The sequence below is a fragment of the Salvelinus sp. IW2-2015 genome, linkage group LG8, assembly GCF_002910315.2.
Source record: "Salvelinus sp. IW2-2015 linkage group LG8, ASM291031v2, whole genome shotgun sequence".
NCBI lineage: Eukaryota > Metazoa > Chordata > Actinopteri > Salmoniformes > Salmonidae > Salvelinus > Salvelinus sp. IW2-2015.
Window position 1 is genome coordinate 49,183,682 of NC_036848.1, and position 72,089 is coordinate 49,255,770.

Genomic DNA, 72,089 nt, shown 5'->3' on the forward strand with positions numbered 1-72,089 from the left:
ACTTAATGTAAGTCAGCCTAGCCGCATCGTAATGCAAGTCGCTGACTGTTAATGAAGTCAGACCTGCCGATGTTAATTGCATGTCAGCTAGATTGCTAATACGTGCAACCCTCAGCCCTAGGCAGTAATGATGTCAGCCTGGCCATGTTAATGAAGATCCAGCTGCGCCATGTAATCAAGTCACGCTGCGATAGTTAAATGATGTTCAGCTAGCCGAAATTGATATCTAAGTTCATGCTAGGAATGTTAATGCAAGTCACTGATGTAATATGTCAGCTGATGTAGATGAGTCAAGCATGGAATGAATGAAATGTCAGCTGCGCATGTACATGATGCCTCAGCTAGCGATTGTAGTGATAATCAAGAAACACAACAAAAACCGGGTGGAGCTATATGAAGTACAGCTCGATTAATGATGTCAGCTGATGTAAATGCAAGTCAGCCTGCCGCGATGTAATGAAGTCAGCCTGGCCAATGTAATGAAGTCAGCTGGCAATAATGCAAGTCAGCTAGAGCTAAACGCCATGTCAGCTGGATGTAATAACTCAGACTGTCGATAGCTACCCTCGAATGTCAGCTGTGCATGCTAAATCTAGAATGTCAGCGTGCGAATGTAATGAACGTCAGCGATGCAGTAATGAACGTCAGCCTCATGCGATCGTAATGTCACCGAATGAAGTTAAAATGAGCTAATAGCGCCATTAACCACTGATGAACTATCGTATCTACATAAGGTTTATACACTTATCTCAATGATACATGCAGTAGTTATCATCCTTCACATTTTAATACTAAATGATCAAACCCCAAATTAAAAACTTGTGTGTGTGGTGTGTGTGCTGTGCGCGCGCGCGCGCGCGCGCCGTGTGTGTGTGTGTGTGTTTGTGTGTGTTGTGTGTGTGGTGTGTGTGTGTGTTGTGTGTGTGTGCTGTGTTAACTATTCTTGTGGGGACCAGAAGTCCCTACAAGAATAAGTAAACAAAGTAAAAATTGACCAACTGGGGACATTTTTGTTAGTCCCCACAAGGTCAAATGCTATTTCTAGGGTTTAGGGTTAAGGTTAGAATTAGTTTAGGGTTAGAATATCAGTTAAATATTAAGGTTAGGAAGCTAGGGTTATTGTAGGGTTAGGGTTAGGAGCTAGGGTTAGGTTTAGGGGTTTAGGATAAAGTTTAGGTTTGTTAGGGTTAGGTTAGTTGGTGTTCGGGAGTTGTTAGGTTAGGGTTGGGTAAGAGTACGTTAGGATTATGGTGGTTATGGTTAGAGGTTAGGAAATAGATTTTAAGGACTGAATGATGGCCCCCACAAGTAGCTTACAAACTGTATGTGTGTGGTGTAGTGTTGGGGGGGCATTATAATAAGCAAAAAAAAACCATCACAACAATTTCAAAGTTTTACTGAGTTACAGTTCATATAAGGAAATAAGTACATTTTAATTAATTAATTAGGCCCTAATCTATTGATTTCACAACTGGGCAGGGGGGCAGCCATGCATGGGCCTTGGAGGGCATAGGCCCACCCACTTGACAGCTAGGCCCACCCACTGGGGAGCCAGGCCCAGCTAATCAGCATTAGTTTTTCCCCACAAAAGTGCTTTATTACAGACAGAAAGACTTCAGTAAAAGTTATATTTATTTTCACATCAAGGGCCCCAGTCTCTTTCCCTGAGAAAAACATCTAGGCAAAATCCTTTTAAACATAGGACTTGATGTCTGACTATCTATTATTAAAACACCTTTTTGATTGATCTCAACCTCACTGCTTCAGGCAAAGTAACCACAACAACACAAGAGTATGTTTGAGTTGGGACCCCCATAAAGTTGGGACACCAAACTCTAAATCTCAGGGCATTTAATTCCAATGACCACTTCTATGACTGTACAATACTCAATCTGTATGGATGATCTGTTGGGATATAGTTTTAATGTCTTCAGTGTATTACTCTTGCTCCCCTCCTCAATTTATAATGTGTGATCTGCAAGCTGTTTAAATTATGCATTGATACATGAGAGATACGTTCAGACCTTCGGATTCTGCCCAAAAAATTGGACTAATTCACAAATAGTGTGGGGTGAGAAAATAGAATGTAAAAATTCGAAGAATCTTGTATAATTAATGAATGCAGTTTCAAGAACGCACAGTGCCTTCGGAAAGTATTCACTCCCCTTGACTTCTTCCACATTTTGTTGTGTTACAGACTGTATTTAAAATGTATTACATTTATATTTTTTTACACTGCCCTACACACAATACCCTGTAATGTCAAAGTGGAATGATATTTTTCAATTTGTTTACAAATTAATTAAACATTTAAAACGGAAATATCTTGAGTCAATAAGTATTGAACCCCTTTGCTATGACAAGCCTAAATAAGTTCAGGAGTAAAAATGTGCTTAACAAGTCACATAGTAAGTAGCACGGACTCACTCTGTATGCAATAATAGTGTTTAACAGGATTTTTGAATGACTACCTCATCTCTTTACCCAACACATACAATTGTCTGTAAGGTCCTTCAGTCAAGCAGTTAATTTCAAACACAGACTCAACCATAAAGAACAGGGAGGTTTTCCAATGCCTCGCAAAGAAGGACGCCTATTGGAATAGATTTATTAGGATTCCTATTAGCTGACGCCAATGGTGACAGCTAGTTTGACTGGGGTCCAACATTGCAAAACATACAAAATACTTTACAATTAACATGTAGTGTGTGTGTGTGTGTGTGTGTGTGTGTGTGTGTGTGGTGTGTGTGTGTGGCTGTGTGTGTGTTGTGTGTGTGTGTGTGTGTGTGTGTGTGTGTGTGTGCATCTATCAGTTACACATACATGTCAGTACATATAGTACACACAACAAGTAGGTCACATGGGGGAGAGGCGTTGTGCCATGAGGGGTTGGTTTATTTGTTTTTTGAAACCAGGTTTGCTGTTCACTTGCACTATATAAGATGGAAGGGACCTCTACTGTATGTTTCCTTGAATATGTTCTGGACCTGGGGACTGTGTCCTGCAGTGCTGTGTGTAAGTTGACTATGCAAACAGTTTGGAATTTCCAACACATTTATGTTTCTTATGGGATAGTATTAATAGATAGTACTAATATTATCCCTCTGATTACAATGAAGATCAAGACGTGTTGCTCTGTTCTGGGCCAGCCGCAGCTTAACTAGGTCTTTCTTGCAGCTCTTGACCATATGACTGGACAATAATCAAGATAAAATACAACTAGAGCCTGCAAGACTTTCTTTGTGCAGTGTGGTGTCAAAAAAGCAGAGCATCTCTTCATTACAGACAGACCTCTCCCCTTCTTTACAACCATTAAATCTATATGTTTCAACCATGACAGTTTACAATCTAAGGTAACACCAAGTTATTTAGTCTCGTCAACTCGTCAAAAGCTACACCATTCATCACCAGATTCAGCTGAGGTCTAGAACTTAAGGAATTATTTGTACCAAATTCCATGCTCTTAGTTTTAGAGATGTTCAGGACCAGTTTATTAATGACCACCCATTCCAAAACAGATTGCAACTCTTCATTAAGGGTTTCAGTGATTCATTAGCTGTGGTTACATATGTGTATATGGTTTAATCATCAGCATACATGGACAAATATGTTTAATGCCAGTGGCAGGTCATTGGTAAAAATAGAAAATAGTAGAGGGCCTAGAGAGCTGCCCTGCGGTATACCACACTTTACATGTTTGACATTAGAGGAGCTTCTTAATTAAAGAACATCCTCTGAGTTGTATTAGATGTATAGCTCTGAATCCACGATATGTCAGAGGTTGAAAAGCCATAACACATACATTTTCTCAACAACAGGTTATGGTCAATAATATCAAAGGCTTCAATGTTATCTAACAGTCCAGCTCCCACAATCTTCTTATTATCAATTTCTTTCAACCAGTCATCAGGCCTTTGTGTCAGTGCAGTGCATGTGGAGTGCCCTTCTCTTTAAGCATGCTGAAAGTCTGTTGTTAACTTGTTTACAGAAAAAATAGCATTGTATTTGGTCAAACATAATTTTTTACAACAGTTTGCTAAGAGCTGGCAGCAAGCTGATAGGTCTGCTGTTAGAACCAGTAAAGGTCGCTTTACCACTCTTGGGTGTCGGAATGACTTTGGTTTCCCTCCAGGACTGAGGACAAAGACATTTAGGCTCAGATTAAAGATATTACAGATATGAGTGGCTATAGTCAGTTATCATTCTCAGTAGCTTTCCATCTAAGTTGTTAATGCCATGTTTGCCATTTTTCATAAATAACTATCATTTTTCCACCTCTCCCACACTAACTTAACAAAAAAATATATATATTTTTGAATGCATGTGTACGATGGTCACTGGTGATTGTTGGCATTTTCTGCCTAAGTTTGCCGTCATTGCCAATGAAGTAATTGTTAAAATAATTGGCAACATCAAATGGTTTTGTGATGAATAACCCATCTGATTTGATGACAGATGGAGTTGAATTTGTCTTTCTGCCAATAAATTGAAGTAGTCAATTTTTGTTTCACATAATTCTTTATATCATTGATCTTGACTTCATTATGCAGTTTCTATTTCATTTTGTGGAGATTAGTCACATACAGTGCATTCGGAAAGTATTCAGAACCCTTTACTTTATCCACATTTTGTTACGTTACAGCCTTAATCTAAAATGGATTAAATAAAGTTTTTTCCTCCTCAATCTACACACAGTAACCCATACCGGCAAAGCGAAAAAAGGTTTATAGATATTTTTGCAAATCTATTACAAATAAAAAACAGAAATACCTTATTTACATGCAGTTGATGTCGGAAGTTTACATACACCTTAGCCAAATACATTTAAACTCAGTTTTTCACAATTCCTGACATTTAATCCTAGTAAAAGTGCCCTGTTTTAGGTCAGTTAGAATCACCACTTAATTTTAAGAATTTGAAATATCAGAATAATAGTAGAGAGAATAATTTATTTCAGCTTTTATTTATTTCATCACATTCCCAATGGGTCAGAAGTTAACATACACTCAATTAGTATTTGGTAGCATTGCCTTTAAATTGTTTAACTTGGGTCAAACATTTTGGGAAGCCTTCCACAAGCTTCCCACAATAAGTTGGGTGAATTTTGGCCCATTCCTCCTGACAGAGCTGATGTAACTGAGTCAGGTTTGTAGGCCTCCTTGCTCGCACACGCTTTTTCAGTTCTGCCCACAAATTTTCTATAGGATTGACGTAAGGGCTTTGTGATGGCCACTCCAATACCTTGACTTTGTTGTCCTTAAGCCATTTTGCCACAACTTCGGAAGAATCCTTGGGGTCATTGTCCATTTGGAAGACCCATTTGCGACCAAGCTTTAACTTCCTGACTGATGTCTTGAGATGTTGCTTCAATATATCCACATACTTGTCTTACCTCATGATGCCATCTATTTTGTGAAGTGCACCAGTCCCTCCTGCAGAAAAGCACCCCCACAACACGATGCTGCCACCCCCGTGCTTCACGGTTGGGATGTCACTTTCCACTTCCGCATTCAACAACCCGGTCGCACTCCGCTTCGCTCCACAGGTAGTATCACATTTCATTTCATTTCATTACAGTATAACGGTTTGATTTGTTTGATCTTAGCTAGCTACATAGCCGTCTTTGTATCAAAGATAATTGTGTAGTTCAGAGCGATTTTCTAGGTTAGCTAGCCAGCTATTTTCTCCTTTTAACGAACTATAACGTAATCAAACCGCTAGCTAGCCAGCTAGCCACCGAATAGCAGCACTGTAGAACTATTACATTCAACGGAACAACGGAACGACTTGATTTAGTGAGTGTTAGCTAACTACAAGTGTGTCCTTTGCTGTCTTTGTATCTAAGATAACTGTGAGAGTCTAGAGTAATTTCGGTTAGCTAGCCAGCTATTTTCGTCCGCCGCGCTGCCGTTCTCTACCCTAGTCAACACTGCTAGTCAACACTGCTTAACTGCTAGCTAGCCCACTCCTCTACCGAATAGCAGCACTGTAGAAAAACACTATTACATTAACAACGGAACGATTTCGATTAGTGTTAGTGTTATGCTAGCTTAGTGTTTATGCTAGCTACATAGTTGTCTTTGCTGTCCTTGTTCAAAGACAATTGTGTTAGTTTAGACTAATTATCTAGCCAGTTTACCTGGCCAGCTACACTTCAAACAAAGTCAACAACGCAGCCACTGCTAGCTAGCCTACTTCAGCAGTACTGTATCATTTATCATTTTAGTCAATAAGATTTTTGCAACATAAGCTTAACTTTCTGAACATTCAGACGTGTAGTCCACTTGTCATTCCAATCTCCTTTGCATTAGCGTAGCCTCTTCTGTAGCCTGTCAACTATGTGTCTGTCTATCCCTGTTCTCTCCTCTCTGCACAGACCATACAAACGCTTCACACCGCGTGGCCGCGGCCACCCTAAACTGGTGCGTCCAGCGCGCACGACCCACGTGGAGTTCCAGGTCTCCGGTAGCCTCTGGAACTGCCGATCTGCGGCACAAGGCAGAGTTCATCTCAGCCTATGCTTCCCTCCAGTCCCCTCGACTTCTTGGCACTGACGCGAAACATGGATCACACAGATAAACACTGCTACTCCTCACTGCTCTTCTCTTCGTCCGCCCCACGTGTTCTCGCACAGCCCGAGAGCTTCTGGTCAGCGGGGTGGTGGCACCGGGATCCTCATCTCTCCCAAGTGGTCATTCTCCTTTTCTCCCCTTACCCATCTGTCGTCATCACCTCCTTTGAATTCCATGCTGTCACAGTTACCAGCCCTTTCAGCTTAACATCTTATCATTTATCGCCTCCAGGTTCCCTCGGGAGGTTCATCAATGAGCTTGACATGCCTTGATAACGATGGTCCCGTGTGCTCAGTTGGTAGAGCATGGCGCTTGCAACGCCAGGGTGTGGGTTCATTCCCACGGGGGGACCAGGATGAATATGTTATGGAACTTTCCAATTTCTTAAGCTCGCTCTGGATAAGAGCTTGCTGCTATGACTTAAATGTAAATGTAATAAGCTCCTTTCCTGAGGACGGCTCACCCTCTCACAGTTCTGGGCGACTTTAACCCTCCCCTACGTCTACCTTTGACTCATTCCTCTCTGCCTCCTTCTTTCCACTCCTCTCCTTCTGACCTGACCCTCTCACCTTCCCCCCCTACTCACAAGACAGCACATACGCTTGACCTCACTTTATACTAGATTGCTGTCTTCCACTAACCTCATTGCAACTTCCCTCCCAAGTCTCCGACCACTACCTTGTGATCCTTTTCCTCTCGCTCTCATCCAACACTTTCCCACACTGCCCCTACTCGGAGGTTATCGCGCCGTCCCAACCTTCGCTCTCTCTCCGCCGCTACTCTCTTCCTCTTCCATCCTATCATCTCTTCCCTCTGTCTCAAACCTTCTCCAACCTATCTCCTGATTCTGCCTCCTCAACCCCTCCTCTCCTCCCTTTCTGCATCCTCTTGACTCTCTATGCTCCCCTATCCTCCAGGCCGGCTCGCGTCCTCCCCTCCCGCTCCGTGGCTCGACGACTCATTGCGAGCTCACAGAACAGCGGCTCCGGGCAGAGCCGCAGCGAACATGTAGGAAAATCGCCTCCTGCCGGACCTGGCATCCTTTTCACTCCCTCCTCTCTACATTTTCCTCTCTTGTCTCTGCTGCTAAGCCACTTTCTACCACTCTAACATTCCAAGCATCTGCCTCTAACCCTGAAGCTCCTCTTCTGCCACCTTCCTCGCCCTCCTGAATACGCTCGTCCCGCCACCCCTCCCCCACTCCTCCCGCTCCTTTCTGCGAGTACTGGACCCCATTCGTCATGACCCATCCGAACTAAGCAAGGGTTGTCCTTCTGCCGCCGCACCGTTCTGGCCGAGTCGTCCGGTTCTCCTCTCCTGCTGAGGCCTAATGTTGCGACACCGCGCTCGACCGTTTATAATACCTGCTCCCCACACAATTCCATCGCCCCACTAACCCCGTTCTCTGCCGCTCTGACACATCCTTTGCTCCAACCTCATCCTCTCATTCAGAACGCGAAATCTCGCGTCTATGAAAGTGTAACGGCACACCACAGCACCCGGCCGCCCAAACAACAGACGCCGTATTGGCAATAAAATGAGACCGACATTGGACACCTATGCCCCCATCTCTTCTCCAGACCATATGTTTGCCGAGACCGGCGTGTCACCTATCAACCTAACACCACTCGGACCCTCATTTCCAATCTCATCCCAACACTGACCGCCTCTGGACCACTAGACGTGTCCCCTCACCTTCTGGCTTCACACGAGAAAGAACGGCACAGAGTAAATGGCGACCCCTATCAATTGTGGAAATATACTAGTAGAATATGTTACGAAGACCTCTAAGAACCTTCCATTGAGGCAATTTCACCACCCCAGGGAGCGTGCCCTTCCGCGCGAATTCGAAAGATCAATATTTCAAACCAAAGTATTTACTACACCCAGACCTTATTGTTGTTTATACTAACATTACCTTGCCTTCGGTCCCTCTCAACTTCTTCCCATACCCAAAAACTCGCCACATAAATTCTAACTTAGACCCTCAAACCCCCAGAATTGCGCCAAGTCCCATAATGGATCTCACCACTGCTGCAGGTGGCTAATCCTGCAGCGAATAATATCATTCTCAACAGAATGACCTTTCTTTATCCCAAAATCATGATTACACAGGTCTCAAAGCCCTAGTCACACTTGCAACGATGACTGCAGCTACATTTCTCTATTTGTCGATTGCAACGGAGCTGCGTTCTGACGCGCTCAGCTACTGCTATAACCTACTCTCTCTTCCCTGCTCTCATCCTTCTAGACCCATCGGCTGCCTTCGATACTGTGAACCATCAGATCCTCCTCTCCAACCCTCCCGAGTTGGGCATCTCCGGCCGCGCCACGCTTGGATTGCGTCCTACCTGACAGGTCGCTCCTACCAGGTGGCGTGCGAGAATCTGTCTCCTCACCACGTGCTCTCACCACTGTGTCCCCCAGGGCTCTGTTCTAGGCCCTCTCCTATTCTCGCTATACACCAAGTCACTTGGCTCTGTCATAAACCTCACATGGCTCTCCTATCATTGCTATGCAGACGACACACAATTAATCTTCTCCTTTCCCCCTTCTGATGACCAGGTGGCGAATCGCATCTCTGCATGTCTTGCAGACATATCAGTGTGGATGACGGATCACCACACTCAAGCTGAACCTCGGCAAGACGGAGTGCTCTTCCTCCCGGGGAAGACTGCCCGTTCCATGATCTCGCCATACGGTTGACAACTCCATTGTGTCCTCCTCCCAGAGCGCTAAGAACTTGGCGTGATCCTGGACAACACCCGTCGTTCTCAACTAACATCAAGGCGGTGGCCCGTTCCTGTAGGTTCATGCTCTACAACATCCGCCAGAGTACGACCCTGCCTCACACAGGAAGCGGCGCAGGTCCTAATCCAGGCACTTGTCATCTCCCGTCTGGATTACTGCAACCGCTGTCTGGGCTCCCTGCCTGTGCCATTAAACCCCTACAACTCATCCAGAACGCCGCAGCCCGTCTGGTGTTCAACCTTCCCAAGTTTCTCTCGACGGTCACCCCCCCCCGCCTCCCCGCTCTCTCCACTGGCTTCCAGTTGAAGCTCGCATCCGCTACAAGACCATGGTGCTTGCCTACGGAGCGGTGAGGGGAATGGCACCTCAGTACCTTCAGGCTCTGATCAGGCCCTACACCCAAACAAGGGCACTGCGTTCATCCACCTCTGGCCTGCTCGCCTCCCTACCWCTGAGGAAGTACAGTTCCCGCTCAGCCCAGTCAAAACTGTTTGCTGCTCTGGCCCCCCAATGGTGGAACAAACTCCCTCACGACGCCAGGACAGCGGAGTCAATCACCACATTCCGGAGACACCTGAAACCCCACCTCTTTAAGGAATACCTAGGATAGGATAAAGTAATCCTTCTGACCCCCCTCCCCCCCCTTAAAAGATTTAGATGCACTCTGGATAAGAGCGTCTGCTAAATGACTTAAATGTAAATGTAATGTAAATGTGTTCTTCGGCTTACGAGCATCCCCTTTTTCCTCCAAACATAATGATGGTCATTATGGCAAAACAGTTCTATTTTTGTTTCATCAGACCAGAGGACATTTCTCCAAAAAGTACAATCTTTGTCCCCATGTGCATTTGCAAACCATTGACTGGCTTTTTTATGGCGGTTTTGGAGCAGCGGCTTCTTCTTTGCTGAGAAGCCTTTAAGGTTATGTCGATATAGGACTTGTTTTACTGTGGACAAATATACTTTTGTACCTGTTTCCTCCAGCATCTTCACAAGGTCCTTTGCTGTTGTTCTGGGATTGATTTGCACTTTTCGCACCAAAGTATGTTCATCTCTAGGAGACAGATTGCGGCTCCTTCCTGAGCGGAATAACGGCTGCGTGGTCCCATGGTGTTTATACTTGCGTACTATTGTTTGTACAGAGGAACGTGGTACCTTCAGGCGTTTGGAAATTGCTTCCAAAGATGAACCAGACTTGTGGAGGCCTCAAATTTTTTCTGAGGTCTTGGCTGATTTCTTTTGATTTTCCCATGATGTCAAGCAAAGAAGAACCGAGTTTGAAGGTAGGCCTTGAAATAAATCCACAGGTACACCTCCAATTGACTCAAAATATGTAAATTAGCCTATAAGAAGCTTCTAAAGCCCCGACATAATTTCCTGGAATTTTCCAAGCTGTTTAAAGGCACAGTCAACTTAGTGTATGTAAACCTCTGACCCACTGGAATTGTGATACAGTGAATTATAAGTGAAACAATCTGTCTGCAAACAATTGTTGGAAAAATTACTTGTGTCATGCACAAAGTAGATGTCCTAACCGACTTGCCACAACTATAGTTTGTTAACAAGAAATTTGTGGAATGGTTGAAAAACTACTTTTAATGACTCCAACCTAAGTGTATGTAAACTTCTGACTTCAACTGTAAGTATTCCAACTCTTTGCTATGTGACTCAAAATTGATTTCAGATATTTCCTGTTTCCATTGCTAATTTTTTAGATGTTTCTACTTTTTGATTGGAGTCCACCTGTGGCAAATTCAATTGATTGGACATGATTTGGAAAGGCACACGCCTGTTTATATAAGGTCCCAGAGTTAACAGTGCATGTCAGAGCAAAAACCAAAACCATGAGGTCAAAGGATTTGTCTGTAGAGTTCCGAGACAGAATTGTGTCTAGGCACAGATCTGGGGAAGGTTACCAAAACATTTCTGCAGCATTGCAGCATTACAGCATCCCCAAGAACACACTGGCCTCCATTATTCTAAAATGGAAGAAGTTTGGAACCACCAAGACTCTTCCTAGAGCTGGCCACCCGGCCAAACGGAGCAATCGGGGGAGAAGGGCCTTTGTAAGGGAGGTGACCAAGAACCTGATGGTCACTTTGAAGGTGCTCTAGAGTTCCTCTGTGAAGATAGGATAACCTTCCAAAAGGACAACCATCTCTGCAGCACTCCATCAATCAGGCCTTTATGGTAGAGTGGCCAGACAGAAGCCACTCCTCAGTAAAAGACACGTGACAGCCCGATTGGAGTTTGCCAAAAGGCACCTAAAGACTCTCAGACCATGAGAAACAAGATACCCTGGTCTGATGAAACCAATATTGATATTCTTAGCCTGAATGCCAAGTGTCATGTCTGGAGGAAATCTAGCACCATCCCTACGGTGAGGCATGGTGGTTGCAGTATCACGCTGTGGGGATGTTTTACAGAGGCAGAGACTGGGAAACTAGTCAGGTTTGAGGGAAAGATGAACAGAGCAATATACAGAGATATCCTTGATGAAAACCTGCTCCAAAGAGTTCAGATCCTCCGGCTGGGGCGAAGGTTCGCCTTTTAACAGGACAACGACCCTAAGCACCCACCAAAACAACGTAGGATTGGCTTTGGTACTCTGAATGTCCTTGAGGGGCCCAGCCAGAGCCAGGACTTGAACTTGAACGAACATTTTTGGAGAGACCTGAAAATAGCTGTGCAGCAACACTTCCCTTCCAACCTGACAGAGCTTGAGAGGATCTGCAGAGAAGAATATGAGTAACTCCCCAAATACAGGTGTGCCAAGTTTGTAGCCTCATACCCAAGAAGACTCAAGGCTGTAATTGCTGCCAAAGGAGCTTCAACAAAGTACTGAGTAAAGGGTCTGAATACTTATGTACTTATGATATTTCCGTTTTTATTTTATATACATTTGCAAAAAAAATGAAAATATTTTGCTTTGTCATTTTGGGGTATTGTGTGTAGATTGTTGAGGAACATTTTTGAATAGGCTGTAATGTAACAAAATGTGTAAAAAATAAAAGGGTCTGAATACTTTCCCGAATGCACTGTACATTCCTCTCAAGTTCTTGGCTCTTTCCAGAACAACTACCTTGTCATTGAACCTCAGGAACTTGACCACTATCGGCCTGGGTTTGTCACATGGGCCGGTGGTGGGTTTTCGAGTCCTGTCGGCATGTTCCACCTCAACCTTCCTGTGGTCCATCTTCAGTTTCTCCGATATCATTTCCCTCACTTTGTCCTTAGCCTCTAGAAATTCTGAAATTCCGTCCACAACCATGTTGTTCTGCCTTGATTTTCCCTCGAGATAATCTGATTTCTCCGTCATTGTTATCATGGATTTACATACAGAACTGATGTCCTCTCTCAATGACTTATGGATTGCTGTCATCTTGTAGAACTGCAATTCTTCAGGTCCTGGACGTCTCTGGTCAGGTCGAGACAGGGCAGGGTGCAGGGAAGATTGAAAATAACAACAAACAGCAGGGATTGAGACAGCCACAGGTCCGGGACAATTCGTGGTCCAAGTCATAATGGCTAACCACGTTGCAAGCTGCATTCAAGCCCTCAATAAAACCCTGCTAACTTGATAGGCACCTAGCTAGCAGCTAGGCTAGCTGATACGCCAAGCAGCTCCTTAGACCATGCCTTGGTTGGAAGGATCACTGGACAGATAGTAGCGGTCCCAGCAACTGATACCTTCCACGTCGAGGGATCTAAACTCAAAAGGTATCTAGATAGTAACCAAACATTTTCAATAGACTTTCAAACCTTTCCAAAGTAAGAAAACTTTCCAAATCAAACTGACTTCTCCCTGTTTTCGCATTCCTCATAGCCTGGCGCACAATTGTCCCAGCATCGTCCGGATTAGGGTTTGGCCGGGGTAGGCCGTAATTGTAAATAAGAATTTGTTCTTAACTGACTTGCCTAGTTAAATTAAGGTTAAATAAAAAATTCTAATAAATGAAGATGCATAAAAATAAAATAAAAAAGCGGACATCGACTATGTTCTTTGAGGATGGAGAAGTTATTAATTACAATTTGGATACACCCAGTCACTACAAAGATACAGGCGTCCTTTCTAAGTTGCAGGAGAGGAGGGAAACCGCTCAGGGATTTCACCATGAGGCCAATGGTGACTTTAAACAGTTAAAGAGTTTAATGGCTGTGATAGGAGAAAACTGAGGATGGATCAACGACATTGTAGATTCTCCAAAATACTAATCTAATTGCCAGAAAGAAAAGAAGGAAGCATGTACATAATACAAATATTCCAAAACATGCATCCAGTTACCAACAAGATACCACAGTAATACTGCAAAAAATGTGGCAAAGCAATTAATATTTGTTCTGAATAAAAGTGTTATGTTTGGTGCAGATCCAATAACACATTACTGAAAAACACATTACTGAGTACCACTCTCCATATTTTCTGGCTGCATCGTGTTATAGGTATGCTTGTAACCATTCAGTATCACGTTTCAGGGAAGACCCAGATGCAGACAGTGTCGAAGTAACAAAAGTTTATTACTAGAATAAGGGGCAGGCAAACGACAGGTCAAGGGCAGGCAGAGGTCAGTAATCTAGATTTACTTAACAGCTTCTACCCCCAAGACATAAGACTGCTGAACAATTAATCAAATGGCCACCGGACTATTACATTGAACCCCCCATTTGTTTTGTACACTGCTGCTACTCACTGTTTATTATCTATGGATAGTCACTTCACCCCTACCTACATGTACAAATTACCTCAACTAACCTGTATCCCCGCACACTGACTCGGTACCGGTATACCCAGTATATAGCCTCGTTTCTGTTATGTTATTGTGTTACTTTATATATTTATATTATTTTATAGTTCAGTTAATTTGGTAAATATTTTCTTAAATCTTCTTGAACTGCACTGTTGGTTAAGGGCTTGTAAGTAAGCATTTCACGGTAAGGTCTACACTTGTTGTATTCGGCACATGACACATACAGTTTGATTTGACTTGATTTGAGATCAGAGTCCAAAAGCTACGTAACGGCAGGCAGTCTCAGGGTCAGCGCAGGCAGAGGTCAATAATCCATTGTGGTGTGACGAGGTACAGAACAGCAGGCAGGCTCAGGCCAGGCAGAATTGTCAAAACGGGGAAAACTAGAAACAACCAGGAGCAAGGAGAAAACCGCTGGTAGGCTTGACGAGCAAAACGAACTGCCAACAGACAAACAGAGAACACAGGTATAAATACACTGGGGATAATGGGTAAGATGGGCAACACCTGGAGGGGGTGGAAACAAGCACAAAGACAGGTGAAACAGATCAGGGTGTGACAATTAAGGACTGGGGATTTTTTCAGAATAAACAAAGAAATGGAATGGAGCTAAGCACAGGCAAAATCCTAGAGGAAAACCTGGTTCAGTCTGCTTTCCACCAGACAGTGGGAGATGAATTCACCTTTCAGCAGGACATAACCTAAAACACAAAGCCAAATCTACACTGGAGTTGCTTTCAAAGAGGACAGTGAATGTTCCTGAGTGGCCGAGTTACAGTTTAGACTTAAATCTGTTTGAAAATCAGTGGCAAGACTTGAACATTTTTATCTAGGAATGATCAACAACCAATTTCACAGAGCTTGAAAAGAATAATGGGCGAATATTGTACAATCCAGGTGTACAAAGCTCTTAGTAACTTATCCAGAAAGACTCACAGCTGTAATTGCTGCCAAAAGTGATTCTAACCTGTATTGACTCAGGGATGTAAATACTTATGTAAATGAGATGTTTCTGTATTTCATTTTCAATCAATTTGCACACATTATTTTGTACATGTTTTCCCTTTGTTATTGTGTGTAGATTGGTGGGAAAAAATATATTTAATACTTTTTTAAATTCAGGCTATAACACAACAAAATATGGAATAAGTCAAGGGGTATGAAAACTTTCTGAAGGCACTGTACTTTAATTTATAGACTGCACTTCCACTAGTGGAGAGTTCACACAAGATACTATACCTGCCTTTTCTTCAGTATTCAGGTATGCATGCATCACATTCCTATTCATGGATGGCAACTCCGTCATGCAATAACATCATGCTATTGTGTTTTGATTTTATACTCAGTTTATTCAGTTTTACACACATTACACACATTTAGACAACACAATATAAACAATATAAATAATATGCCCAACTTGTTCTTTATAGCTGTAGCTCTAACAAATGTCCTAGTCTGGAGATAGCGGAAGAAGTGTGATTGGGGGTGGTTGAACTTTTCCTGTAGCTGAGCAAAAGAGGCAAACGTATCATTGAAGAATAATTGGCCTAGTGAGGAGAGGCCTAGTGAGTGCCAGATGCCAAAAGACCCATCATTTAAAGATGGAGGAAATAACATGTTCTGATTGATTGGACCTGACAGAGAAAAGCCTCTAAGGGACCAGTCGAAATTTACACAATTATTACCCGGAGGAAAAATGAGGGAGGGTCATGCTTTTTCAATTTCACTCAGGAGGAGGGTTTAGTATATATATATATATATATATATATATATATATATATATATATATATATATACAGTATATATATATATATATATTTTTTTATCCAGTGGAGGGTCATATAATTTGTTATCGATTAAATGTCATCATTTGTCAGCATTTTGGAATTTATGTATTGAATTAGACTATTTATAACTTTGGTGTACAACCCGGCTCTCCATCTCTGAACTGTCATGAGAGTCTGTATCAATTGAAGGCATATTCAGACCATCAAAGAACAAATCAATCAACAAAGGCTCTAGAGGAGATTCAGAGGTGTATAGCACAGAATACAATTTTTGAATTGATCATTGATCTCTTTATGCATAACTGTGGTAGTACCAGACAGGGTCCTTATTTGTGGGAGTAGACATGAGGCCTCAGATTTACGGATCTGATGTGCAAGGAGATTACTTGCCTTATCGCCTTGCTTATACACTGTATCAGGCTCGTAAGAGTTATTGTTCAGCTTGTCTGGTAGAGAGCTTTTGAAAGTCAGATTGGAGTAGCTGCCGTTCTTTATATAGATCAGATGAAGGATCTGTAGCTTACTTTTCATTTAATGTAGCTATGGATTCGCTCAGGTTTCAAAGCCGCTAAGAGCGAGCTTTGTTTTTGTTGGCTGTATAAGAAATCATTTGTCCAAATAGGTATGCTTTGAGGGACTCCCATATGGAAGAGCAGGACATACCTGGAGTATGAGGCCTCCTGTGTGGCGCAGCGGTCTAAGACACTGCATCGCAGTGTTGTGGCGTCACTACAGCCTGGGGCCCAGCCCACCACCAGGAGTCGCTAGAGCGTGATGAGCCAAGTAAATCCCCCCAACCGGCTGTGACTGGGAGTCCCATAGGTCGGTGCACAATTGGCCTAGCGTTGTCCAGGTTAGGGGGGCTTTACTTTGCTCATCGCGCTCTAGCGACTCCTGGTGGTGGGCCGGGCACCTGCAGACTGACGTCGGTTGTCAGTTGAAAGGTGTTTCCACACATTGGTGCAGCTGGTTTGGCGGGTCGTGCTTTGTAGGACGCATAACTTGACCTTCACCCCTCGCGAGCCCGTTTGGGAGTTGCAGCGTAGAGACAAGATCGTAATCACAAAATTGGGGAGAAAAAGGGGGTAAAAGTAAAAATATATATATATATTACATTTCTAGGAACAAGGTGATTTCAGAAGAAATGAACTTGACAAACTCCTTATCTGAGAGTAAAAAACGCCATTGGTAATGCATAGGAGGTTGCTGGGGGAAGCTCTAGCTCAAGAACTAATGAATGGTCAGATATAACAACACACTCAGTTCTGGAGGTTAGGAAGAAGTTTTTTGTCCAAAAATAAGTAATCAATGTGGGAGTATGTTTAATGAACATGAGAATAAAGGAATACTGTCTATCTGTAGGGTGTAGGAAACGCCAATCAGGGCACATTTAGATGGGCCAATAGCTTTTCGTGAAGACTTTTCAAGAACTGGGGAAATTGTACAGTTGAAATCACCCCTAAAATCATTGAATGGGAATCTAAATTGGGTATTGCAGGTAAAAAGTTAGAAATTAAACTCGTGTCATCCAAATTAGGGGCCAAATAAACTAGCCAAAACATGAGGGGTAGAAAACAGTTTACCAGTTACTATGACGTATCTTCCATTAGGATTTGCAATAACCTCATAAGCTACTATGAAAGTTAGACTGGAACAATTGACCAACCCAGTCCTTGCGAATCGGAAAGTGTTCACATGTCCTCAATGGAGTCTCCTGTACAAATGCAAAATATGCGTTCAAACCCTTGAAATGTGTCAGCACTCTATTACGTTTCACAGGGTTGTTAGCCCCTTCGATGTTCCACGAAATTTACTTGATGGTATTATTTAGGCCACCCTGAGAACCCCCGTTATACACCCCTGTCATTAGAGCACAGAGTGAAAAAGCAATGAATTACTGTCACGCCCTGGCCTTAGTATTATTTGTTTTCTTTATTATTTTAGTTAGGTCAGGGTGTGACATGGGGTATGTGTGTGTTTTGGGTGATTATATGGTATAGGGGGTGTTGGTTGTAGTGAATGGGTTTGTTTGTGTTGAGTGTATGTGTCTAGGTATGTCTATGGTTGAGTGTAGGTGTTTAGGAAAGTCTATGGTTGCCTGATTTGGTTCTCAATCAGAGACAGCTGGTTATTGTTGTCTCTGATTGGGAGCCATATTTAAGGTAGCCATAGGCTTTAGGTGTTTGTGGGTAATTGTACATGTCGACGTAAGTAGTTTGTGTGTGCACTTGCGTGTTAGGTTTTCAGATGTTTGTTGTTTGGTTAGTGTGTTAAGTGTTACGTGTTCATCTTCGTCGTTATAATTAAAGAAGATGTATTCAAGTCATGTTGCGCCTTGGTCCTCTCTTTCACGTCACACGATCGTGACAGAATTACCCACCAAAGGACCAAGCAGCGTGTGAAACAGCAACAGGACCCACCTACACAGGATTCATGGACATGGGAGGAGATATTGGATGGTAAGGGACCTTGGCACAACCGGGAGAATATCGCCTCCCTCGTGAAGAGCTGGAGGCAGCGAAAGCCGAGAGAGGCGATATGAGGAGGCAGCACGGAGGCAAGGCTGGAAGCCCGTGAGTACTACCCAAAAATTTCTTGGGGGGTGGCTAAGAGGTAGTGGGCCGAGGGCAGGTAAGAGACCTGCGCCCACTTCCCAGGCTACCGTGGAGAGCGGGAGTACGGGCGGACACCGTGTTCGCAGTGAGCGCACGGTGTCTCCTGTACGTGTTCATAGCCCGGTGCGGGTTATTCCACCTCCCCGCACTGGTAGGGCTAGATTGGGCATTGAGCCAGGTGCCATGAAGCCGGCTCAACGCGTCTGGTCTCCAGTGCGTCTCCTCGGGCCGGCTTACATGGCACCAGCCTTACGCATGGTGTCCCCGGTTCGCCTACATAGCCCGGTGCGGGTTATTCCACATCCCCGCACTGGGCGGGCGACGGGGACCATTTCAACCAGGTAAGGTTGGGCAGGCTCGGTGCTCAAGGGAGTCAGTACGCCTGCACGGTCCGGTATTTCCTGCGCCCACTCCCCGCCCCAGTCCAGTTCCACCAGTGCCTACACCACGCACCAGGCTTCCAGTGTGTCTCCAGAGCCCTGTTCTCCTCCACGCACTCGTCCAATGGTGCGTGTCTCCCGCCCATTACCACCTGTGCCTACGCCACGCACCAAGTCTCCTGTGCGTCTCCAGAGTCCGTGTGATCCTGTTGCTGCCCCCCGCACTAGCCTTGAAGTGCGTGTCCCAGCCCGGTACCACCAGTGCCGACACCACGCACTAGGCCTAATGTGCGTATCCAGGGTCCAGTATGCCCTGTTCCTTCTCCCCGCACTAGCCTTGAGATGCGTGTCTCCAGCCCGGTACCACCAGTTCCGGCACCACGCACCAGGCCTACAGTGCCGCCTCATCCGGCCAGAGCCATCCGTCTGCCCAGTGCCGTCTGAGCCATCCGTCTGCCAGTGCCGTCTGAGCCATCCGTCTGCCAGTGCCGTCTGAGCCATCCGTCTGCCCAGTGCCGTCTGAGCCATCCGTCTGCCCAGTGCCGTCTGAGCCATCCGTCTGCCAGTGCCGTCTGAGCCATCCGTCTGCCCAGTGCCGTCTGAGCATCCGTCTGCCCAGTGCCGTCTGAGCCCATGTCTGCCCAGTGCCGTCTGAGCCATCCGTCTGTCCCGAGCCATTAGAGCCGCCCGTCTGTCCCGAGCCGTCAGAGCCGTCCGTCAGTCAGGAGCTCTAGAGCCATTCGTCAGACAGGATCTGCCAGAGCCGCCAACCAGACAGGATCTGCCAGAGCCGCCAACCAGACAGGATCTGCCAGAGCCGCAACCAGACAGGATCTGCCAGAGCCGCCAACCAGACAGGATCTGCCAGAGCCGCCAACCAGACAGGATCTGCCAGAGCCGCCAACCAGACAGGATTGCCGAGCCGCAACCAGACAGGATCTGCCAGAGCGCCAACCAGACAGGATCTGCCAGAGCCGCAACCAGACAGGATCTGCCAGAGCCGCCAACCAGACAGGATCTGCAGAGCCGCCACCAGACAGGATCTGCCAGAGCCGTCAGCCTGCCATGAGCGTCCAGAGCCGTCAGCCAGCCATGAGCGTCCAGAGCCGTCAGCAAGCCATGAGCGTCCAGAGTCGCCGCCGCCAGCCATGGGCAGCCAGAGTCGCCGCCAGCCATGGGCAGCCAGAGTCGCCCGCAGCCATGGGCAGCCAGAGTCGCCAGTCAGCCGGAATCGGCTGAATCCGCCAGTCAGCCAGGATCTACCAGAGACACCGAAGCGGATATTGACAATGCTGGAGTGGGGGCCACGTCCCGCACCCGAGCCGCCGCCATATTATGGCCCACCCCGGACCCTCCCTTTATATGTCAGGTTTTGCGGCCGGAGTCCGCACCTTTTTGGGGGTACTGTCACGCCCTGGCCTTAGTATTATTTGTTTTCTTTATTATTTTAGTTAGGTCAGGGTGTGCATGGGGTATGTGGTGTGTTTTGGGTGATTATATGGTATAGGGGGTGTTGGTTGTAGTGAATGGGTTTGTTTGTGTTGAGTGTATGTGTCTAGGTATGTCTATGGTTGAGTGTAGGTGTTTAGGAAAGTCTATGGTTGCCTGATTTGTTCTCAATCAGAGACAGCTGGTTATTGTTGTCTCTGATTGGGAGCCATATTTAAGGTAGCCATAGGCTTTAGGTGTTTGTGGGTAATTGTACATGTCGACGTAAGTAGTTTGTGTGTGCACTTGCGTGTTAGGTTTCACGATCATTTGTTGTTTGGTTAGTGTGTTAAGTGTTACGTGTTCATCTTCGTCGTTATAATTAAAGAAGATGTATTCAAGTCATGTTGCGCCTTGATCCTCTCTTTCACGTCAACACGATCGTGACAATTACCCAAAAACCCAGGATAACTTGTCTCCAAGTAATAATGTACGGTGTAAGATACTTGGAAAAATAAACTGTAAAGATGAAAGAATGACAACATTTTAACCTAACAATTCAACCTGCCTCCTCCCCCCACCCGAGACAATACCTCCCCAAACGAGGTACAAGCCTAAACAGAACATGTTTTCTTCACACAGTATGTCTGTGAGAGTGCAGTGTTAAATTCAAACCTCCGTGTTAGTGAATCAAGCAGGAAAATAATTTAACAAATTAAAGTGAAAACAAAATTTGAAATGAGAAAAGTACCACTTGTACATGTATAAAATGGTATCCTCAGTTTTATAAAGGGTATTGAAAGAGAGAAAATACATCCAATGTATCAAGGCTTTTAGCTAAAAACCTCTCATTTAAAGTAAGCAAATTGTAGTAAAACAAAAAAATAAATATTGTTGGACGATGTGAAAATGTGCAGCCACAAGACCACAATTTGGAATTTCAGAAAACTAAAAAACCAACAGATTCACAAAATATAAATATAACATGACATTCAAGAGCAACATGGCAACTTAATAAATACTGAACACTTCTCATACAACTCAAGTCAAAATAGCTCGAATAGAAAAACAAAAACGGACCAAATAAATACATGAATAAAATAATTTTAGGTCAATGAGACAATATGAAAACAAAGCACAAAAGGTCTTATATGAAAACCACACCACAAATATAAGTACAATAAAAAGTTGGTTCAATCAGTTAAAAAAAGCATATTAATTATAATTGTACATGATATACTCAGTTTACAAGAAAAAACATGTTTGTTTATGTGTGTGTGTGAGAGAGTTAGGCTACATGGAGAGATGTATTGGGCAGTTTAGTTCATCAGACTGACCCCCAGTCTTCGCTTGAAGTTATTGAGGGATAATGAGGTTTTTGCAATGTGGCGATAAGAATTCCAAAGTATGGTACCTTTGTATCTGATAGAGAATTGACTATGTCAGGTGCGGCATTGTGGAGGGTGAAGGTTATCACAGTGTCTTGTGTTATATAGATGGACTTCAGAATGTATCTGGAAAAAGCCATTGAAGGGTTTGGGTAAACTATCTGGGAGGAATGAGTATTTGTAGATTTAAGGGCATAACTGGCATGCATTAATGTCATATTTAGACAATATATTGAGTTTCTTAAACAAAGATGCAGATGGAGCCAGGTAATTAGAGGAGGTGGCTAGTCTTGCAAATGTATTTTGTTTGATGAGAAATTTGTGTAGGTAGGAGGCATATGTACTGCCTAGACAATATTACAGTAAATGAGATATGGGTAAATTAGGCTATAGTATAGAGTTAGGAAGCAAGCCTGAAGAATCAACCCACTAATCTTGCTGCTGATTCCAACAGATTTCATTACTTTGCTACAGAGAAATTGTATATGTTATTTCCAGGACAACTTTTCATCAATTAGAACTCAGAGGAATCTAGTGGATGTGACTCAGGCACGGCTTGACCAATACGTGCGGGTGCATTTATTCCATATGCATAATCAGACAACTGTGCATTGGTAATAATGTTTCGGATGAAATGGCTATCACAACGTCAAAAATGAAATTAATAATTTCCAAAGTGCAACCACAATGAGAAGTGCATTTACCCCATGCCTGTTAACTGTGCACACATATGTAAAACGAACTGGCTATCATCACAATCTTAGTGATTATATTTCTATTGCAAACAAATAACTTGTAGGCCGACAATATACATATGTCCTGCTGTGCATTGGTTATAATGTTACGGATTAAATGTATATCACAACATCAGAAATTAAAGGAATAATATCTAGAGTGCAGCCACAATGAGAAGTGCATTTACCCTCTGCCTGTCAACTGTGCACACATGGTGTAAAACGAGCTGGCTATCATCACAATCTTAGCCATTATATTTCTATTGCAATAATACTTGTAGGCCGACTGGCTGACAATATGCATGCGTCTTCTTGTTCCATCCAGATCAGTGCGATTGAATCATGTTCCCACCACTGGACAGGCTCACTCTGTCAATAAATTAATGGCCTTTCAGTTACTCACCAAGTGTTGTTTTATAGAAGGATGATGCATCAGTTGTTGTGGTTCAGTGCAAATGAGTCTATAATCTTCTGGACATCCAGTGCCTTGGTTCTTTCTGTGAGTATAGACAGGCAGGCAAGGTTGCTGAGTCGAGAGTTTGCCCAGTATTTCATTCTGTATATTATGATACATGTACTTAGCATTTCTACGATTATCTGAGATTTTCTGTGCAACTTTTTTGTCGAATTTGCCTATGACCTGTAAAAGTTCAAGGAAGTTTCCCTGGTTGACATCCATTTAGTTTTCTATGTCTCCTCTCTGTGAAAGTCCCTGGTATGCAGTGTAATGCAATGACTCCACAACTGCTCTCATATACTCTCTGTTCTCTCAAACTATTTTCGAATGTCCATCACTTAGAGCATTGCATATTGTTGAGCCAGACTCGTTCTAAATAGTTCACTCATTCCACGCTGTTATTGCATATTTATGCTCCACACTAGCAATGTGTGCCTTGAATGAACTTGTTGCCTTCTTCCAGTTCTGGTAGCCATCGTTGGTAAATACCGCCTTCTCTCCACCATGGTTTCCTGGATGTTGAAAGTGGCGGCATGCGAAGCAGAAAGCATGGTCCTTTGAAATAGAATATTCCAGCCATTTGTAATCCTCATACCATCTACGATTGAAGTAGAGATCCTGCTGTCCAACTTTTGTGGCTGGATAACGCCAAAGAAGAGGGCGCCTTGGTTCTTCAACAGGTGACTGGCTTAAATCAGAGGGAGAGGTATGAGTGCCGTGCTAACAGTGCAGCTAATAGTGGATGTGGAGCAGCTAGCAGGGACGAACTGCTCTGGTGCTCCCTCACGTTGTGTCTCTCTCTGACTCATCATTCTTATCTCCCTCTTCTTCTTTGGCCAGAATCCCGGAGTCACCTCTTCACTGTTGACGTTGAGACTGGTGTTTGCGGGTACTATTTAATGAAGCTGCCAGTTGAGGACTTGTGAGGCGTCTGTTTCACAAACTAGACACGCTAATGTACTTGTCCTCTTGCTCAGTTGTGCACCGGGGCCTCCCACTCCTCTTTATAATCTGGTTAGGGCCAGTTTGCGCTGTTCTGTCATTGGAGTAGTACAGTCGTGGCCAAAAGTTTTGAGAATGACACAAATATTAATTTTCACAAAGTCTGCTGCCTCAGTTTGTATGATGGCAATTTGCATATACTCCAGAATGTTATGAAGAATGTTCAGATGAATTGCAATTAATTGCAATGTCCCTCTTTGACATGCAATTGACCCGAATCCCCAAAAAACATTTCCACTGCATTTCAGCCCTGCCACAAAAGGACCAGCTGACATCATGTCAGTGATTCTCTCATTAACACAGGTGTTGACGAGGACAAGGCTGGAGATCACTCTGTCATGCTGATTGAGTTCGAATAACAGACTGGAAGCTTCAAAAGGAGGGTGGTGCTTGGAACCATTGTTCTTCCTCTGTCAATCATGAATACCTGCAAGGAAACACATGCCGTCATCACTGCTTTGCACAAAAAGGGCTTCACAGGCAAGGATATTGCTGCCAGTAAGATTGCACCTAAATCAACAATTTATCGGATCATCAAGAACTTCAAGGAGAGCGGTTCAATTGTTGTGAAGAAGGCTTCAGGGTGCCCAAGAAAGTCCAGCAAGCGCCAGGACCGTCTCCTAAAGTTGATTTGGCTGCGGGATCGGGGCACCACCAGTACAGAGCTTGCTCATGAATGGCAGCAGGCAGGTGTGAGTGCATCTGCATGCACAGTGAGGTGAAGACTTTTGGAGGATGGCCTGGTGTCAAGAAGGGCAGCAAAGAAGCCACTTCTCTACAGGAAAAACGTCAGGGACAGACTGATATTTTGCAAAAGGTACAGGGATTGCTGCTGAGGACTGGGGTAAAGTCATTTTCTCTGACAAATCCCCATTCCGATTGTTTGGGGCAAAAAAGCTTGTCCGGAGAAGACAAAAACCCACAAATTCTGTCAAACTCCAAGCATTGATTATGCAAGAATGGGCTGCCATCAGTCAGGATGTGGCCCAAAAGTTAATTGAAAGCATGCCAGGGCGGATTGCAGAGGTCTTGAAAAAGAAGGGTCAACACTGCAAATATTGACTCTTTGCATCAACTTCATGTAATTGTCAATAAAAGCGTTTGACACTTATGAAATGCGTGTAATTATACTTCAGTATTCCATAGTAACTGACAAAAATATCTAAAGACACTGAAGCAGCAAACTTTGTGAAAATTAATATTTGTGTCATTCTCAAAACTTTTGGCCACGACTGTACACAGCGTTGTAAGAGATCTTCAGTTTCTTGGCAATTTCTCGCATTGAATAGCCTTCATTTCTCAGAACAAGAATAGACTGACGAGTTTCAGAAGAAAGTACTTTGTTTCTGGCCTTTTTGAGCCTGTAATCGAACCCACAAATGCTGATACTCCAGATACTCAACTAGTCTAAGGAAGGCCAGTTGTATTGCTTCTTTTACCAGGACAACTGTTTTCAGCTGTGCTAACATGATTGCAAAAGGGTTTTCTAATGATTAGTTAGCCTTTTATAAAGATAAACTTGGATTAGCTAACCCAACGTGCCATTGGAACACAGGAGGGATGGTTGCTGATAATGGGCCTCTGTACGCCTATGTAGATATTCCATAGAAAATCAGCCGTTTCCAGCTACAATAGTCATTTACAACTTGAACAATGTCTACACTGTATTTCTGATCATTTTTATGTTATTTTAATGGCAAAAAAACCTTGCTTTTCTTTTTAAAAAAAGGACATTTCTAAGTGACCCCAAACTTTTGAACGGTAGTGTATAATCATGAAAACCATAATAATGCAATTTAGAAAGTTATATTTCATGATCAACCGGGTCAAACACTTTGGATAAATCTAAAAGGATGCCAAGAGCATATTCATTGTTGTTAATAGCTTTAAAGATTTTATCCACAAGCTGCAAAAGAGCCACAACTGTGGAGTAGTTTTCCCAAAAACATATTGGTGCTCATCATTTATAAAATACAGTGTTGATTTAAATGTTTCCATATTCTCTTATACACCAATTTTTTAAAACATGGTAGTACAGATATTGTACGATAATTTGTAAAATATTTTGGATACCCAGTTTCTTCCATCAGAAAGCCACAGGCGGGCCGGGAATCACAGGCCGTACTTCACACCTGGATAGTCCCTTAGCAGTCGTTTGGCCTGCCTGAAAGCTGCACGCTGCCTGGACACAGTGGAGAAGTAAGTCTTGGTAGATAGAGAAGCTCTGTCCTTGAAAGTTCAGTGGTATTGCTGGCTCGTTTGAGAATCTCCATCTTCTCAGGGAAAAAGTGCACTTGAAGAATGATGTCACGGGGCCTCTCACCGTCTCGGGGCTTTGGGTGCAGTGACCATGGGCACGATCAATCAGGAGCTTCTCATCCATGGAGAGAACATCCTTCAGCAGCCCGGAGATGAAATCTGTGGCTCAAGACATTTCCGCTGACTCTGGGACCGATACCAGTCTCAGGTTATTGCAGCAAGAAAATCCCCCTAAGCTCACACAGCTCTCCTGCACCTTTTTCAGATCCACAGCCAGGCTATTCACATCAGCCTCCTGAGAGGTAGTCAGGTCGGACGCAATGGTAGCAGAGGTCTCCAGCACTGCAATCGTCACTGTGTGCAACTCTGTTGTTTTGAGTGTTGTCATAACAGGCACCTTCTCGTTCCACAGTTTAGTTAAATATCCATTGAAAGTATCAGAAACCTCCTGTATACGGGCCTCAATCATAGCAACTACCTCCGTTTTAATTTCAACTATCTCTGAGCGTAGTAGCTTGATGGCCTCGAATGTTAAGTTCAGTGCCCCCAGACAGAGCCACACTGGGTCTTGTAGGCCGGATTTTGTCAAAGTCGTATTTTTTGCCATATTTTTCTCGAGATGCTGACATTTAAAGAAAAGCAGTCTTGGGTACTACAGAAAGGGATCACCAAACTAATATTTGAAAATGAATACAGTTTTACTGCAAAATTCACACTTTAAGAATACTGCGGGAGCAAACGGAAATGATATTGCTCAAATACAATGATATTGCTCAAATAGGCAAATATTTAGTAGGAAACAACTTTGCCATAATAATGATGTCATCAAATTTACTTTAGAGAGATAGCAATGTTTCCATTACCTAGCAAAGTTTGTAAAAAAATAGCCATCAATGCTAACGTTACCAAGCTAAAATCTGGTGCTTTCCCCTCAATCTTAGCTAGTAAAGTTAAACTGCATCTAAAATCAATCTGGCAACATCACAATGGTGACAAAAGGTTTTCCTATTTATTATCTGCCTCCGTTTGAAATGTCATCGTATTTCTAAGTTACTATAATGCACTTTAGACAAAGTCTTTATTCGCGCCAAGTAGAATCTTCAGTTGGTAAACAATGATCAAGAGAATCTTCAGTTGGTAAACAAAGATCAAGAGAATCTTCAGTTGGTAAACAATGATCAAGAGAATTTTCAGTTGGTAAACAATGATCAAGAGAATCTTCAGTTGGTAAACAATGATCAAGAGAATCTTCCGTTGGTAAACAATGATCAAGAGAATCTTCCGTTGGTAAACAATGATCAAGAGAATCTTCCGTTGGTAAACAATGATCAAGAGAATCTTCATAACAATATTGTGACGCAAAATGCAACCCATCAAATAATATCTTTCTCTGGACACGTCTGAGAAAAAAATAAGAAAAATAAATGTTTTATTGTCACACACCAGATAGATGCAGTGAAATGGGTTGCTTTACAGGGTCAGCCATAGTAGTACGGCACCCCTGGAGCAAAATTAGGTTTAAGTGCCTTGCTCAAGGGCACTTCAACAGATGGCTTGTCGACTCAGGTATTTGAACCAGTGACCTTTCAGTTACTGGCCCTATGCTCTTAACACTAGGCTACATGCCACCCAGGTATATATTATATATCTACATGGGTACGGTATGCATGCATCATCAGTTAACTGTGCAAGCCCTAACCCTAACACTATCCTTTAGGTCTACACTGTTGAGTCAGCGAAAGAGTTCAACCCATATCCCAGATACCATACTGTATATCCGTGTCTATCCTCCCCATGGCGCCTCAATTGTCTCAACTTAGAGCTGTTTCATTCAGTTACTAACCTTGTTTGTTTCTTTCAGTTTTCCCCCTCTCCCTATCTCCCTGTTTGTTTTATTCAGTTTCCTTTATCTTCCTCTCCACCCTCTCCCCTTCTCCCTATAGAGAAAAGCCATTTTATGTGTAAAAAGCTTTGCTGTATCCCTTAATTAACACACACATGAAAAAGCTGGGAAGAAGAACATTCTAGAGTGAGAGAATGCCACTTAGTGAGTATAGAGTTGCTTCATCACACAGTCATGGTAAAAGCTCATTCAGAACGGAGTGACCATGCTCTGTACTAAAAAGCTACAAAGCTGGTGAGATAGTTCATATACTAAAGCTGTTTGTGACAGTAGCAGCAGTACCAATGGTTTTAGGGGTGTATGGGGATAGGAAAACAAAATGACGTGGAAACGGCAACTGTACAACAAAAACATCTATTCCATGTTCTGTCGCTTTATTCTGTGTAGGTAGGCACTTTGCAAATCCATTTGGCACCAAGGACTCCAACCTGTACATTAACCTCTTAAATGTAACGAAATGTAATTGAGAATGTGTCTACAGTTGAAGTCGGAAGTTTTTATACACTTAGATATGTCACGCCTTGTGACTCGGGTGGGAAACTCTATGTTCTTTGTTTCTATGTTTTGGCCGGGTATGGTTCTCAATCAAGGAGAGCTGTCTATCATTGTCTCTGATTGGGAATCATACTTAGGCAGCCTTTTTTCTTTTGGTATTTGTGGGTAGTTGTCTTTGTTATTGGCATGATAGCCGAAGCAAGCTTCACGGTCGTTTCCTTATTCTATGTTTTGTTGGCGACACTTTCTGCACCTTTCTGCACCATTCTGCACCTTGGTCCGGTCATTTCCACGACAACAGCGATCGTGACAAGATAGGAGTCATTAAAATTGTTTTTCAACCACTCCACAAATTTCTTGTTAACAAACTATAGTTTTGGCAAGTCGGTTAGAACATCTACTTCGTGCATGACACAAGTAATTTTTCCAACAATTATTTACAGACTGATTATTTCACATACTTCACTGTATCACAATTCCAGTGGGTCAGAAGTTTACAAACATTAAGTTGACTGTGCCTTTAAACAGCTTGGAAAGTTCAAGAAAGGGATGTCATGGCTTTAGAAGCTTCTGATAGGCTAATTGACATAATTTGAGTCAATTGGAGGTGTACCTGTAGATGTATTTCAAGGCCTAACTTCAAACTCAGTGCCTCTTTGCTTGACATGATGGGAAAATCAAAAGAAATCATCCAAGACCTCAGAAAAAATTGTAGACCTCCACAAGTCTGGTTCATCCTTGGGAGCAATTTCCAAATGCCTGAAGGTATCACGTTCATCTGTACAAAAAAAAGTACGCAAGTATAAACACCATGGGACCACAAAGCCGCCATACCACTCAGGAAGAAGATGCGTACTTTGGTGCAAAAAAGTGCAAATCAATCCCAGAACAACAGCAAAGGACCTTGTGAAGATGCTGGAGGAAACAGGTACAAAAGTATCTATATCCACAGTAAAACGAGTCCTATATCGACATAACCTGAAAGACCACTCAGCAAGAAAGAAGCCACTGCTCCAAAACCGCCATAAAAAAAGCCAGACTAGAGTTTGCAACTGCACCTGGGGACAAAAATCATACTTTTTGGAGAAATCTCCTCTGGTCTGATGAAACAAAAATAGAACTGTTTGGCCATAATGACCATCGCTGTGTTTGGAGGAAAAAGGGGGAGAACACCATCCCAACCGTGAAGCACGGGGGTTGCAGCATCATGTTGTAGGGATGCTTGGCTGCGGGAGGGACTGGTGCACTTCGCAAAATAGATGGCATCATGAGTAAAGACAATTATGTGGATATATTGAAGCAACATCTCAGGACATCAGTCAGGAAGTTAAAGCTTGATCGCAAATGGTTCTTCCAAATGGACAATGACTCCAAGCATACTTCCAAAGTTGTGGCAAAATGGCTTAAGGACAACAAAGTGAAGGTATTGGAGTGGCCATCACAAAGCCCTGACCTCAATCCTATAGAAAATGTGTGGGCAGAACTGAAAAAGCGTGTGCGAGCAAGGAGGCCTACAAACCTGACTCAGTTACACCAGCTCTGAAGTGGGAATGGGCCAAAATTCACCCAACTTATTGTGGGTAGCTTGTTGAAGGCTACCCGATACCCAACTTAAACAATTTAAAGGCAATGCTACCAAATACTAATTGAGTGTATGTAAACTTCTGACCCAGTGGGAATGTGATGAAAGAAATCAAATCTGAAATAAATAATTCTCTCTATTATTATTCTGACATTTCACATTATTAAAATAAAGTGGTGATTCTAACTGACCTAGACAGGGATTTTTTTACGAGGATTAAATGTCAGGAATTGTGAAGCACTGAGTTTAAATGTATTTGGCTAAGGTGTATGTTAACTTCCGACATCAACTGTACATATTTTGCAGATGTCAGTGTGGGTGTAGTGAAATGCTTGTGTTCCTAGCTCCAACAGCGCAGTAGTTTCTAACAATTCACAGCAATAAACAAATATAAAAGTAAAATAATGCAATTAAGAAATATATAAATATTAGAATGAGCAATGTCAGAGTGGCATTGACTAAAATACAGTATATACATATGAGATGAGTAAAGCAGTGTGCAAACATTATTATAGTGACTAGTGTTCATTTATTAAAGTGGCCAGAGATTCTATGTCTATGTATATAGAGCAGCAGCCTCTAAGGTGCATGGTTGAGTAACCGGATGGTAGCCAGCTAGTGATTAACCTCTCTAGGTTAGCATCCCACCTCTTCAACAGCCAGTGAAAKTGCAGGGCGCCAAATTCAAAACAACAGAAATCCCATAATTAAAATCCCTCAAACATACATGTATTTTACACCATTTTAAAGATACACTTGTTGTAAATCCAGCCACAGTGTTCGATTTCAAAATGGCTTTACGACGAAAGCAAACCAAACGATTATGTTAGGTGAGTGCCTATTCACAGAATAACACAGCCATTTTTACAGCCAAAGAGAGGATTCACAAAAAGCAGAAATATAGATAGAATTAATCACTAACCTTTGATAATCTTCATCAGATGACACTCATAGGACTTCATGTTACACAATACATGTATGTTTTGTTCGGTATAGTTCATATTTATATTAAAAAATCTGAGTTTACATTGGCGCCTTACGTTCAGAGGTTCCTCAATTTACAGGAATACTCATAATAAACATTGCTAAGAGATACAACTGTTATGCATGGAATTTTAGATGCACTTCTCCTTAATGCAACCACTGTGTCAGATTTCAAAAAAGCTTTACGAAAAAAGCACACCATGCAATAATCTGAGTCGGCACTCAGAGCCCAATCAAGACACAAATATATCCGCCATATTATGCAGTCAACAGAAGTCAGAAGTAACATTATAAACATTCACTTACCTTTGATGATATTCATCAGAATGCACTCCCAGGAATCCCAGTTCCACAATAAATGTTTGTTTTGTTCGATAATGTCCATCATTTATGTCCAAATTCCTCCTTGTTGTTCTAGCGTTCAGTACACTTTCCAAACTCARYACGKGCGGGCAGGTCCAGCGGAAAGTACGGACGAAAAGTTWAAAAAGTWATATTACAGTCCGTAAAAACATGACAAACGAAGTTTTGAATCAATCTTTAGGATGTTTTTAACATAATTCTTCAATAATGTTCCAACCGGAGTATTCCTTTGTCTTCAGAAAAGCAAATGGAACAGAGCTCGCTCTCACGTGAATGCGCATGGTCAGGGAGTGTTCAGGTCATGATAGACCTGACTCATTCCTCCTTCGGCCCCACTTCACAGTAGAAGCATCAGACAAGGTTCTAACGACTGTTGACATCTAGTGGAAGCCTTAGGAAGTGCAACATTACCAATATCCCACTGTATCTTCAATAGGAGCTGAGTTGAAAATCGACCAACCTCAGAATTCCCGCTTCCTGGTTGGATTTTTCCACAGGTTTTTGCCTGCCATATGAGTTCTGTTATACTCACAGACATCATTCAAACAGTTTTAGAATCTTCAGAGTGTTTTCTATCCAAATCTACAAATACTATGCATATTCTAGCTTTTATGGCTTTGTAGCAGGCCGTTTACTCTGGGCATGCTTTTCATCCGGACGTGAAAATACTGCCCCCTACCCCAAAGAAGTTAAACATCAGCCGATGTCACAAAGTGTTATACAGAAATCCAGCCTAAAACTCCAAATTGCAAGCAATGCAGATGTAGAAGCACGGTGGCTCCCTAGAAAGGCAGGAACCTAGGACGTAACCTAGAGAGGAACCAGGCTCTGAGGGGTGGACAAACCTCTACTGGCTGTGCCGGGTGGAGATTATAACAGTGCATGGCAAAGATGGTCAAACGTTCACAGATGACCAGCAGGGTCAATAATAATTATCACAGTGGTTGTAGAGGGTGCAAAAGGTCAGGACCTCAGGAGTAAATGTTAGTTGGCTTTTCATAGCCTATCATTCAGAGTTAGAGACAGCAGGTGTGGTAGAGAGAGAGTGTCAAAAACAGCAAGTCCGGGACAAGGTAACACGTCTGGTGAACAGGTCAGGACTCCATAGCCGCAGGCAGAACAGTTGAAACTGGAGCAGCAGCATGACCAGCTGGACTGGGGACAGCAAGGAGTCATCAGGCCAGGTAGTCCTGAGGCATGGTGCTAGGGCTCAGGTCCTCTGAGAGAAGATAAAGAGAAAGAGAATGAGAGAGTATTAGAGGGAGCATACTTAAATGCACACAGGACACCAGATAAGATAGGAGAAATATTTCAAATATTACAGACTGACCCTAGCCCCCCGACACATAAACTAATGCATCATAATAACTGGAGGCTGAGACCCCGGTAGAGGGATATCTTCAACCACCAACTTACTACCCTGAGACAAGGCCGAGTATAGCCCACAAAGATCTCCCCCACGGCACAAACCCGAGGGGACAACCCGGACAGGAAGATCACGTCAGAGACTCAACCCACTCAAATGACGCACCCCTCCTAGGGACGGCATGGAAGAGCACCAGTAAGCCAGTGACTCAGCCCCCGTAATAGGGTTAGAGGCAGAGAATCCCAGTGGAGAGAGGGGAACCGGCCAGGCAGAGACAGCAAGGGCAGTTCGTTGCTCCAGTGCCTTTCCGTTCCCCTTCACACCCCTGGGCCAGTCTACACTCAATCATAGGACTGAAGAGATAAGTCTTCAATAAAGACTTGAAGGTCGAGACCGAATCTGCGTCTCTCGCATGGATAGGCATACCATTCCATAAAAATTGAGATCTATAGGAGAAAGCCCTGCCTCCAGCTGTTTGCTTAGAAATTCTAAGGACAATAAGGAGGCCTGTGTCTTGTGACCGTAGCGTACGTGTAGGTATGTACGGCAGGACTACATCAGAAAGATAGATAGGAGCAAGCCCATGTAATGCTTTATAGGTTAACAGTTAAAACCTTGAAATCAGCCCTAGCCTTAACAGGAAGCCAGTGTAGAGAGGCTAGCACTGAAGTAATATGATCAAATATTTTGGGTCTTGTGAAGATTCTAGCAGCCATGTTTAGCACTATCTGAAGTTTATTTAGTGCTATATCCGGGTAGCTGAAAAGTTGAGCATTGCAGTAGTCTAATCCAGAAGTGACAAAAGCATGGATGACTTTTTCGGGCATCATGTTTGGACAGAAAGTTTCAGATTTTTTTATTAGAGACAACTTTACAACCATCAAGATTAATTGTCAGATCCAACAGAAGATCTCTTTGTTTCTTGGGACCTAGACCTAGCATCTCTGTTTTGTCCTAGTTTAAAAGTAAAAAATGTAATGCCATCCATGTCTGAAACACAGGCTTCCAGGGAGGGCAATTTTGGGGCTTCACCATGTTTCATCGAAATGTACAGCTGTGTATCTTCCGCATAGCAGTGAAAGTTAACAGTATGTTTCTGTGATATGACTAAAGAGTTAATCAGGGTGATTTTTCCACAAATAGACAGGTATTTTCCTTTCCATGGTAGCAAGATCTTATCTATTTTTGTTAACTTTCTATAAACATTTATTGGAGTGAGATCATTTCTTTCTTTTGGGATTTGTATACCGAGTATGTCCACATCTCCGTCAGACCATTTATTTGGTAAACTACATGGTAATGTAAAATGTGCATTTTTTTTGTGATCCAATACGTAATATGGTACATTTATCATAATTTGGTTTTAATTCAGAGAGGATAGCAAAAGTATCTAGATCCTCTAAGAGGCCGTGGAGAGACTCTAATTGTGGTTTTAAAAGAAAACATGAATCATCAGTGTACAATGACACCTTAGTTTTTAAGCCACGGATTTCTAATCCCTTAATATTATTGTTTGATCTAATCTTAACAGCTAACATTTCGATGGCAATAATAAATAGATATGCCGATAGTGGACAACCTTGTTTTACTCCTCTAGATAGTTTAAAACTTTCTGAGATGTAGCCATTATTTACTATTTTACACCTAGGGTTACTATACATAACTTTAACCCATTTTATAAGAGATTCCCACAAATCGAAATATTCTAGGCATTTATATATAATCTCCAGTCGTACTTTATCAAAAGCCTTTTCAAAATCAGCTATGAAAACCAGGCCTGGTGTCCCTGATATTTCATAGTGTTCTATTGTTTCCAGTACTTGTCTTATATTATCTCCAATGTATCGTCCATGTAAAAAACCTGTATGATTAGGATGAATAATATCCAACAATACTTTTTTAATCTATGCGCCAAGCACTTTGCTAGGATCTTTGCATCACAACACTGAAGTGTAAGAGGTCTCCAATTTTTTTAATGGACTGGATCTTTATATATACCACTTGGGTCCTGTTTCAGTAATAATGATATCAGACCTTGTTGCGTGTCTGATAATCCACCATTTATATAGGAGTGGTCAAAACAAGCTAATAATTATCCTTTGAGTATATAAAAAAAAGTTTTGTATACTTCCACTGGTATGCCATCCAGCCCTGGAGTTTTCCCATCCTTAAAGGCCCCAATTGCATCAAGCAGTTCCTCCTTTGTAATTTGGCCTTCACATGAGTCTTTCTGTACAGATGTTAATTTTACATTATTATTAGGAAAAAGATCCATACAATTAGTTTCAGTTAGTGGAGATGGAGGAGCCTGAAACGAAAACATATTCTTAAAGTACTTTACTTCCTCTTTCAAAATATAATTTGGTGAATCATGCGTGACTCCATCATTTGTAACAAGTTTTAATATATATTTTTTGGTTACATTTCTATATTGAAGATTGAAAAAGAATATGGTGCATTTTTCCCCATATTCCATCCAGTTCGCTTTATTTTTATAATATATTACACTGGATCTTTCTTGAATAAGTTCCTCCATTTCTTTTTGTTTTTCCTCTAACTTATTCTGTGCCTCTATGGTACCGTTTTTATTGCTATCTAACTGTACTGTTAGTTCTTCAATTTCCTTTGTTAATATGGACTCTTTTGATCTAAATTGCTTTTGTTTTATAGATGAGTACTGAATTGCATTGCCTCTAAAGGCACACTTAAAAGTGTCCCATACAATACGGGGATCTGCTGTACCTATGTTATGTCTCAAAGTCAGTCATGAATTATTCTGTCCTAGTTCTAAACAATTTATCATCTAGTAGGCTTTGATTAAATTTCCAATATCCTCGCCCACGTGGAGATTTGGTAAGAGTAATATATATGCCAATTATGTGATGATCCGACCGCATTCTGTCCCCTATCAACTCTTTTTAAACTTTTGGTGCCAGAGAGAATGGTATAAGAAAGTAGTCAAGACGACTAGCTTGATTAAGCCTCCGCCATGTACAGTGGGGCAAAAGAGTATTTAGTCAGCCACCAATTGTGCATGAGAGAAACCTGTAATTTTCATCATAGGTACACTTCAACCATGACAGACAAAATTAGATTTTTTTTCCCAGAAAATCACATTGTAGGATTTTTAATGAATTTATTTGCAAATTATGGTGGAAAATAAGTATTTGGTCAATAACAAAAGTTTATCTCAATACTTTGTTATAAACCCTTTGTTGGCAATGACAGAGGTCAAACGTTTTCTGTAAGTCTTCACAAGGTTTTCACACACTGTTGCTGGTATTCTTGGCCCATTCCTCCATGCAGATCTCCTCTAGAGCAGTGATGTTTTGGGCTGTTGCTGGGCAACACGGACTTTCAAACTCCTCCAAAGATTTTCTTTGGGTTGAGATCTGGAGACTGGCTAGGCCACTCCAGGACCTTGAAATGCTTCTTACGAAGCACTCCTTCGTTGCCGGGCGGTGTGTTGGGATCATTGTCACGCTGAAAGACCCAGCCACGTTTCATCTTCAATGCCCTTGCTGATGGAAGGAGGTTTTCACTCAAAATCTCACGATACATGGCCCATTCATTCTTTTCTTTACATGGATCAGTCGTCCTGGTCCTTTGCAGAAAACAGCCCAAAGCATGATGTTTCCACCCCCATGCTTCACAGTAGGTATGTGTTCTTTGGATGCAACTCAGCATTCTTTGTCCTCCAAACACGAGCGAGTTGAGTTTTTACCAAAAAGTTATATTTATGTTTCATCTGACCATATGACATTCTCCCAATCTCTTCTGGATCATCCAAATGCTCTCTAGCAACTTCAGACGGGCCTGGACATGTACTGGCTTAAGCAAGGGCACACGTCTGGCATGCAGGATTTGAGTCCCTGGCGGCGTAGTGTGTTACTGATGGTAGGCTTTGTTACTTTGGTCCAGCTCTCTGCAGGTCATTCACTAGTCCCCCGTGTGGTTCTGGGTTTTTGCTCACCGTTCTTGTGATCATTTTGACCCCACGGGTGAGATCTTGCGTGGAGCCCTGATCGAGGGAATTATCAGTGGTCTTGTATGTCTTCCATTTCTAATATTGCTCCACAGTTGATTTCTTCAACCAAGCTGCTTACCTTTTGCAGATTCAGTCTTCCAGCCTGGTGCAGGTCTACAATTTTGTTTCGTTTCTGGTCCTTTGACAGCTCTTTGGTCTTGGCCATAGTGGGTTTGGATGTGACTGGTTTGAGGTTGTGGCAGGTGTCTTTTTATACTGATAACAAGTTCAAACAGGTGCCATTAATACAGTTACGAGTGGAGGACAGAGGGCCTCTTAAAGAAGAAAGTTACAGGTCTGTGAGAGCCAGAAATCTTGCATGTTTGTAGGTGACCAAATACTATTTTCCACCATAATTTGCAAATAAATTCATTAAAAATCCTACAATGTGATTTTCTTGATTTTTTTTCTTCTCATTTTGTCTGTCATAGTTGAAGTGTACCTATGATGAAAATTACAGGCCTCTCTCATCTTTTTAAGTGGGAGAACTTGCACAATTGGTGGCTGACTAAATACTTTTTTGCTCCACTGTATATCTCACTAGGTCAGGGTATTTAAGTCTCCATATATCCACTAATTCCAATGTATCCATGACATTCATGATTTCCTTAAGTGCCTGAGGGTGATAGTTTGTAGTGTGATTTCCTTTCCAGTCCATAGAGGTATATAAGACCGTATTAAAATCTCCCACCATAATAATAGAGTCTAGTGTTGCTTGTAGAGTTGATAAATTCTTATATATATTTTCAAATAAGCTTGGATCACCATTATTCGGACCGTATAGGTTAATAAGCCATATCTGTTAATTGTCCAATAACATATTTAAAATAATCCATCTACCTTGAGGATCTGTTTGGACAATTTGCACATTTGGATCAAAATTATTGTTAATTAAAACCATCACCCCTTTTGAATTTCTTTGCCCATGGGAGAATTATATTTCGCCCCCTCCAGTTCTTTTTCCACAAAACTTCATCTAAAACTGTTGAATGGGTTTCCTGTAAACTATAGATATTATATTCCTTCTCTTTTAGCCAGGTAAATACTGATCGTCTTTTCTTATTATCTGCTAGGCCATTACAATTGTAACTGGCTATACTTATTTCACCACTTACCATAATGAGACACAACTTTCAATTCTTTTTATCAATATATATGTTTGTAAACGTACCATTAAAAAGTAACATGATGATTGAGTGTCTATATAGCTGTACCATGATATTTGCATTTCTACTAAGTAAACCTCCATTTGGTCCCTACTATTCCACCCGCTAAAAGCCCTCCTCATCCCGAGTTGGGTTGTCATCCCAATGCCCGGCAGACCACCCTCAACCCCCTGTATCCCATAGCCCTGAACCGACTGGGATCCATCCTTTGAAAAGAGCACACAGTGCCATTTACCGAATTGAAGTAGATCAACTGCCAAATGCATTTCCATCGCCCTCACCTCGATTTGTATTATATAGCTGTGGATCATCCTCTATTGTCCCTAACATCTTTTACTCCTTCGCAACAGTTGTGGGATACACACATACATCCACACACACTCAACCCTTACCCCCACACAACCATAAGCTCACTTTCTCAACAATTGCACCATCCCAGAGCCCAACTCAAGATAGGTCTTGATTTACAAATGCACTTGCGATCGCAGCTGCATGACAAGGCCTGCAAGACCGTGCAAAAAATTGGCAAAAATTGAGAGATTTTATTTACCATTGTCACATCCTAGATGATGGAGGTCAAATGTACACCTTCTTCCTGAAACACCCACAATACGGTCACCCCTATTGACCATATTCCCAAGCATCTCCATGCAGTCCTACTTTGATTTTGTGCTACCAGGGTCACAATAATATACCCCCTCTCTGAATGTCCGAGTGTGACCCCCTCCCCATGGGTTACTGCAGCTAGTGTTGCCAGCACTGCCACTGCCTGGGTGGGGGCAGTGACCTGCTTTTTAAATTATATGAACAAAAAATATTCAATTTTATTTGGAACGGCAAGCCAGATAAAATTTAAAGGGCCTATTTATATAACAAATATGAATTCGGAGGGCAGAAATGATTAAATATTAAAGCATTAGACCTCTCACTAAAGGCATCAGTCATTCAAAAGTTATACCGTAATTTCCGGACTATTAAGCGCACCTGAATATAAGCCGCACCCACTGAATTTTTAAATAATATGTATTTTGTACATAAATAAGCCGCACATGTCTATAAGCCGCAGGTGCCTACCGGTACATTGAAACAAATGAACTTTGCGTTTTTTCATGCCCAGTTGTTTTCAGCGTGACGGATGATTCGCCTTTCCTGTTGACAGTCCGAGTGAGAGGCAGGTCAAATGTCAGAGGAACCTCATCCATATTTATGATGTCTTGCGGGCCGATGGAATGCTCCGCTATCTTTGCATCAGTGAATTTGCGGAAGTTTGAAACTTTTTCCTCGTAGTCGGGAGGGAGCTGCTGACACAGACTCAATCTTAGACACCACGATGGTCCACCTCTAAAATCCTTAAACATCATTGCGGTGGTGATTGTTTTGGCTTTCAGTCGGAAACACCTCGGCCGTCTGCTCTCTGTGTGTTGACCCAGTCTTCAAGCTCATTTTCTAGTTCGGGCCATCTGCTTTTCTTCCCTCTGAAAGCTTTTGTCTTTTTGCACTGAGTCAGTTCCTCACGCTGCTGTTTCCAACGTCTTATCATCGACTAATATGACTACTGATGCAACAACTAGCACGGGTTGCTAATATGACTACTGACGCAACAACTAGCATGGGTTGCTAATATGACTATTGGCGCACCAACTAGCATGGGTTGCTAATATTACTACTGATGCAACAACTAGCATGGGGTTGCTAATATTACTACTGCATGCAACAACTAGCATGCGGTTGCTAACATGACTACTGATGCAAAAACTAGCATGGGTTGCTAATAATGACTATGATGTAACAACTAGCATGGGTTGCTATATGAGTATGTGCTTTTGGCTAACCGACACGAAAGAAAGTTGTTAGAACATGAGATAAACGCTGGTTTCAATGCATATGAGGAAGTGTTTACAAAATAATTCCGTCAATATTTCTATGGTCAGATTTTTTGGCTAGGCTACTTTGAAACAAGGTTAGACATGATTCATAAAATGACAAAACATCCAGGTTTTAAACAATTACGTTTATGGCTAAACATACTAAACAAAAATATAAAAACGCCTCTGCCCAGTCATGAGAAATTCATTAAGGCCTAATGAATTTATTTCTAGTTCGGGCCATCTGCTTTTCTTCCCTCTGAAAGCTTTTGTTGTCTTTTTGCACTGAGTCCGTTCCTCACGCTGCTGTTTCCAACATCTTATCATAGACTCATTAAGGCCAAGCTCCCGTGCAGCAGCTCTATTTCCTTTTCCAACAGCCAGATCGATCGCTTTCAAATTGAAAGCTGCATCATATGCATTTCTCCGTGTCTTTGCCATGATGAGGGTGACAAAATGACTACCGTAATCAGAATGATGGGAAGTTTGAGCGCGCTCGATTTACGTCACATTATGTGACGGTGCTCAGTTTTTTGGTGGCATGAATCTTGTGAAAAAAATCCATAAATTAGCCGCGTCATTGTATAAGCCGCGAGGTTCAAAGCGTGGGAAAAAGTAGCTGCTTATAGTCCGGCAATTACGGTACTTAAATCCAAACTGGTTCTCTAGTAAATTGGTACGAATGTCTCATCCTATGTTCAAGAAGGGCCTTTTTCCCTTTATTCAGATTACACCTGCTTACTTTCGGTTGTTTGAAAAGGAAATAATCTCCAAAATATCTTTATTTTTTAAACAAGCCATAGAAAGTTGGTTGCAATTTCAGTTCAAAGGACGGAACAAATAGTACAACAAATATTGTGGTTAAATTCAAATATAGTAATTGATAAAAACTGTATTTATCGAAGAAATGTTTAAAAAAGGTATAATTTTAGTGAATGATATCATAAATAGGACTGGTGGAGTTATGTCACACATGCAGCTAACACAGACATATGGAAATGTCTGCTGTACCCAAAATTACAACCAATTAATTGCAGCATTACCACAAAAATGGAAGAGGCAAGTAGAAGGGGAAAAAAGTAAGGAACTTATATGTCGGCCCTATATTAAAGAACATAAATGGTTAAAGAAAAGTGTGATAAATAAAAACATATACAGTAGGTATGTGTATGTATATATGTGTATATGTATGCATACGTGTATGGATATGTATATTTACGCAAAAAATATGGGGGATTGGAAATGATGCAGACAATTAAAATCAAATCAAATCAAGTTTATTTTATATAGCCCTTCGTACATCAGCTAATATCTCGAAGTGCTGTACAGAAACCCAGCCTAAAACCCCAAACAGCAAGCAATGCAGGTGTAGAAGCACGGTGGCTAGGAAAAACTCCCTAGAAAGGCCACAAACCTAGGAAGAAACCTAGAAGGAACCAGGCTATGAGGGGTGGCAGTCCTCTTCTGGCTGTGCCGGGTGGGATTATAACAGAACTATGCCAAGATGTTTCAAAATATTCATAAGTGACAAGCATGGTCAAATAATAATCATGAATCATTTTCAGTTGGCTTTTCATAGCCGATCTATTAAGAGTTGAAAATAGCAGGTCTGGGCAGGTGGCGGTTCCATAACCGCAGGCAGAACAGTTGAAACTGAATAGCAGCAAGGCCAGGTGGACTGGGGACAGCAAGGAGTCATCATGCCCGGTAGTCCTGACGTATGGTCCTAGGGCTCAGGTCCTCCGAGAGAGAGAAAGAAAGAGAGAATTAGAGAGATCCAAGATTTTCAAAATGTTCATAATGAAACAAGCATGGTCAAATAATAATCAGAATAAATATCAGTTGGCTTTTCATAGCCGATCATTAAGAGTTGAAAACAGCAGTCTGGACAGGTAGGGGTTCCATAACCGCAGGCAGAACAGCTGAAACTGGAATAGCAGCAAGGCCAGGCGGACTGGGACAGCAAGGAGTCATCATGCCCGGTTTGCCGTGACGTATGGTCCTAGGGCTCAGGTCCTCCGAGAGAGAGAAAGAAAGAGAGAAGGAGAGAATTAGAGAGATCCAAGATTTTCAAAATGTTCATAAATGACAAGCATGGTCAAATAATAATCAGGAATAAATATCAGTTGGCTTTCATAGCCGATCATTAAGAGTTGAAAACAGCAGGTCTGGGACAGGTAGGGTTCCATAACCGCAGGCAGAACAGCTGAAACTGGAATAGCAGCAAGGCCAGGCGGACTGCGGACAGCAAGGAGTCATCATGCCCGGTTTGCCGTGACGTATGTCCTAGGCTCAGTCCTCGCAGAGAGAGAAAGAAAGAGAGAAGGAGAGAATTAGAGAGAGCCAAGATTTTCAAAATGTTCATAAATGACAAGCATGGTCAAATAATAATCAGGAATAAATATCAGTTGGCTTTTCATAGCCGATCATTAAGAGTTTGAAACAGCAGGTCTGGGACAGGTAGGGTTCCATAACCGCAGGCAGAACAGCTGAACTGAATAGCCAGCAGCCAGCGGACTGGGGACAGCAAGGGAGTCATCATGCCCGGTTTGCCGTGACGTATGGTCCTAGGGCTCAGGTTCTCCGAGAGAGAATTACATTGGAAGCAACATTCTTTCCGCAATATGAAGCTGATCCACCCCTTTTAAAAAAAACATTATGTTTCTGAATGACATCACCAAGAGGTAAAATATTTAGTGAAAACAATAGAGATCCTGAAACGGAACCTTGAGGAACACTGACATTTACAGTTGATTTGTCAGAGGACAAACCATCCACAGAGACAAACTGATATCTTTCTGACAGATAAGATCTAAACCAGGCCAGAACTTGTCCGTGTAGACCAATTTGGGTTTCCAATCTCTCCAAAAGATTGTGGTGATCGATGGTATCAAAAGCAGCACTAAGTTCTAGGAGCAGGAGGACAGATGCAGAGCCTTGGTCTGACTCCATTAAGAGGTAATTTACCACCTTCACGAGTGCAGTCTCAGTGATATGATATGGTCTAAAACCAGACTTAAGCGTTTTGTATACATTATTAGTCTTGAGGAAGGCAGTGAGTTGCTGCGCAACAGCTTTTTCTAAAATGTTTGAGAGGAATGGAAGATTTGATATAAACCTTTAGTTTTTTATATTTTCTGCATCAAGGTTTGGCTTTTTCAAGAGAGCCTTTATTACTGCCACTTTTAGTGAGTTTGGTACACATCCGGTGGATAAGGAGCCGTTTATTATGTTCAACATGGGAGGGCCAAGCACAGGAAGCAGCTCTTTCAGCAGTTTAGTTGGAGTACTCAAAGCATACGTGGACCAACTGACGAGTGTCTTCACTGACATTTTCTACATCTCCCTGACTGAGTCTGTAATATCTACATGTTTCAAGCAGACCACCATAGTCCCTGCTCCCAAGGAAGAGAAGGTAACCTGCCTAAATGATTTCCGCCCCGTAGCATTCATGTCGGTAGCCATGAAGTGCTTTGAAAGTAAGGTCATGGTTCACATCAACAGTATCATCCCGGATACCGTAGACCCACTCCAATTCGCATACTGCCCAAACAGATCCATAGATGACGCAATCTCAATCGCACTCCACACTGCCCTTTCCCACCTGGACAAAAGGAACACCTGTGTGAGAATGCTGTTCATTGACTACAGCTCAGCATTCAACACCATAGTGCCCATGAAGCTCATCACTAAGCTAAGGACCCTGGGACTAAACACATCCCTCTGCAACTGGATCCTGGACTTCCTGACAGGTGGCCCCAGGTGGTAAAGGTAGGCAACAAAACATCTTCCTCGCTGATCCTCAACACTGGGGCTCCTCAGGGCTGCGTGCTTAGTCCCCTCCTGTACTCCCTGTTCAACCACGACTACGTGGCTAAACATGACTCCAACACCATCATTAAGTTGGCTGACAACACAACAGTGGTAGGCCTGATTACTGACAACGATAAGACAGCCTATAGGTTGGAGGTCAGAGACCTGGCAGTGTGGTGCCAGGACAACAACCTCTCCTTCAATGTGAGCAAGACAAAGGAGCTGATTGTGGACTACAGGAAAAGGTGCTCCGAACAGGCCCCCATTAACATCGATGGGGCTGTAGTGGAGCGGGTCGAGAGTTTCAAGTTCCTTGGTGTCCACAACACAAACAAACTTTCATGGTCCAAACACACCAAGACAGTTGTGAAGAGGGCATGACAACACATGTTCCCCCTCGGGAGACTGAAAAGATTCTACAGCTGAAAAATGTTCTACAGCTGCACCATCGAGAGCATCCGTTAGCATCATCGCCTGATATGGCAACTGCTCGGCATCTGACCGTAAGGCACTACAGAGGGTAGTGCGTATGGCCCAGTACATCACTGGGGCCAAGCTTCCTGACCTCCAGGACCTATACACTAGGTGGTGTCAGAGGAAAGCGCAAGAATTTGTCAAAGACTCCAGTCACCCAAGTCATAGACTGTTCTCTCTGCTACCGCACGGCAAGCAGTACCGGAGTGCCAAGTCTAGGACTAAAGGCTCCTTAACAGCTACCCCCGAGCCATAAGACTGCTGAACAATTAATCAAATGGCCACCCAGACTATTTACATTTACTCCCCACCCCCACATCTGTTTTTACACCGCTGCTACTCGCTGTTTATAATCGATGTCACTTTACCCATACCTACATGTAGAAATTACCTAACCTATACCCCCACACACTTACTCGTTACCTTTACCCCCTGTATACAGCCTTGTTATTGTAATTTTATTGTGTTACTTTTTATCATTTTTTACTTTAGTTAATTTGGTAAATATTTTCTCAACTCTTTCTTGAACTGCATTGTTGGTTAAGGGCTAGTAAGTAAGCATTTCACGGTAAAGTGTTGTATTCGGTGCATGTGGCATATAAAGTTTGATTTGATGTTTGCATAAACCGGTACCGGTTACCTTCAGCCGAGTCCCATGACACTTGTGGGGGTTGTAGAGCAGAAATGAGACCACAATCGTGCTTGTGAGAGTCTCCCCTTTCCAAAGAGAAGTCATAATAGTTTGGCCCTACTGACGTATTTGTGAGAAGTTCGATATTCTGGATGTCTCATGGTCTGACAAACACCGCTCTAGCTGTGCCACCTGGATTGAGACGCATCCAATGCAAAAAACAGATCTCTGTAGATTAAATTGACGGATTTTGATGAGGATTTATTTATTATGTCAATCAAAGGTGTTATTAATGCGGCATACTCCAATAAAGATTAAAATCTTTCCTTTCTGGCAAAAGTTATTATAAATTGCTGAGTGATAGTCACTTTTTAGGATACAAGCTCAAGTACCCTGTACATATATTCAACAAAACGGTATGAATAAGGCTTGAAATTACTTATATATTTTCTAAATATACTATAATACATTTATAAAATGACTAGCTTTAAGAATTCACCTTCCCTGTAACTGTAAAATCCATATTTGCATATTTAGTGTTAGAGAAAATGTGCATATTTTTAAAAGGTTTCTCTTGATAAAAACATCTCCCACATCACCTTGAATGTCTCACAGAGCTCTAGCTTGGCTTCCTGAACTCGTTAGGAACTCGAACACACACATATTAATATTGTCCATCTATGAAAAAAAGGATTTTTTGTTGTTGTTTAAAATCTTTTTTTTTTTTGATTACTAGCTATACATTGTACTCTGAATGTGCTACAGCAACGAAATCACTCTCTCCAAATGCGTTACGTTATAAGGATTCCAGGAATTTGTGTTGTTAGTGACTGTGAAGAAGGATTCAGCTAGGAGTTGATGGACAGTCGGAAGAGCGAATCAAATGGTAGGAGGGACATCCCAACCTCTATTGGTGTCAGATTTCACATCCTGCTTCACACAGGCAGAAGAGACTTACTCCTGTGTTTGTGTGAATCAGGGCTACCACTCAATGTAAGCCATTTTAATCTACGTTGTCCACATATCGGTTTAACCACGCTGGTCTCCAAGACGGGACATTACATCTAAGAGGTTTAAAATAAGATGTTTAAAGCACAAAAACAAAGGAAACAGCAATTGAACACCATATGCAGTAACAAATCAAATGCCTATTCCTTTGTTGTCAGTTCATTCAGTGTATGTAATCCCCCAGCCACTCCATGTGGCACCAACAGCTCTAACCTGTATTTTAGTAAAGTAGTTCGAGGCACACAGTTCACAGAGAGAGTCATTATCTCTGAAAGGCTGTCCATTCTCAGCCCATAGTGTAGCCTTCAGAGCTGCACTTGCATCACACTCCTCCACAGAGAGGATGAAAGTGATCTTACAGTACCAAACATATTTGTACACTAGTGAGTAGACCACTTACTTGATACTTAGCAGAATGGATATTCGGTCTGCAATGTAGACTGCAGTGTACATATTTGTTTAATAAAAGTATAGATGTGGTGGAGGATTTTCACTCAAATCTAATAATTTATATTAGGTTTCTCTAGGAAGGGTTATATAGACACAGAGACGTTTTCATGTGACGTTTGGTCTGATATTTTCAGAGATCAGTCAAGTAGCTTTCACCGCTGGCGCACACACACATATGCACACATACGCACACACACAGACATGCAAACACACACACACACAGACACACACAGGCCGACAGATATGGCAGCTCTGCTTCTATCTCATAAGCAACAGTATTTTTTGCAGTATTTTGTTTTTTTATTATTATTTCTTTCATTGTTAGCCCAGGATTTTTTGTGTGTCATTATATATAGCCGTAAATAACTTTTGGATATCAGAGCGGCGGTAACTCACCAGCATTACAACCGGGAATACGACTTTCCCGAATTTGATCCTTTGTTTGTACCCCCCAGGGCATTTGAACTTATTCCAGAGGTTGCTCCAAAACGCCGCCGGTGGAGAAGAGTTATTCGGAGTGGACTTCTAATCCGACTCAGGAGGCATGCACACAATCCACCAATTCCGAGCATATTATTTGTTAATGTTCAGTCTCCGGATAATAAAGTAGAGGTACTTAAGGCAAGGATCTCCTTCCAGAGAGAATTCAGCTTTTGTAAAATACTCTGTTTCACGGAAACATGGCTCGCTCGGGATATATACTGTCCCCATCCATAGAGCCATCTGGGTTCTCAGTACATCGCGCAGACAGGAATAAAGAACTCTCCATGAAGGAGAAAGGTGGGGGTGTACAGTTGATGTCGAAAATTTACATACACCTTAGCAAAATACATTTAATCTCAGTTTTTCACCATTCCTGACATTTAATCCTCGTAAAAATTCCCTGTTTTAGGTCAGTTGGGATCAACACTTTATTTTAAGAATGTGAAATGTCAGAATAATAGTAGAGAGAATGATTTATTTCAGCTTTTATTTCTTTCATCACATTGGGTCAGAAGTTTACATACACTCAATTAGTATTTGGTAACATTGCCATTAAATTGTTTAACTTGGGTCAAACATTTCGGGTAGCCTTCCACAAGCTTCCCACAATAAGTTGGGTGAATTTTTCCCCATTCCCTCTTTCAGACTGGTGTAACTGAGTCAGTTTTGTAGGCCTCCTTGCTCGCACACGCTTTTTCAGTTCTGCCCACAAATTTTCTATAGGATTGAGGTCAGGGCTTTGTGATGGCCACTCCAATACCTTGACTTTGTTGTCATTAAGCCATTTTGCCACAACTTTGGAAGTATGCTTGGGGTCATTGTCCATTTGGAAGACCCATTTGTGACCAAGCTTTAACTTCCTGACTGATGTCTTGAGATGTTGCTTCAATATATCCACATAATTGTCTTTCCTCAGGATGCCATCTATTTTGTGAAGTGCACCAGTCCCTCCTGCAGTAAATCACCCCCACAGCATGATGCTGCCACCCCCGTGCTTCATGGTTGGGATGGGGTTCTTCGGCTTGCAAGCCTCCCCCTTTTTCCTCCAAACATAATGATGGTCATTATGGCCAAACAGCTCTAGTTTTGTTTCCTCAGACCCGAGGACATTGCTCCAAAATGTTGTTGCAACCCGTAGTCTGGCTTTTTTTATGGCGGATTTGGAGCAGTGGCTTCTTTCTTGCTGAGTGGCCTTTCAGGTTATGTCGATATAGGACTCATTTTTACTGTGGATATAGATACTTTTGTACCTGTTTCCTCCAGAGTCTTCACAAGGTCCTTTGCTGTTGTTCTGGGATTGATTTGCACTTTTCGCACCAAAGTACGTTCTTCTCTAGGAGACAGAACGCATCTTCTTCCTGAGCGGAATGACGGCTGCGTGGTTCCGTGGTGTTTATACTTGCGTACTATTGTTTGTACAGAGGAACGTGGTACCTTCAGGCATTTGGAAATTGCTCCCAAGGATGAACCAGACTTTTGGAGGTCTACAATTATTTGGCTGATTTCTTCTGTGTTCATGAAAAACAAAATTTATTTGGCTAAGGTGTATGTAAACTTTCGAATGACTCATTCCTCTTAGCCATCTAGCAGAGAACCAGACAAAAGCTGCAGTTAGTGCTGACACACACACAGAGAGAGAGAGAGTTCAAATTGTAAGAATATTTACAATGTGCAGGGATACTGGAATGATAAAAGTTAGATATGTATAATGGAAGGGGAGTAGGAATCAGGATATTTGATAAACAAACTAGTAGCAGCGTAAATTATGATTGTATGTGAGTGTGTGCGCGTGTGTGTAGAGTCAGTATACTGTACATTCGGAAAGTATTCGGATCCCTTGACTTTTTCCAAAATCTGTTAGTTACAGCCTTATTCTAAAATGGATGAAATACATGTTTTTCCTCATCAATCAACACACAATACCCCATAATGACAAAGCAAAAACTGGTTTTTAGATATTTTTGCAAATGTATTAAATATAATAAACAGAAATATCACATTTACTATAAGTATTCAAAACCTTTGCTATGATACTCGAAATTGAGCACAGGTGCATCCTGTTTCCATTGTTCATCCTTGAGATGTTTCTCAAATCAAATACATTTTTATTGGTCACATACACGTGATTAGCAGATGTTATTGTGAGTGTAGCGAAATGCTTGTGCTTCTAGCTCCGACGGTGCAGTAATATCTAACAAGTAATATCTAACAAATGACATATACCCAATACACACAAATATAAGTAGGAATGATTTAAGACTATATACATATGGACGAGCGATATCAGAGCGGAACGGACGAAGATACAGTAGAATAGTATAGAAAAACAGTATATATACATGAGATGAGTAATGCCGGATATGTAAACATTAGGTGACTAAGATACTGTATAATTGCATAGAAATCAGTATATACATACAGTATGAGATCAGTAATGCAAGATATGTAAGCATTATTAAGGGAATGAGATACCGTAGAATAGTATAGAAAACAGTATATACATATGAGATGAGTAAATCCAGATATGTAAACATTAGTGACTCATGTTCCATTCCTTAACGTGGCCAGTGATTCCTAGTCTGTGCCTATAGGCAGCAGCCTCTAATGTGCTAGTGATGGCTATTTAACAGTCTGATGGCCTTGAGATAGAAGCTGTATTTAGTAACCCCTTTTTCTCCCCAATTTCGTGATATCTTGTCATTATGGGGTATTGTGTGTAGATTGACAAGGGAAAAAAACAATTTAATAATACATTTTAGAAAAATGCTGGAACGTAACTGCCCATTCCATGTACCAGTTCCGGAGGTCCACGTCACAGGCCTCTAGGCGTCATTACACACACCTGATTCCAATTCCCCTGATTAGTAATTGTATATATGTGCCCTCTGTACACCATTGTCTTGTTGGTTATTGTTCCCATGTCCGTTGGTCTTGTGAGTGAGTACCTGTGCTTTCTTGTTCCGGCTTTCGTGCTGTCTGTATTGTGTACTCGTTATTACGGGTCTCGTCCCGTTGTCACGACTCCCACCGAAGGTGGCTCCCCTGCCTGTTCGGGCGGTGCTCGGCGGTCGTTGTCGCCGGTCTACTAGCCGCCACCGATCCCTTTTTCCTTTTCTGTTCGCTTGGTCTTATTAGTTGCACCTGTTCCTTATTGTGTTTCTTGATTTTTGTCTATTTAAGCCTGTTAGGCCCGCCTAGGTTTGTGCGGGATTGTTTTTCTGTTAGGTTGTGGATGTTCGTTTGTATTCTGTTTCCCCGGACATTTTCAGTTTATGCGCCTTGTGTTTGTGGCGTGACCGTTTTTCCGGGAATAAAATATACATTTATTCGAATCCTCTGCTCTCTGTGCCTGACTCCAACCCACTGTTCTTCAAGGACTCTGACACCCGTGTATTATTGTGCACTTGTTATTACGGGTCWCGTCCCGTGTATTGTTATCACGGGTCTTGTCCCGTGTATTTCTTAGAGGTTTAACCTCGCTCTTTGTTTGGGTTACATCCCTGTGTTTTTGTATACGTGTGTGTTTTGGGCTTCGTCTCTTTGCCTTTCATGGCATGTTGTATTTTTGGGTTGAGTATTAAAACCCCCTATTACATATTCCTGCGCCTGTCTCCAATCATATAATTATACAATGTGACAGTAACAACATGTGGAAAAAGTCAAGGGGTCTGACTACTTTCCGAATGAACTTTAAAGTTCGTTGAAAAGTAATTGCCCCCTTACACTCAATAAATGTTTACGCCACCTTTTGCTGCAATTACTCAAACCAAACCCTTCCTGAAGTTGTTGATCAGTCTCTCACATTGCTGTGGAGAAATTTTGTCCCACTCTTCCACGCAAAACTGCTTTAACTCAGCGACATTTGTGGGTTTTCAAGCAGGAACTGCTCATTTCAAGTCCTGCCACAACATCGCAATTGGGATTAGGTCTGGATTTTGATTAGGCCATTCCAAAACTTCAAAGTTTTGCTTTAAATACATTTTCATGTAGACTTAAATGTGTTTTTGCATCATTGTCTTGCTGCATAACCCAGCTGTGCCTCAGCTTCAGCTCACAAATGGATGGCCTGACATTGGCCCATCACACTACTACCACCCTGCTTGACCGTTGGTTCTTACTGTGGAAGGCAGTATTTGTTTTTTGCCTGACATCATGAGACCCATGTCGTTCAAAAAGTTTTAAACGTCTTGATGATCATACAGGTGCTTCCAGGTGCTTTTTGGCAAACTTCAGTCAACTTTTTGGACAACATGGGTCCCATTATGCCTACGTGCATTATTTAAACAAAAAGATGCAGAAGAGAAATGGACACAACTAGACAGGGAAACTGAGACAAAGAAGACAGCTGATGCTACAAAGGACAAGGACACCAAGGAGCACAGCTGTCAACAGAAAGCCTTCCTAAAAAGACCCTAAGGCATTCAAAGAAGTGAAATGATAGTGCAGGGACCAAATGTTTCTCTGTGGCCAACGTGAGTAAGTCATTTAAGTGTGTTAATCCTCGCAAGGCTGTCAGCCTAGACAACATCCCAAGCCGCGTCCTCGGAGCATGTGCAGACCAGCTGGCTGGAGTGTTTACGGACATATTCAATCTCTCCATATCCCAGTCTGTTGTCCCAACTTGCTTCAAGATCCACAAAGTCCACCATTGCTGCTGTACCCAAGAAAGCGAAAGTAACTGAAGTAAATGACTATCACCCCGTAGCACTCACTTCTCTCATCATGAAGTGCTTTGAGAAGCTAGTTAATGACCATATCAACGCCACCTTACCCGACACCCTAGACACACTACAATTTGCATATCGCCCAAACAGATCCACATACGAAGCAATCGCCATTGCACTGCTCACTGCCCTCCCCCATCTGGACAAGAGGAATACCTATGTAAGAATGTTGTTCATCAACAGCCTTCAACACCAAAGTGACCTCCAAGCTCATCACTAAGCTCATGGCCCTGGGTCTGAACCCCTCCTTGTGCAATTGGGTCTTGGAATTCCAGACGGGCTGACCCCAAGTTGTGAAGGTAGGCAACAGCACCCCCTGATCCTCAACATGGGGGACCCACAGGGGTGCGTGCTCAGCCCCCCCTTTTACTCCCTGTTCACCCATTACTTCGTGTCCACCCACGTCTCAAGTTTGATGACAACACAACAGTGGTAGGCCTGATTACGAACAACGATGAGCTGATCATAGACTACAGGAGACAGCAGAGAGAGCACTCCCCCATCGACATAGACTGGACCACAGTTGAGAGGGTCAAAAGCACATGACTAACAACTTGAAATTGTCCCTTCACACAAACAGAATAAGGCTGAAAAATGTTGGCTTGGCCCCTAAGACACTCACAAACTTCTACAGATGCACCACTGAGAGCATCATATCGGGCTGTATCACAACCTGGTATGTCAATTTCACCATCCGCAGCCGCAGGTCTCTCCAAAGGGTGGTGCGGTCAGCCCATCACATCACAGGGGGAACACAACCTGCCATCCAGGACATCTACAGCACCTGATGTCACAGGAAGGCCAAGAAGATCATCAAGGACCTCAGCCAACCGAGCCATGGCCTGTTCACCCAGCTACCAACTTAAAGGTGGAGACAGTCACCACCACTAAACAGTCACCACTAACCGGCCTCTGCCCAGTACCCTGCCCTGAACCTTAATCACTGTTCTAGCTGGCTAACACCCAGTACTTTATCCTGCACCTTAGAGACTGTTGTTCTATGTACATAGTCATTGAACACTGGTAACTTTAATAATATATATATACTGTTTAACTTATTTTATATGTATATACTGTATTCTAGTCATGGCTCATCCTGGGGGGGGGGGGTTATGTATGTATTTCAATTTTTTTAGAAACACAAGCATTTCGCTGCGCCTGCAATAACATCTGCAAATCTGTGTATGCGATCAAATACATTTGATTTGATTTAAAGAGAACGTTCTTTAGGCCTGTTTTTAAGGAGCCCAGAGTCTGTGGTGCCTTCAGCTGGTCCAGGAGGTCATTCCAGAGGCTGGGGGCAGTCGAGCTGAAAGCCCGATCCCCCAAGGAGAGGAGCTTGGTCCTGGGGGCGTGGAGGAGCAGGCTATTGCTTGACCTGAGGGTGCAGGTGGGGTTATGGAGTGAGAGCAATTTTTTAGATAAGGAGGGACATTGCTTCGAATACACAGGAAACTCAGCAGGAAGGTTTTGAATTCAATCCGGATCAAGACGGGGAGCCAGTGCAGACATGCCAGGATGGGGGTGATGTGATGGTGTTTCCTCACTCTTATCAGGATCATGGTAGTACTGTTCTGTATCTATTGAAACTTCTGGAGACTATTGCTGATGTATCCCGATGATTACATTATACACTGGTGGTCTTTGTTATGTATTTTTCACACCCTGCATCATGCTATATTATAAATATGCCTGATACAATATCCACTTTAAGCAGAGAGATATATGAACATAGTGAAACAACAGAGTTCTTTGTTCATATGGAATGATGATGATGATAGTGAAGATATTTAGCTTTATATAGGGAATACATTGCCATTTGGAAAACAGTCCAAGTTTCATGTTAGATTCCTACCCATATATCTTTAAATGGAAACCTTGAAGAATCTGCCTTTGGTGTCTCTTTATCTCTTTGCGTATCTCCCTGACTCTCATATCTGATGTCGAGTCTTCGTGTTGTAGACTGCCTGCATGTTTTAGGAGAGTCTTGGGATTACCTGCAATACTATATTGGAAAGAGAATGCCAAAGCAAAATCCTCCGACTCCAAATAGCATCCCTTTCAGTTGGTGAAATGGAAATACAGTAGAACCATGCAGATGAGGGAACACCCCCCCTGTAGAATCTCATAAGATGATAGACAAAATATAAATTCATTGCATTATTTGATCCACTTAGGGACCAGTATCCTCTTCATCCTCAGCTAAAAGGAATGTATAATTGATGTTGAAGGCCTAAGATAAATGTTTAAACCAGCATGATACTTTATGCCTTTTTGAGAGTTGTGAATGCAGCATATTTCCTCCCCTACTTGCTGGTTCATGTTCATGCTGCTCTATCTTTGTCTTAGTAAATTATGCCCCATGGAGAGGTCAGGCGCACACACGCACACACACACACACACACACACACACACACACACACACACACCACCACACACACACACACACACACACACACACACACACACACACACACACACACATAGGAAACTGTTATTTATGATAGTGCCGACAGTCTGAAGGGTTGTTTTTGGAGAAAGTAGTTTGTTTGGAGTTGTTCTTGTGGACACAATATGAACAATGATATACTTTACCATATTATTGAGATACTACAATATACACTTTATGACACAACAGATGATCATATAAACATAATTTTTTGGTTTGTGTACGATAACTTTTGACTTGGAATAAGTTTCCATCTAAATATTGAACATGTTTTTTTTAGGTAAATTGTTTTCCGTCTTTGTATATTACGTTTTCATAATTTAGCAGACACACTTATCCAGAACTGGTGCATACATTTTCTTACTGCCCACCCCATGGGAATCAAACACACAACCCTGACATTGCAASCACCATGCTCTACCAACTGAGCCACTCCAGACCTTTATACCATATAAACTCTCTTGTCATGAGTCATTTGCCAGTGGTTCTCTTGTATTTTCACTCTCAACAGGATCATGCCAGTTTTGTTTAATGATTGTGCGATGATTAATAAATTCAACAACTTGAATGCAGTGGTAACTTAGTTGTGGATCTGTTAGTATCTGCCAAATGGTTCTGTGTTTTCGTATTAAGGGTCAATCTTTTCTCCAGCTCATTAAAACGTGTAGTTACTGTAGGTAAGGGGCTGGATTCAATCTGTATCACAGAAGTGTAGCAGACAATCCTCTTTATAGCTCCAATGAAATTTAAAGGCAGTGTTCTCGCGTTTGCGAAGATTTCACAGTAAACGCTGCATATGTCGACTCAATCGGAAATTACCTTTACATTTTAGCGCGGATCTTTCGTGTTTCTTCCGTGACACGGATTGAATAAAGTCCAAGGTCACAGTTTTTTCTTAACATTTCCGTAATTTAAAAGATAATTGGAACATTATTGAGAACCCCTGGTACCTGCTTGGAGAAACTTGTCACATTTACCATATTAGAACCTGTTTAACACTAGAACCGCTAAATCAGTCATTTGGACAGTTCATAAATATAAAAATGTATTACTCTGCCATTTTTTTAAGTCACATTAGAACACGAATAATTATATATTTCAAATAACACAATATAATTTTGATTAGTTTATGTTACTGTGGGCTATATAGATATAAAAAGAAAAAACGATGTATTCCTAGAATGCCTTTGTTACAACTGTGAAACAGAAAGCATATGTGTTGGAACGCGGTAACTGCATCTTTTATAACTAAAATAATAACAATACCCCAAACACCAATGATGAAAACATCAGTAGCCTAAACATCCTTATAAGCGCCAAGCGTGCTTTATAAATAGTGAAAATCAGCACAAATGCATGAATGGCATTATAATTAATATTGGCGATATGACAGCAGTAAAACATTGCCAATTATTGTCAGCTTGTGCTTACATGGTGTGCGTCTTCAGGCAATGGCTTCAGATGGAGCATGTCGATGTCACATAAACAATGGCTTCAGATGGAGCATGTCGATGTCACATAAACAATGGCTTCAGATGGAGCATTGTCAATATCGATGTCACATAAAACAATGGCTTCAGATGGAGCATGTCGATGTCACATAAACAATGGCTTCAGATGGAGCATGTCGATGTCACAAAACAATGGCTTCAGATGGAGCATGTTGATGTCACATAACAATGGCTTCAGATGGAGCATGTCGATGTCACATTAAACAATGGCTTCAGATGGAGCATGTCGATGTCACATAAACAAGGCTTCAGACGGAGCTTGTCGATGTCACATAAACAATGCTGTCAGATGGAGCATGTCGATGTCACATAAACAATGGCTTCAGATGGAGCATGTCGATGTCACATAAACAATGGCTTCAGATGGAGCATGTCGACGTCACATAAAAAATGGCTTCAGACGGAGCATGTCGACGTCACATATAAGCAAAGAAAGCTGCTGAATGCATTGCTGATGTTGTTTTTTGCTTGAGGTGTAGGGTCTTCTCTCTGTGATGACATTTTGTGCTGATAATTGGCCCATAGCATTTTCATCAGCTTCCTCTATCCCAAATGGTTGATTCACTATGTACTCCAAATAGGCCAGAGTAGACTGATAAGAATGCTTGGATTTGGTGGACTGATACAGGGTACATACCATTTTGAGATTATAATTAGAATAGAATGCCCTGCCCTGTTTTTCATTCACAATTGGTGATTGCATAATTATGCATCGTTCGCTTCCCCTCACTCATCAACTCACCCATTCTCCCCCATCATATATTTACTTCATTTATTTAATCTGTTATATGTGTGAAATTAGTTTAGTTATAGTTTAGGTTTAGTTTTGAGGCAATTATCGGGGTGATAATCAACTGGAGAAGGCACCTTCAACTATCAGGAGAAGGAGCAGAGCAGGCCCTACTGCCGGAAGAAGGAGGGGCAACAGGGGAAAACCATTCCAAAAATGACATGCCCTCCCAAAACTGGTTATAACTCCAGTTCTGTTTGTGATATTAAGATTCTATCAATGACAGTGTGTAACATAGACTTATTTAGGAAAGGTCAAGGATGGAGGGGGGGCATGACTTTAAACCTCTCTAGGGTACGTGGGACGGTAGCGTCCCACCTGGCCAACATCCAGTGAAATTGCAGAGTGCGAAATTCAAAGTACAGAATTGTAAATATTTAACATTCTTGAAAGAACACATGCAATATGTCAAATTAAAGCTTGACTTCTTGTTAATCCACCAACGGTGTCAGATTTCAAAAAGGCTTTACGGCGAAAGCAAACCATGCGATTGTCTGAGGACAGCACCCCATGAAACCAACACAGCAATCATATTTCATCCCACCAGGCGTGACACAAAACTCAGAAATAACGATATAATTCATGCCTTACCTTTGAAGACCTTCTTCGGTTGGCACTCCAATATGTCCCATAAACATCACAAATGGTCCTTTTGTTCAATTACTTCCCTCGTTATATCTCCAAAATGTCAATTTATTTGGCGCGTTTGATCCAGAAAAAACACTGGTTCCAACTCGCACAACGTGACTACAAAATACCTAATAAGTTACCTGTAATCTTTGTCCAAACATTTCAAACAACTTTCCTAATACAACTTTAGGTATTTTTTAACGTAAATAATCAATCAAATTTGAGACGGGATAAACTGCGTTCAATACAGGACGAAAACAAAGTGGAGCGAGCTTTCAGGTCACGCGCTCCAACCACAACAGTACACTAGACTCGACCCTCGTTCTGAACAGGGCTACTTCTTCATTTCTCAAAGGAAAAACATCAACTAATTTCTAAAGACTGTTGACATCCAGTGGAAGCTATAGGAACTGCAAGCAAGTGCCTTAGAAATCTAGATCTCCATAGAAATCCCATTGAAAAGAGAGTGACCTAAAAAAGAAATATCCTGGATGGTTTGTCCTCGGGGTTTCGCCTTCCAAATAAGTTCTGTTATACTTACAGACATCATTCAAACAGTTTTAGAAACTTCAGAGTGTTTTATATCAAATACTACCAATATATATGCATATCCTAGCTTCTAGGCCTGAGTAGCAGGCAGTTTACTTTGAGCACCTCAGTCATCCAAACTTCCGAATACTGCCCCCTACCCCGAAGAAGTTAAAACTTCTTAGGGATCAAATCCCTTTAGCGGGATCGATTTGACAACATCCGGTGAAATTGCAGAGTGCCAAATTCAAACTACAGAAATATAAATATTTAACATTCAGAAAAATACAAGTGTAATACATCAAAATTAAGCTTAACTTCTTGTTAATCCAGCCGCGGTGTCAGATTTCAAAACGGCTTTACGGCGATTATCTGAGGACAGCGCCCCGCATACAAAAACATGAAACCAATTTTTCAACCAGGCAGTTGCGACACGAAAGTCAGAAATAGCGATATAATATATGCCTTACCTTTGAAGATCTTCTTCTGTTGGCACTCCAAAAGGTCCCAGTCACATTACAAATGGTCCTTTTGTTCGATAACGTCCTTCTTTATATCCATAAAAACTCAGTTTAGCTGACGCACTTCAGTCAATAATCCACCAGTTTCCCTCCATCAAAATGCATACAAAATGAATCCCAAACGTTACTAATAAACTTTTCCAAACAAGTCAAACAACGTTTATAATCAAACCTTAGGTACCCTAATACGTAAATAAACGATAAAATTTAAGCCGGAGAATCGTTATTGTCTTTACCGGAGATAAACAAAAAGAACGCGCTCTCGTCCATGCGCATGGAAAACACTACAGCCAAAATGGGAGCCACCTAGAAAAAGTACAATTTCTGGCTAATTTTTCAAAAAACCAGCATGAAACTCTTTCTAAAGACTGTTGACATCTAGTGGAAGTGGAACTGCAATTTGGGAGGATTCGCCTTATAATAAAAGTGGCAGCCACTGAAATCAGTGGTAGGCTGAATTTTTTTGAGGGGGGGATGCTTTGTCCTCAGGATTTCGCCTGCCATATCAGTTTTGTTATACTCATTGACATTATGTTAACAGTTTTAGAAACTTTAGAGTGTTTTCTATCTAAATCTACCAATTATATGCATATCCTAGCTTCTGGGCATGAGTGACAGGCAGTTTACGTTGGGCACGCTTTTCATCCGGACGTCAAAATACTGCCCCCTAGCCCAAAGAGGTTTTAAGATCTTCATAAACACAACCACATTATTATTTTTTTGTGATAGCATACACTGTTATAATGTTGCAGTCAGACTTTTCTTCCTACCTTTATTTTGACAGGAAGTCAATGCTGAAACCAATGTCTCTTTTCCAGAGCCCTGTATAGCACAACAATACACATCAATAAACATAAAAAACTACAAATTCATATACACAACAAAATACAAGTTATTATACACAGCAATACACAAAAAGCATAATGATAAAAACCAGATACTTTCTTCAGTAAAAAGGTTCCCTAACAACCATCTGAAATGCCTTGGAGGCACCAATTTCTTAAATTTTAAAGTGTATTGTAGATCACTCCACATGTAAGGTGCTAGGAAATTAAAGGCTTATTTACCTAACTCTCTAGACACCAACGAGTCTCCAGAGAAAACCATCCCTGTGAACGGGTTTTATAACTTGTCATTTTATATCTTAAAACCTTTCGTCAATAGGGGGAGCTGTTAGCACTATTTCTTGTTTTACATTTCCAAATTAAACTGCCTCGTATTCAGTTCTTGCTCGTACAATATGCATATTATTATTACTATTGGATAGAAAACAATCTCTAGTTTCTAAAACCGTTTGAATTATGTCTGTGGGTGAACCAGAACTCTTTCTACAGCGAAAATCATGACAGGACATGCGAAGGTCTGAAAAATAGTCTCTGATCTCGGATCAGTTTAAAACTCTGTGTGTGCCCTATGGATCGAAATGAACTGCACCCGCCTTCCCCTGGATGTCAGTAACCAATGAGAAGTCGAATGGTGTCTCTACGTGTTTCTCAGAGTTTATAAAAGGCAATGGAGTGAGGTGTCCCTTCTTTTCGACGCTCGCCAAGGCGCAAGAGAGGACATCAGAATGGCATGCTCAAAAGCTCTAGTTATTGACCAAAGATATATCCGTCTGTGATTTAATTCGATATAGGTGTTAGAAACATCATAACGAAGTTATTTGAAACCGATTTATATCAGTTTATGCGAGTATATTGCTATTTTTCGGAATTTCCTTAGTATTGCGTTTGAGGATTTGGACATGTGTGTGCCGTGTAGCTATCGTTAGCTGCTAGTTCCGAAGTTGAAGAGGTCGTTTTACAACAAAGCAACGATTCTTTTGGACAAAGGACACATTGCCCAAGATACTGATGGAAGCTCGTCCAAAAGTAAGAGCTATTTATGATTTTATTCCGTATTTATGTGGAAAAATGTAAACGCAGTTGTCGGCCATTTTTTGAGGCACTAGTCTGGCTGTAACTCACAATGTATGTCTAGTAAGGTAAATTTTAAAAATCTAAATCAGCGGTTGCATTAATAACCAATGCATCTTTCATTAGCTGTCCAACCTGTATTTTTTTAGTCAATCTAATCGATAAATAATCGTAAACCTGTCTCTTATACACATCTAGATGTGTATAAGAGACAGATGTTAGCTCATGTGGTATGCTAATATAACGATATATTGTGTTTTCGCTGTAAAACACTAAGAAAATCTGAAATATTGTCTGGATTCACAAGATGTTGGGCTTTCATTTGCTGTACGCTGTGTATTTTTCAGAAATGTTTTAGGATGAGTATTTTGGTAATTGACGTCGGTCTCTGTAATTATTCCGGCTGCTTCCAACGCTATTTCAGATTGCAGCTGCAATGTAGAACTGTGATTTATACCTGAAATATGCACATTTTTCTAAAAAAACATATGCTATACCATAAATATGTTATCAGACTGTCATCTTATGAAGTTGTTTCTTGGTTAGTGGCTATATATATCTTTATTTAGTCGAATTAGTGATAGCTACTGATGCAGGAAAAAAATGGTGGAGAAAAAAAGTTGTGTCTTTTGCTATCGTGGTTAGCTAATAGATTTACATATTGTGTCTTCCCTGTAAAACACTTAGAAAATCTGAAATACTGTCTGGATTCACAAGATCTGTGTCTTTCAATTGCTGTAGGCTGTGTATTTTTCAGAAATGTTTTAGGATGAGTATTTTGGTAATTGACGTCGGTCTCTGTAATTATTCCGGCTGCTTCCAACGCTATTTCAGATTGCAGCTGCAATGTAGAACTGTGATTTATACCTGAAAAATGCAAATTTTTCTAAAAAAACATATGCTATACCATAAATATGTTATCAGACTGTCATCTTATGAAGTTGTTTCTTGGTTAGTGGCTATATGTATCTTTATTTAGTCGAATTAGTGATAGCTACTGATGGAGTAAAAAACTGGTGGAGTAAAAAAAGTGGTGTCTTTTGCTAACGTGGTTAGCTAATAGATTTACATATTGTGTCTTCCCTGTAAAAAAAAATTAAAAATCAGAAATGATGGCTGGATTCACAAGATCTGTATCTTTCATCTGGTGTCTTGGACTTGTGATTTAATGATATTTAGATGCTAGTATTTACTTGTGACGCTATGCGAGGCTATGCTAGTCAGCTTTTTTACTGTGGGGGGTGCTCCCGGATCCGGGATGAGTACCAAGTAAAAGTTAACAGTGATGTTACGTAAGTTGGAAGTTTGTGGAGCAAGGCATTGTAAACAAAAAGAGCGTAATGATGTGATCTACGTGACTTCAAAGAGGTCCAGCCAAACCTTTGGTAAAGAATACGGTGATGTGTAATAAAACTGTCTTGTGCGATAAATGAAGGGCGCTGTGAAAAAAGGCATCCAAGGGTTAAGGAGTAAAGACAGATGCACTTGATAAATCAGTATCATCAAAAATCAAAACAGGTAGAAAGGATGACTGTACAATCTGCATCCTGCAGAATAGAGAGAGACTATATCTGTTTTTCTGTAAAAAAACAACAACACTTTGCATCTTAGTTTCTTGACAAGGACAGTTGTGTGTTTTTGAAATGATAAATCATTGTCAATGCCTTCTAGGCAGAGTTCCTCTGTCCAGTTTCTGTGTTCTTTTGCCCTTAATCTTTTATTTTTATTGGCCAGTCTGAGATATGGCTTTTCTTTGCAACACTGCCTAGAAGGCCAGCATCCCGGAGTCGCCTCTTCACTGTTGATGTTGAGACGTATTTCGCAGGTACTATTTAATGAAGCTGCCAGTTGAGAACTTGTGAGGCGTCTGTTTCTCTAACTAGACACTCTAATGTACTTGTCCTCTTGCTCAGTTGTGCACCAGGGCCTCCCACTCCTCTTTCTATTCTGGTTAGAGCCAGTTGGCGCTGTTCTGTGAAGGGAGTAGTACACAGCGTTGTACGACATCTTCAGTTTCTTGGCAATTTCTCGCATGGAATAGCCTTCATTTCTCAGAACAAGAATAGACTGACGAGTTTTAGAAGAAAGTTCTTTGTTTCTGGCCATTTTGAGCCTGTGATCGAACTCACAAATGCTGATGCTCCAGATACTCAACTAGTCTAAAGAAGGCCAGTTTTGTTGCTTCTTTAAGCAGGACAACAGTTTGTGCTAACCTAATTGCAGAATGGTTTTCTAATAATCAATAAGCCTTTTAAAATGATAAACTTGGATTAGCTGACACAACGTGCCATTGGGACACAGGATTGATGGTTGCTGATAATGGGCCTCTGTACGCCTATGTAGATGTTAAATATAACATCTGTCGCTTCCAGCTACAATAATCATTTACAACATGAACAATGTCTACACTGTATTTCTGATCAATTCTATGTTATTTTAATGGACAAAAACTTGTCTTTTCTTTCAACAACAAGGACATTTCTTAGTGACCCCAAACCTTTGAAAGGTTGTGTATATAAATAGTGAAAAGAACAGGTCCTAGTATCGACCCCTGCGGAACACCATTATGTACGTCAATAAATTATCCCCATCAATCAAAATGTTATAGCAGCACATTTCATTGTAGTGTCTAAAGCATTGACAAGATCATTAACAACTAAAGTGGTTGATGTAATACTGCTATGCCCAGTCCTAAACCCTGATTGGTTTACATTCTAAATGCATTTCTCAGATTAAAAAGAGTATAGTTGTACATTTACCAAGGATTCAATAATATTAGCTAGACAAGGAATCCTTGAAATGGGACTATAGTTATTAAGATCACTACTATCCCTGTCCTTATGGAGTGGCAGCACAAGAGCTGATTTCCATACTTTTTAAATATTTCCTGATAACAACATTTAATAAAACATGTGGGTTATTGAGCCAATAATTATGGGGGCTGCACACTTAAGCAGAATGGGATCTAATTGGTCAGCCCCATGGATTTATTGTTGTGTATTACTAGCAAACCATCCAGGACTTATTTTTCTTTAAATACCCTAAAATAATAGCTTTGACTATAATTTCACATATCATTCAGCAAGTTTTCCCTATTAGCATCCAGCCCAATGTCATTGTGAATAGATTTAGAAGTTATTTTAGTGAAATAAAAGTGAAATAAAATTGTGATTAAATGCATCAATGATGGCATTTTCTTCCATAATGAGGCAGTGTCTCAATTAATTTGTTGTGGGCAAGAGGAGGAAGTAGAACCCTTAAGGGATTTGTCAGTTTTCCACAATTTAGCCGGGTTCCCATTACAATCTGAAAGAGAGATTATATAATAATCAGATTCAGCCTGCCTGATTTGCTTTACACAACGATGCCTCAGTTGCTTAAAAGCTTGCCAATCTGGGCCCAGACTTGTGTTCCTGGCCTTGACCCAAGCATCATCTCTTTTATGAATGACTTCTGATAATTCTGTACCAGGCAGTTGATCTCCCTTTAACCCTTCATTTTTTAAAGGAGCATGATTATCCATGACAACAGTTAAATTGAGCCAAGCCTATGTCTATTATAGATCTTCCACATCATTACATCATGATTGGGATGAATGAATTACACCAAATAATGACAAAGAGCTGAGAGAGTTCCCTATATAATTTGACCAGGGCCCATAAATCGCTGGTCAAACGTAGCAGACTACGCAGGGAATAGGGTTCCATTTGGGTCTCAGATATGGTTGGAAATTCCAGGAAGACTTGTGAATGGAACAATAAAGTGTTAAATGTTATTCCGTGGGACAAATCTAATTCCCTAATCGATGGGGGGGGGGAGAAAAGATGAGAGGGGTTGCTTCTAATCAATTGTTTATACATAAATGCTCTTTTTGGCTCCTCTTCTCCTTAGTGCATTCACAACTTCTCTTATCTCAGTTGTCGTCAGATAAGGGAGAGAGAGCGAGAGAGAAAGAGTGTGTGTGTGTGTGTGTGTGCATGTGTGTGTGCGCGTGGATGTCTAAATGTGTGCGTGTGTCTGTGTTGTCTGATAAATGGCAGAAAGAAGAGCAGAAGCCAGAGAAAGAGAGAATGAGGAAGAGAAAGAGGGCAACATAGAGAATACGTACTTGAATGTTTGGAGAGAAAATGTCGGCAGACATCAAATCAAAGTGTTTTGGTCGCGTACACAGATTTGCAGATGTGATCACAGGTGCAGCAAAATGATTGTGTTTCTAACTCCAACTGTGCAATAATACCAAGCAATACAAAACAACACACACATAATGCAAACAAGATGAAATGCAAAAAAGAAATATCAGAACGAGCCGGAATATAAATATATACAGTTTAAGTCGGAAGTTTACATACATCTTAACCAAATACATTTGAACTCAGTTTTTCACATTTCCTGACATTTAATCCTAGTAAAAATTTCCTGTCTTAGGTCAGTTAGGATCAACACTTTATTTTAAGAATGTGAAATGTCAGAATAATAGTAGAGAGAATGATTTATTTCAGCTTTTATTTCTTTCATCACATTCCCAGTGGGTCAGAAGTTTACATGCACTCAATTAGTATTTGGTAGCATTGCCTTTAAAGTGTTTAACTTGTGTTAAACATTTCGGGTAGCCTTCCACAAGCTTCTCACAATAAATTGGGTGAATTTTGGCCCATTCCTCCTGAAGAGCTGGTGTAACTGAGTCAGGGTTGTAAGCCTCCTTGTTCGCACACGCTTTTCAGTTCCGCCCACAAATTTTCTGTAGGACTGAGGTCAGGGCTTTGTGATGGCCACTTCTGTCACGCCCTGGCCTTAGTTATCTTTGTTTTCTTTATTATTTCAGTTAGGTCAGGGTGTGACATGGGGGATGTATGTGTTTTTTATTATCTTGGGGTTTTGTATGTTTATGGGGCAGTGTCTAGTCTAGGTGTATGTATGTCTATGGTTGCCTAGATTGGTTCTCAATTAGAGACAGCTGTCTATCGTTGTCTCTGATTGGGAACCATATTTAGGCAGCCATATTCATTAGGTAGTTCGTGGGTGATTGTCTATATGTAAGTTGCCTGTGTCTGCACTTATTGTAATTATAGCTTCACGTTCGTTTGTTGTTTTTGTATAGTTTGTTTAAGTGTTCTTCGTCTTTGTTATAATAAATAGAAGATGTATTGTTATCACGCTGCGCCTTGGTCCTCTCTTCATCCAAACGACAAACGTGACAACTCCCATACCTTGCCTTTGTTGTCCTTAAGCCATTTTTCCACAGCTTTGGAAGTATGCTTGGGGTCATTGTCCATTTGGAAGACCCATTTGCGACAAAGCCTTCCTGACTGATGTCTTGAGATGTTGCTTCAATATAGCCACATACTTTTCCATCCTCATGATGCCATCTAGTTTGTGAAGTGCACCAGTCCCTCCTGCAGCAAATCACCCCCACAACATGATGCTGCCATCCCCGTGCTTCGTGGTTGGGATGGGGTTCTTCGGCTTGCAAGCCTCCTCCTTTTTCCTTCAAGCACAATGATGGTCATCATGACCAAACAGTTCTATTTTTGTTTCCTCAGACCAGAGGACATTTCTCTCCTTCCTGAGTCTCCTTCCTGAGTGGTATGACGGCTGCGTGGTCCCATGGTGTTTATACCTGGGTACTATTGTTTGTACAGATGAATGTGGTACCTTCAGGCATTTGGAAATTGCTCACAAGGAGGAACCAGACTTGTGGAGGTCTACAATTTTTTCCTGAGGTATTGGTTGATTTCTTTTGATTTTCCCATCATGTCAAGCAAAGAGGCACTGAGTTTGAAGGCAGGCCTTGAAATACATCCACAGGTACACCTCCAATTCACTCAAATGATGTCAATTGGCATATCAGAAGCTTCTAAAGCCATGATATCATTTTCTGGAATTTTCTAAGTTATTTAAAAGCACAGTCAACTTAATGTATGCAAACTTCTGACCCACTGGAATTGTGATACAGAGACTTATAAGTGAAATAATAATGTTTGTAACAATTTTGGGAAAAATTACTTGTGTCATGCACACAGTAATGTCCTAACCGACTTGCCAAAACTATAGTTTGTTAACAAGAAATTTGTGGATTGGTTGAAAAACCAGTTTTAATGACTCCAACCTAAGTGTATGTAAACTTCCGACTTCAATTGTATGATGGTGTGTATTTACAGAATATGAATAGAAAAGGTGTACAGCAGTAGTTATATAGACTAATCCATGACTAGAATACAGTATATTCATATAAAGTGGGCAAAACATTATGTAAACATTGTTAAAGTGACTAGTGTTCCATTATTAAAGTGACCACTGTTCAATATCTCTATGCACATAGGGCAGCAGACTCTAAGGTGTACAGTAGAGTACCGGATGGTAGCCGGCAAGTAACTGTGACCCAGGTTCAGGAAAGGGTACTGGGCGGAGGCCAGCTAGTGGAAACTGTTTAACAGTCTGATGACCTGGCGATAGAAGCTGTTTTTCAGTCTCTGTCCCAGCTTTGCTGCACATGTGCGGTCTCTGCCATCTAGATGGTAGCAGGGTGAACAGGCTGTGGCTTGGGTAACTAAGGTCCTTGCTGATTTTCTTGGTCTTCCTGTGACACCAGGAGCTGTAGATGTCCTGGAGGGCAGGCAGTGTGCCTGCAGTGATGCGTCATCACCCTCTAGAGAGCCCTGCCGTTGTGGACAGTGCAATTTACTTACCAGGTGGTGATACAGCCCGACAGAATGCTCTCAATGGTGCATCTGCAGAAGTTTGTAAGGGTCTTAGAGGCCAAACCCGAATCTCTTCAGCCACCCGAACTTGAAGAGGCTCCTCCTTCACCACACTGTCTGTGTGAAGAGACCATTTCAGGTCGTCAGTGATGTGCACGCTGAGAACATAAAGCTTTTGACCCTCTCCACTGTGGCCCCATTGATGTCGATGAGGGCGTGCTCTCCCTGCTGTCTCCTGTAGTCCACGATCATCTCCTTCATTTTGTAGGCGTTGAGGGAGAGGTTATTTTCCTGGCACAACTGCGCCAGGGCTCTCGCCTCCTCCCTGTAGGCTGTCTCGTCATTGTTGGTAATCATGCCTACCACTGTTTTTTCATCAGCAAACTTGATGACTGAGTTGGAGATGTGAGTGGCCACAAAGTCATGGGTGAACAGGGAGTACAGGAGGGGGCTGAGCAAGCTTCCCTGTTGGGCCCCCTTGTTGAGGATCAGCATGGCAGAGGTGTTGTTGCCTACCTTCACCACTTGGGGTCTACCCGTCAGAAACTCCACGACTCAGTGTTACAGAAAGAGGGGTTCAGACCCAGGGCCCTGAGCTTAGTGATACGCCTGGAGGGCATTATGGTGTTGAAGGCTGAGTTGTAGTTGATGAAGAGCATTCTTACATAGGTATTTATCTTGTCTTGGTGGGATAGGGCAGTGTGCAGTGCAATGACGATTGCGTTGTCCATGGATCTGTTGGGGCGGTATGCAAATTGTAGTCTATGTTGGGTAAGGTGGAGGTGATATAGTCCTTATCCAGCACTTCATCCAGCACTTCATGATGACTGAAGTGAGTGCTACGGGGTGATAGTCAGTTAACGTAGTTTTTTTTGGGAACAGGGATAATGCTGGACATCTTGAAGCAAGTGGGGACAACAGACTGGGATAGGGAGAGATTAAATATGTCCGTAAACACTCCAGCCATCTGGTCTGCACATGCTTTTAAGAGGGGTTGTCCACAGAGAACGAGAGCACACAGTCCTCATGAGCGGCGGCTCAATATTGTTTTCCTTGAAGCGAGCAAAGAAGTTGTTTAGCTTGTCCAGGAGAGAGGCATCGGTGTCCGAGATGTGGCTGGCTTTCCCTTTATAATCTGGGATTGTCTGGCTGCCACATACGTATCGTGTCTGAGCCTTTGAATTGTGACTCCACTTTGTCCCTGTACTGTCATTTTGCCTCTAGTAGTCTGTTTGTACACATCTATGTTTCCAGTCAGCTTGCCATAGTTATATGCAGTGGTTCGCGCTTTCAGTTTTGTGAGAATACTGCCATCTGTCCACATTTTATGATTTGGATTTCTAATCATCTCAATCATTCAAAAAGTTGTAATTGTCTGTCGGAACAACTTCCTCTTTGCACTCCTGATGCATTCCTGATGAACACAGTCACAGAGTCAGTGTATACGTCAATCATTTTCCCAGTCGGCATGATCAAAACGATCTTGATGCATTGATTCGGATTGGTCAGACCTACATTGAACAGGTGCTTCCTGCTTACGTTTATGCCTATAGATGGGGAAGAGCAAAATGGAGGTGTGAACTGATTCGCATAAGCGAAGGCAGGGGAGGGCCTAGCCGTCCTGGAAGGGAGAGTAGCAATGATCCTGAGTATGTGATGCGCATGTAGCACAGGAGATGTGTTGATAGATTTTGGTAGCGTTTTCCCCCCAGATTTCCTTTATTAATGTCCCCAGCGACAATAAATGTGGCCTCAGGATATACGGTTTCCAGTTTGCACATAGTCCAGTGTAGTTCCCTGAGAGCCGTCGCAGTTTAACCTTTTGTCAATAGGGGGTGCTGTTAGCACTTTTATTTTTTTGACATTGCCAAATTAAACTGCCTAGTAGTCAATTCTTGCTCGTACAATATGCATATTATTGTTATTATTGGATAGAAAACACTCTCTAGTTTCTATAACCGTTGGAATTATGTCTCTGAGTGGAACAGAACTCTATCTACAGCACTTTRCCTGACAGGGASTGAGATTTCAGAAATCTTGGCCTCTGGTCCCAGGTCAGTTTTAATGTCCCTGTGAATGCTATGAGGATACAAACACTGCCTACACCTTCCTCCAGATGTCAGTAAGTGGTGACAATTTGAATGGAGTCGATTGCGCAATCAGGGCCTGTATAAAACASKAAAGYCCGGAAGTAGCTTTCRTTTGGARCCTGCGCTSGACGCAWGAAGGYRGTRGGACCGACCRCTTTCCAAGCCTTGGTTTAGCCAGTAATATATCGCCGGTCATGTTTTTACTTGTTATAGGTGTTAAAAACATCATAAGGTAGTTAATTTAAACCGTTTTATWGCAATTTATATCCGTTTAGTGCGATTTTGAGGCATTTATTTGTGACACCCTTCCATGAGCTGGGCACGTTTCCTGTACATACCGAACGTTATTGGCCATTTCGACGGGACAAGAGGACATCTTTCGACCAAAAGACGATTAGACCGGAGAAAGGATACATTGCCCAAGATTCTGATGGAAGAACAGCTCACAGTAAGAACTATTTATGATGATAAATCGCTGTTTTGTTGAAAAATTTTAAACGCATATATCGCCATTTTGTTTTGTGTAGCTTCGCTTGGCGGACCCGGTATTGCACAGTAAGGATAATTTTAGAAATGTAAGTCAGCGATTGCATTAAGAACTAATTTGTCTTTCGATTCCTGTCAACCCTGTATTTTTGAGTCAAGTTTATGATTAGTTATCGATTAGACTAGATCACTCTCAAAGACGGCGCCCGACATTTTCAGGCCAGTTTTGCCACTATTCTCATTGTATAACCACGTTTTTTTGTGGCTAAATATGCACATTTTCGAACAAACTCTATATGTATGTTGTAATATGATGTTACAGGAGTGTCATCGGAAGAATTCTGAGAAGGTTAGTGAAAAAATTAATATATTTTGGTGATCATAACGTTATCGCTCCCGTTGCCTTGAATTCATGCTGGGGTAACGTTTGCACATGTGGTATGCTAACTTATCGATTTATTGTGTTTTCGCTGTAAAACGCTTAGAAAATCTGAAATATTGTCTGAATTCACAAGATCTGTGTCTTTCCATTGCTATGCTTTGTCTATTTTTATGAAATGTTTTATGYTGAGTAAATTGGTAATACACGTTGCTCTCTGTATTTATTCTAGTTCGAGTTGTGATGGTGGGTGCAATTGTAAACTATGATTTCTACCTGAAATATGCACATTTTTCTAAACAAAAACTATCCTATACAATAAATATGTTATGTTAGTAAAACGTTTACTGGAGACAGGAGACAAGTAGAGACATAGGACGAGGTGGTTTATATATTAAAAGGCTTTTTATTAATATGTAAAAATATCTTAGTAAATCGTGCATCACGGCTCTTCTGTCTGACTCGTATGGAATGTTGGAAGAAGGCCCTCTAAACAGTACATACAGATTATATAGGCAACAAGCAAAGTAGGTTGATCTTGTCGTCTGGCCTTCCGATTGGTCGATCTGGGTCGTGGGTAGTCCTGTTCGGCCTGATGTCGACATTCCATTGGGCTTTTCACACAGTTCTTTGTCCTAGTCACATCCAAAGGCATCCTGCATGTGCGTTTGTTTTCACAGGCCCTATTCATGGGGGAGGGGATGTGTGTGTGGGTCTGACAAAGTAGTGGGGATGGGTGCATGTTGTGCCAAGTTATAGCTTATGTTGAGAAGTGGTTAAAACAAGTTACCAGTATCTTATACAATTTCTTACAAATATCAGACTGTCATCTGATGAGGTTTTTTCTTGGTTAGTGGCTATCAATATCTTTATTTGGCCGAATGGTGGTAGCTACTGGTGGAGAGAAAAAATGGTGGACAAAGAAAAATGGTGTCTTTTGCTAACGTGGTTAGCTAATAGATTTACATATTGTGTCTTCCCTGTAAAACATTTTAAAAATCAGAAATGATTGCTGGTTTCACAAGAAGTGGATCTTTCATCTGGTATCTTGGACTTGTGATTGAATGATATTTAGATGCTACTATTTACTTGTGACGCTATGCTAGCTATGCTATTCAGCTTTTTTACTGGTGGGGGGGTGGGGGGTGCTCCCGGATCCGGGTTTCTGACGCGGTAGAAGTTTTTAAGCTTGTGGGGAATATACATGGTAATGACGATGACCGAAGAAAATAKATTTGGGATGTAATGCGGTTGGCATTTGATCGTGAGGTATTCCAGACTGAGAGAACAAAAAGACTTGAGTTCCTGTACGTTACCACAATCACACCATGCATTGTTAATAATTACACTAACCCCTCCGCCATTCTTTTTCCTGATGAGTTCTTTCTTCCTGTCCGTGCAATAGACAGACAGAGAACACCGCTGGCTGAATGGACGGGGACAATATATCCGGAGAGAGCTATGATTATTTTACAGTCCCTGATATCTCTCTGGAAGTAGAACCTCGCCCTGAGCTCATCTACGGTTTTGTCCAGATGCTGAATTTTAGAAAGTAATATACTCGGAAGCGGTGGATGGTATGCACACTGCTTGAGTCTGACTAGGGCCTTACTTATTCTTCCTCTTCTCCAGTGTCCGCGTTTTGGTGCAGCCCCTGTGATGAATAGAGCTGCCTCGGGATGTTCTAACAAAGGATACAGGTCACGGAAGTTACATTTTTGCTTGAATTTCTGGTGAGTGACCGGCGATCTAATATCCAAAAGTTATTTTCTTCTGTATGTAATAATACAAGAAACGTTCTAAGCAAATACTGTAAAAAAATAACACTAAAATTCGACAAAGTTGACTAGGAGCTATAAACAGGACGAGTGTGTCTGTCGGCACCATCTTGCGGGTCTACACCTGAGAATACATTTATATTGGTAGAGTAAATACAGTATGTGAATACGAGACTGTTGGACCTATTATCCATTAATGTAAATGCGATATGGAAGGAAATACGAGTGTCACGATCGTCTTCGTATTGTGAGAGAGAGGACCAAGGCGCAGCGTGATATAAATACATCTTCTTTATTTGAAGATGAACACAAACACTAATACAAAACTAAACAAAAACAACAAACGACCGTGAAGCTACAAACAACGATAGACAGCTGTCTCTGATTGAGAACCATTCCAGGCAACCATAGACTTACCTAAACACCTACACTGAACACAACCCCATATACTCTACAAAAACTCCCTAGACAATACAACCACCCAAGACGAGACAAACACACACAAACATCCCCCATGTCACACCCTGACCTAACTAAAATAATACAGAAAACAAAGATAACTAAGGCCAGGGCGTGACAACGAGTCCATATGAAAACAATACTTCAGTCTCATTTAATTTACATTTTTCACCCCATTGACAAAAACACCAGCAATGCTTGCATGGTATGATCTCATGTTTATTTTAGACATGACCTTTCCATGGTATTAGAATAGTCATTTTCCTACACTGATGCCCTTATCTCATTTGAAATAATGACTTGCATTCCTGTGTTCTGCATTCAAAATGGCTTCCTATCCCATATATAGTGCACTACTTTTGACCAGGGCCAATATGGCTCTGTTTAAAAGTAGTGCAC